Source organism: Aquarana catesbeiana, linkage group LG03 (assembly GCF_042186555.1).
Source record: "Aquarana catesbeiana isolate 2022-GZ linkage group LG03, ASM4218655v1, whole genome shotgun sequence".
Classification (NCBI taxonomy): Eukaryota; Metazoa; Chordata; class Amphibia; order Anura; family Ranidae; genus Aquarana; species Aquarana catesbeiana.
In genome coordinates, this window is record NC_133326.1 from 329,699,358 (window position 1) to 329,764,963 (window position 65,606).

At 44.2% G+C, this 65,606-nt stretch overlaps 1 protein-coding gene across 2 annotated transcripts; it reads right to left on the minus strand.

Moving 5' to 3' along the window:
* Nucleotides 1-1,327: 1,327 nt before the first annotated feature.
* Nucleotides 1,328-43,170, minus strand: MXD3 (MAX dimerization protein 3). 2 transcript variants are annotated; one of them, XM_073620493.1, is made up of 7 exons: nucleotides 42,728-43,170; nucleotides 31,779-31,875; nucleotides 20,189-20,218; nucleotides 16,498-16,612; nucleotides 12,655-12,829; nucleotides 12,524-12,562; nucleotides 1,328-1,416 (listed from the first exon to the last, which is right to left on the minus strand). In XM_073620493.1, exons 1-7 carry the CDS (start codon nucleotides 42,795-42,797, stop codon nucleotides 1,406-1,408), a joined length of 537 nt encoding a protein of 178 aa, XP_073476594.1. In that variant the 5' UTR covers nucleotides 42,798-43,170; the 3' UTR covers nucleotides 1,328-1,405. The 2 variants fall into 2 exon arrangements, with proteins under 2 accessions (XP_073476594.1, XP_073476593.1); XM_073620492.1 differs by lacking the exon at nucleotides 1,328-1,416 and having other exon boundaries at nucleotides 11,353-12,562.
* Nucleotides 43,171-65,606: the final 22,436 nt, after the last annotated feature.

Genomic DNA, 65,606 nt, shown 5'->3' on the forward strand with positions numbered 1-65,606 from the left:
GAGGTTTGTTTCATATGGGGTAATAGAAGACCTCGACTGAACAAACAGATCCTTTATGCCCCAAAATTAAAGGGTGGTCTTGGTTTCACTAACTTACAAAACTACTTTCAAGCCGCTCAGATTTCCCAACCTGCCCATACTACAGCTACAGGTCCTGCACCTCTTTGGGTCTCCCTTGAGGCACTCTGTCACCCCTTGGCCATAAGGACATTGATGGGGCTTCTCAACTGGTTTCGCCCTCTTATATTATGCCCTTCTTTATCACATTCATTGGCGGTCTGGGATAGAGTGCGTCACCGGGCATCTCATCCACACACACACCTTTAGCTCCTATCTTCTGCAACCCGGAGTTTCCACCAGGGTTAGTGCCACAAGTATTTCATTGGTGGCTCAATAAAAGATTGCCAAGAATTGGCGACTACCTTAACCACTTGCCGTCCACGCTATAGCCGAAAGACGGCTGCAGCACAGACTCAATTTGCCGGGAGGGCGTCCTTGGATGTCCTCCCGTGCTTGAGCGGCCTGCGCTACCCCTGCAGGGCGCACGCGGCGTGCTCTGTGATAAGCAAGTCTAAAACTCGGCTGATCACAGATTGGATTAAGGGGTAGATCCCGATGACAGCTGATCATGTGATGTAAACAGAGCTGGTAATCGACTATTTTTCCTCCTCACGCTGGTAGCCAATCACCGGCGGCTGCGAGTGGGACATCGGTCGCGATCGTGGAGAGTCACCAGCATCACCTAGCAGTGCCACCTACCAGTGCCCAGTGTCACCTATCAGTGACACCTATAAAATCACCAATCAGTGTGTCATCACCAGCGCTGCCTATCAATACTACCTACCAGTGCCACCCATCAGGGCCCATCAGTGTCGCCTTATCTGTGCCCATCAGTGCAGCCTCATAAGCGGATATCAATGAAGGAGAAAAAATTACCAGTTTGCAAAATTTTATAACAAACTATGAAACATGTTTTTTTTTTTTCAAAAATTTGTCTTTTTGTTTGTTTAGCAAAAAATAAAAACCCTTGTGGTGATTAAATAACACCAAAAGAAAGCTCCATTTGTGTGAAAAAAGTGATAAAAATCTCATTTGAGTACAGTGTAGCATGACCGCACAATTGTCATTCAAAGTGTGACAGCGCTGAAAGCTGAAAATTGGTCTGGGCAGGAGGGGGGTTTAAGTGCCTAGTAAGCAAGAGGTTAATGGTAATCGGGTATACTCTTTAAAGACAAGATGCAGATACCTACAAGTGAAATATTCCAATATAACCAAATTGTATCCTTTGTCAAAACTTAATCTAATAATTGAGCAGCTTACACTTACGTTTGAGTTGTCTTGCCAGGCAAGGGGTCTTTTGAAGGGATGACTATCTGCGGTTTATGCTTCTCTCACTGAACCAAACTCAAAACTCTCCTGTATGAATCAATGGGAAAAAGGCCTGAATCTTACTTTTGATCTGTCTGAATGGCAGGACATTGCCTATAATTTATCCAAAATTTCTATCAATACCACACTAATTGAAGCCAACTATAAAACACTTTTACATTAGTACCTGGTCCCAACTCGGGTGGCTAAAATGCATCCGTCCACATCACCCGTTTGACGCTGTGGTCAGTTGGAGACGATTGCACCATATATGGTGGCAGTGCCCCCTTGTGATTAGGTTCTGGATTCGGGTATTTAAATTTAATAAAATTCGGTGATGGGATAAACATCCGTAGACCCCCAGAGGTGGCCTTATTTCATAGACTACCCGATGAGGTGCCCAGGAAATCAACTAAATTAATCACATATATACTGTTAGTGGCAAGGATTACAGTGGCCCGGCATGGGAAACTGGTTATTCCTCTGGATTATATTAAAAATAAAGTCAACTGGATGATGGTTAATGACAAACTCACTCACACACTACATAATAACGCTAAAAAAATTTGATAAAATCTGGGACCCATGGATCTGTCACATCTGTCAATTCTGCGTCCCCCCCACCTCTCTTTTTATGTTGTTTGAACCCAATAACTATTGGGTTGTCTTAGAACTTCATTAAGTTTTGACATTGATATTCTCAGGAATTGATACAAAGGTCCCCTATAATGTCTTATCCACTATTCCCCCTCGTCCCCTCCCTCCCCCTCACCTGTCTCCTGTACCATACTCAGGTTCCTGTACGTTACTACACATGGTTATGATCCCAACTACTGATTAGAACTGTATGTTGTTAGATTAAACTATATGGTTAATACCTTTTGATATTGTCTGCTGGGCTTTCTATGCTCAGCAGGTTTATCTGAGAACATCCCATGATTGTGGTTTGTTCCCTTATATTTATGGACCATGTAATATTTTGTTTAAATATAACTTATGTACTTGTAAATTTGTCATTGCGACAACCCGAGCATTGACCTATGTTTACCTGCTATTCTTGTTATTTCTGGACTTTTTCAATAAAAACATTGAAATATAAGAAGCAGCCAAGAAGTGAAAACTACAATCTCATGAATAACTTGACTGCCCTTGCATATACCTTATATTAATGTACTGAACTATCCCTACATTTGCGTACACATCAGTCTAAATGAGTGGTGTGATAGCTACCCCAATGTAAGAGAAAACCCTGCAGGGATCTCAGAAGGTGCAGAATAGAACATTTTAGGCTCTGTAAACAGGCCTGTGTCCATGTCATAACTGCTGCTTTTCCCCATAGAAGTGTTAAAGAGAATGTAGAAGCAGGCTGATGCAGCTCAGGAGTGTCAAATACAAGAACTCTGATCGGAGAAGTGCCTTTAATTAATTTTTAATGGAAGGGAAATCCACAGAAAACTCTTCAGCAAAGTACTGATGGTGATTGTCTCTTCTTGGAGGCCATATAGCAATATGCTCGCTATTAGGGACTGTCTGAAACCTGGAGCTCCCCAATGTATACACCTCTCCCTATGGCCACCTTAAAATTACTCACATGGAATGTCCGTGGAGTTAGAGACCCAGTAAAGAGATCAGACGTATTCACGCTGCTTAAAAAACAGAGGGCGGACGTGGTGGTTCTGGTGGAAACCCACACGGAGGCCCTCATGCACAGGGCACTTAAATGTCCATGGATAGGTCAGACATATCATTCTTTCCACACTACACACTCCAGGGGGGTGTCAATTTTAAAAGCAAAAACTACGCACTTTGAGCTCCGGGGTTCAGAAATTGCCCCGATGGGTAGATACGCATTTTTAAATGCCAAATTGCATGGAGATTTGATATTCTTGCTGGCATTTTATGTCCCGCCACCGTTTCACTCCACTATCTTTACTGCTGGATTTGATTTTATGGCTCTGCACCCCAATACTCCAGCTATATGGTTGGGCGATTTTAATAATGTTTTAGATCCAGCCATAGCTAGACTTAGCAGGTCAGTACCTTTACCAGTGTCCTCTCTCCCCACGAGATTCGCTAGGCTCTTAAATGATTTCAACCTAGTTGACACATGGAGAGTCAGGAACCCTACATCCAGGGCATATTCCTGCTTCTCCACGTCACATCACTCTATGTCCCGTATAGATCTTATACTGATATCCAAATCACTCCTTCCCAAGCTGTCTGATGCGGGATTTTCTCCTAGATCACTCTCAGATCACTGTCCTTACTGGGCTAAACTATCTCTGTCGCATGGTCATCCACCAGCCACGTGGTGGCTGAACCCTTTTTGGTTAACACTGTTCCCAGAGGATGATGATCTCCCGACAGACTGGGAACAATACTTTTTGACTGAGGACTCCACTTCCGCTCAGGTGGTCTGTGAAGCATTTAAAAAACATGCCCGTATGACACTTACCACACGCATTAATAAATTGAAAAGAACATCTGAGATTGCAATGGACAGGGCACTAGATAATCTACACATGGCAGAAAGGGCGTTTCTGAAAGATCCCACTGTAGACAGGACAAACAGCCTTAAACTATGCTCAAGAGCACTGGACCAAATGCATTACAAAGTCTAGACGCAAACTTTTCTTTCATAGGCAGAAGACATTTGAGCATGGGGAGAGGGCTGGGAAACTATTGGCTTATTTGCTGCATTGTGAGGAGAGACCTCCCATGGCGATTTCACTGTGCTCCCAGAACAATGCACTAGAGACTGAGCCCCGCAGGGTGACAGATACGTTTAGGGACTTCTTCACCAATCTATACATAACCACAGCACCGGACGACACCTCCTCAATGCAATCCTTTCTTGAAGAACTAACGATCCCCCGGTTGACTGATGAACAGGTTGAGGAGCTTGAAGCCCCATTAACGACTGACGAAATTTCTAGGGCCATAGCAGAATTTTCCAGGTCTAAAGCCCCAGGATCGGACGGTCTGCCCATGGAGTTTTACTCCACATATTTGGAACTGTTAGTCCCTATGCTATTCTCGCTATACAACACAATATTCGAGAGCTCTGATTTACCAGCATCGATGACAGAGGCAACCATAGTGCTAATTCCCAAACCTGGCAAGGACCCACATCTCCCTGAATCGTACTGCCCCATATCTTTGCTTCAGGTGGATGTTAAGATACTTGCAAAAGTGCTTGCCATCCGTATTAAAGTCATTTTGTCACTGGTACATAGTGATCAGGCAGGCTTTATGCCGGGCAAAAATACATCTTTCAATCTTAGAAGACTATTCATAAACTTAGAGGCCGCTCATGACAATCCAGGGTCTAAGGTGGCTGTAGCTCTGGACACTGCCAAGGCATTCGATTCGGTGGAATGGAGTTATCTATGGGCTTGCCTGGGCAGGTTTGGCCTGGGTCCCAAATTTATAAAATGGGTGCAGCTCCTTTATCAGGCTCCGGTGGCAAGTGTCCTGGCAAATGGGTGGTCATCCGGACAGTTCCCTTTGTCCAGGGGTATGAGGAAAGGGTATCCTCTGTAGCCGCTGCTTTATGCTCTGGCGGCATAGCCACTTTCGATAGCTGTTCGCACACACCCGGGGATTGTGGAGCTCAGTAGGGGGGAGGTTACATAGTTACATAGTAGGTGAGGTTGAAAAAAGACACACGTCCATCAAGTCCAACCTATGTGTGTGATTATGTGTCAGTATTACATTACATATCCCTGTATGTTGCGGTCATCCAGGTGATTATCTAATAGTTTCTTGAAGCTATCAATGCTCCCCGCTGAGACCACCGCCTGTGGAAGGGAATTCCACATCCTTGCCGCTCTTACAGTAAAGAACCCTCTACGTAGTTTAAGGTTAAACCTCTTTTCTTCTAATTGTAATGAGTGGCCACGAGTCTTATTAAACTCTCTTCTGCGAAAAAGTTTTATCCCTATTGTGGGGTCACCAGTACAGTATTTGTAAATTGAAATCATATCCCCTCTCAAGCGTCTCTTCTCCAGGGAGAATAAGTTCAGCGCTCGCAACCTTTCCTCATAACTAAGATCCTCCAGACCCTTTATTAGCTTTGTTGCCCTTCTTTGTACTCGCTCCATTTCCAGTACATCCTTCCTGAGGACTGGTGCCCAGAACTGGACAGCATACTCCAGGTGCGGCCGGACCAGAGTCTTGTAGAGCGGGAGAATTATCGTTTTATCTCTGGAGTTGATCCCCCTTTTAATGCATGCCAATATTTTGTTTACTTTATTAGCAGCAGCTTGGCATTGCATGCCATTGCTGAGCCTATCATCTACTAGGACCCCAGGTCCTTTTCCATCCTAGATTCCCCCAGAGGTTCTCCCCCCAGTGTATAGATTGCATTCATATTTTTGCCACCCAAATGCATTATTTTACATTTTTCTACATTGAACCTCATTTGCCATGTAGTCGCCCACCCCATTAATTTGTTCAGGTCTTTTTGCAAGGTTTCCACATCCTGCGGAGAAGTTATTGCCCTGCTTAGCTTAGTATCGTCTGCAAATACAGAGATTGAACTGTTTATCCCATTCTCCAGGTCGTTTATAAACAAATTAAATAGGATTGGTCCCAGCACAGAACCCTGGGGAACCCCACTACCCACCCCTGACCATTCTGAGTACTCCCCATTTATCACCGCCCTTGTAGCCAGTTTTCAATCCATGTACTCACCCTATGGTCCATGCCAACGGACCTTATTTTGTACAGTAAACGTTTATGGGGAACTGTGTCAAATGCTTTTGCAAAATCCAGATACACCACGTCTACGGGCCTTCCTTTATCTAGATGGCAACTCACCTCCTCATAGAAGGTTAATAGATTGGTTTGGCAAGAACGATTCTTCATGAATCCATGCTGATTACTGCTAATGATATTGTTCTTATTACTAAATCTTGTATATAGTCCCTTATCATCCCCTCCAAGAGTTTACATACTATTGATGTTAGGCTAACTGGTCTGTAATTCCCAGGGATGTTTTTTGGGCACTTTTTAAATATTGGTGCTACATTGGCTTTTCTCCAATCAGCTGGTACCATTCCAGTAAAAATTAGGAACAACGGTCTGGCAATCACCTGACTGAGTTCCCTAAGTACCCTCGGATGCAAGCCATCTGGTCCCGGTGATTTATTAATGTTAAGTTTCTCAAGTCTAATTTTAATTCCGTCCTCTGTTAACCATGGAGGTGCTTCCTGTGTTGTGTCATGAGGATAAACACTGCAGTTTTGGTTACTGAAGCCCCCCGATTCACTCGTGAAGACTGAGGAGAAGAATAAATTCAATACCTTTGCCATCTCCCCATCCTTTGTAACCAGATGTCCTTCCTCATTCTTTATGGGGCCAATATGGTCTGTCCTCCCTTTTTTACTGTTTACATACTTAAAAGAATTTCTTGGGATTTTTTTTGCTCTCCTCCGCTATGTGTCTTTCATGTTCTATCTTAGCCGTCCTAATTGCACCCTTACATTTCTTATTGCATTCTTTATAAAGTCTGAATGCTGAGGATGATCCCTCAACCTTGTATTTTTTGAAGGCCTTCTCCTTTGCTTTTATATGCATTTTTACATTAGAGTCAAGCCATCCAGGATTTTTGTTCGCTCTTTTAAATTTATTACCCAATGGGATACATTGGCTAATGCCCTTATTTAATGTGCTCTTAAAGTAAACCCATCTCTCCTCCGTATTCTTTGTTCCTAATATTTTATCCCAATTTATGCCTTTTAGCAAGGTTTGTAGTTTAGGGAAGTTGGCTCTTTTGAAATTCAGTGTCTTTGTGTTCCCTTCATGTTTCCTATTTGTGTGATTTATACTGAAACTAATTGACCTGTGATCGCTGTTACCTAAATTGCCCCGTATTTCCACATCTGTGATCAGGTCTGTATTGTTGGTAATCAGTAGATCCAGTAATGTTTTATTTCTAGTTGGTGCGTCTACCATCTGACCCATAAAATTGTCCTGCAAGACATTAAGGAACTGGCGAGCCTTAAATGAATGTGCGGTTCCCTCCGCCCAGTCTATGTCTGGATAATTAAAATCCCCCATTATAATAACACTTCCCATCCTTGCTGCTAATCCAATTTGTGATAGGAGATCCGTCTCCACTTCCTCCCTCAGGTTAGGGGGCCTATAGCATACTCCCAGTATTATTTTCCCCTTAGCTTCATCCCTTTGGAGCTCTACCCATAAGAATTCCACCTCCTCTCTAGCTCCCTCAGTGATGTCATCTCTCACATTCGCTTGTACATTATTCCTGATATATAGGCATACCCCTCCCCCTTTTTTTACCCTCTCTATCCTTGCGGTATAGGGTATACCCTTGAATGTTTGCCAGCCAATCATGAGAGCTGTTGAACCAGGTCTCTGAAATGCCCACAAAATCCAAATCCTCCTTGTACAACAGTATCTCAAGTTCACCCATCTTGTCCGCCATGCTCCTGGCATTGGTGAACATGCCACATAGTTTAGACCGGTCGCATATTGTCCTCGTATTGGGTGTTTCAAGATTGCAACTAGGACTTGCTACTATACTCACTTTGTGTTTTTGTGCTTTGGTTAACCTACCACTAATGCCCCCAATACTAACCTCTGGAATATCTTCCGTGCTGGCTATCACTGTCTCTGGACCCCCCCCCCCCCCCCATCGCCCAGTTTAAAAACCCCTCTAACTTTTTGGCCATCTTCATTCCCAGCAGATCTGCACCCTCCTCATTTAGGTGCAGTCCGTCCCTTCTACAGTACCGGTTAACAACTGAGAAGTCGGCCCAGTCCTCCAGGAACCCAAATCCCTCCTTACTGCACCAGCTCTTCAGCCACTTGTTTACTTCCCTAATCTCCCTCTGCCTTTCTGGTGTGGCTCGATGTACCGGTAGTATTCCTGAGAATACTACCTTGGAGGTCCTTTTCCTCAATTTATCACCTAAGTCCCTAAAATCGTTCTTTAGGACACTCCATCTGCCTCTGACTTTGTCATTGGTGCCAACGTGCACCATGACAGCCGGGTCTTCCCCCAGCCCCTCCCAGTAATCTGTCCACAAGATCCGTGATGTGCCGAACCAGAGCGCCCGGTAGACAACATACTGTTCGGCGCTTCAGGTCTTGGTTACAGATTGCCCTCTCTGTCCTTCTAAGAATTGAGTCCCCTACCACCAGAATCTGTCTTTCCTTTCCCTTTGCTGCCCCCCCACTCTCACTGGAGGAGTTCTTCCCCTGGCAGCTAGAGAGTCCCTCATCTCCAGCAGTGCTGGTCCCTGACTGGTTTCACCAATGTCACTCAATGGAGCGTACTTATTGGGATGCTCCAGTCCTGGATCGGCCTCTCTGGCACTTCCCCCTCTACCCCTCCTGACTGTCACTGAGGTAATGGAAAAGATTAGTACATATGCAGCTGATACCTTATTGTACCTAGATGACTCAGACAACTCACTACCATTTGCCTTAGCCTTAAATCAAACGCTTTGGCACATTCTCTGGCCTCAAGATAAATTGGGACACGTCCCAGATACTTCCCCTAGACAGCTTGCCACTGCCCAGAGATAGAGCTACGTTACCCCTACAGAAAGTGGATGTCATCAAATACTTGGGAATACAGACTACTCGGGACCCGGCAGATTATGTTTCATGCAACATAGTTCCACTGTATGAAATGCTTAAGCAGAAGACCCAGATATGGACCCGTCTCCCACTGGGAGTTATGGGCCGTATAAATCTAGTAAAGATGTTTCTATGGCCAAAAATTCTGTATATAATCTGGCACTCACCAGTATACTTAGTACTGAGGCATTTTAAATTAATGGAAACTATCCTGAAACAATTTATATAGGGCAACAGTAGGCACAAACTCCCATGGCACAAACTAAAACATCCCACGGACCTCGTCGGCACAGCCCTACCTGACTTTTATGCATATTATCTTGCAGTTCAATTGTCACAAATCTTTCACATAGACAAAGTGGACAGAGAGAGGTTTCTCTGCTTCCTATGCACTAGGTGGTCACAAACAACCCAAGATTCTTTAGTGATGATAACGGGAGGAGCAAGAAGCGAGGGAAGGACAACCAATCACAGATCATTACTGCATCACTACACAAGGATCTGGAATCTAGCTTCAGATAGGCTCCAGTTGCCGCCGATACACGACTTCACCCCCCTATGGCACAACACAAACCTTTCTGAACTCAACTTAATCCCGGATAGTGAGGTGTGGAGTTCGAGGGGAGTATTCTATCAATACCACATCACATGCAATGGCAAACTTAAGACATTCGATAGATTAAAATCTGAATTCATGCTACCAAATCAGATGTTCTTTAGGTATATACAGCTCCGACATGCCTTTCACACACAGTTCTCCTTAGATGACCTCACCCCTGCCAGCAATCCTTTAATGAAAGCAATAAAGTGCCCTGACCCCAAAAAAATGATCTCTCAATTCTATTCAATGCTGACGCTCCCGCAAGCAACCATGTCAGCTTATGCCCTAAAGACTAGATGGGAGGGAGAAGTGGGTTCCATGGAAGATGAAGAATGGAGTGATGCCCTAGAAACGTGCAAACTAGTATCCCCCAAGTTATCGGTTCATGTAACCCAAATTTTTGTAGTCCACAGATCTTACCTCACACTGCTCAGAATCTCCAGATATAAGTGTATTCAGTCCACAACTTGCCCAATGTGCAATCAAGCAGTGGACACCTTTTTCCACCTATTGTGGCAATGCACTAAAACCCAGGCCTGTTGGACACAGGTGGTGTAATTCTTGCATGACACGATGGGTTCCCCATAACACTACAGCCCAAAATATGCCTTCTAGGGGTTTTCCCAGAACCAGAGATAAATACATTTACTAAGATATTTCTACATGAAACACTCTTCTCTGCACGGAAGGTCATAACTAGAGTCTGGATAAGACTTGACTCCCCGGAGCTTACACACTGGATAGTGGAAGTCAATACTGTCTTACCCTATAAGAAACTTATATACTCTCATAGAGGGTGCCAAAGTATGAAAAATATGGGATAGATGGGTTAAGGCGCCTGAAACATGTCTATAAGTGAACAACGGACACAATAAGATATGAAGGTCCATCTACCTCCAAATTTAAGGTTCATAGTTGGGAGGGGTGATAACCAAGCTGGCATAGTACACTCAATAGGAAGAATACTATTGAGTAATGATGGCGCTGGAGGAGACACACTGTGTTAAAGCTTACAACATATGAAATGCCATGGAAGGATAACTGTTGCAATACTGTACGATATTCTTGCTATTTGTCTCAGAAAATTTTATTGTTGTATATCCTTTACTTTTTGCTCAATAAAAGATTATGTTTAATGAGAAAAAAAAAAAAACTCTTCAACAAAAGCCTGTCATCACAGACCCTTATCTGTGCATTATAATTGTTCAACCGGGTCCAACATGTCAAATAATTTTTTTTTTTTGGGGGGGGTTTACACACCATGTCCCTCTTGCGCTTCGAAGCCCTCTGCCAGGTTCAAGGAAAAATGTGCCAAGAGAAATATAAAAGATTACAGTGTTGATCTTTTGAAAAATAGTTTCCTGGTGGTCTCTAGCATAAACCTGGAACAAGAGAAGTTGGAGCTGCAGGTCTGTATACCTGATCTGGGGCTGTGGGTCACAAAGTACTGAAGATGTTAGACTCAGGAATTTTTTTTTTTTTAGAACCAAAACTGGTCAGTAGGTAATAAAGTTACACATATAATTTTGTACCTAAAAACTTCATAAAATGTCTCACAGATCCTTTGTAAGCGATAACATTTTTCAAGTTGCAGATATTACTATAAATGTTATCCAAGGGCTGTTATTTTTTTAATTGAATAGCTGTAGCCCTCATTAGCTATAATGCAGTTACTTAAACCCACTGTTTTAATTTGAGTTAGAAAGGTCTAGACTACTTGATCATGAAAAATTCAACATTACACTGGGTATATAAAAATAAAAGACAGGCAATTTTACAGAACAAAACACATTTACTAAAATAGAGGTTACAATATAAAAAGCTTATTTAGAGAAGCAAATCTCTTTGCTCAGAGCCAACACCAGTATATTAAAAAGGTCAGCTGAGCTCCGGAATGTAAGTAGGCTGCACCTGTTATAAAGATTGTTCAGTCCCTGTCAGGAACGAGGACAGTTCATTGTCCTCTGAGTGTCTTAATAAAACAGCTAATCCAGGCCTGAGCAAGATGCTTGCTTTCCTCAGCAAGCGCAGGTAACATTTAAAATGTTTCACAATTTAAAATCCATTCTGTAAACACTGAAAACCCTCCCACAGGCTTAAAAATACGATGCATAAATCGATGATTTATAAAGTAGGTTTTTTTTGCAGAGGGTTACGCAAGTTTATTTGGTGTGAGAACACAAGAATGGTGTTGACAAAATCTTCAGGTATCCTGCAGCATCTGAGTGCTCAGAATAAAGATCAAAAATAAAGATTTTTTTTTTTCTTTTTGAGATTCTTCCAAGTGCACACATAGTTAAGTGCTTCTTTACACGCATCCAGGAGTGCAACCAGTGCACAGAGAGGTGGAGAAAGTTTTCCTAGCATTAAAATTGTACAATAAGTTAGGTAATCACAGTAGCACCAGTTGCTGGTTGCTTAATGCTCAAGGTTCTCTCCCAGCACTGACAGCAGGTCTTCTGGGCCAGATAGTCCAGTAAAGGTCATGTATCTATGCATCTTTAAAGCCATCCAGCCCCACAGCTTGTAATTTGTACTTTAACTAATGACCTGAAACATATCCATATAACTAAACGGTGTAGCTGAACAGAAAGTATCCAGTGACCATAGCATTACTGGCGTATACCCCACCATTTAAAAGTTCTTAATAAGAGCCCAAAAAAAAAAAATAATATAAGATGGTAGCAGAAGTCCAAGATTTGAAAATAGCTGCTATGCCAACACTGGGTTCCCCTGTATAATAGGGTAGTTAATGCAACCATTGCATCCTCACTTCTTGGAGAGACAATACAAGTGTTTCTGCTACCAAGATTGCTAGCTAAAACGTGTTACTGCTGTATCAGTCTTTGCATGCTTGCTGCTGTCATAACCAGGCGTGAGCAGGGGTGGAGTAACTGTGCTCCATACCAGCACTGAAAGACACAAAGAGGTCTCCTTCATTACCATTCAGGATTATTCCTTCCACATCAACCTCCAAATCTTCTGCAAAAATAAAGAAGAAGAGTGCTGTAAGGTACATGTATGATACACCAGAGTTTTGACCATCCCTACCCTTTTTTTTTGTCAGTACTCACCTTGATCAGAGTCTGATCTCTCAGACGACAACGCAGAGGAGTCTAGGCTATCAGCTCGGATTCGTTCAGTGCCATTGGAGGGTAGAAGTTGTTTTAATCTCTGTCGGAGCCTCTGTTGTTCTGATCTCAGTTTTTCCTTAAGATGCTTTGCTTTTAGCTCCTGATCCTCCAACTTCTACAAAAGAAAATTGAAGTATTAAGAAGGGATTTTTTTTATAATGGAAAACCTTACAAATATCATACTTAGGAATCTCACCGCATAAAAAACAATGCAGCATTGCCTTATACGCTCCTGACCTTTCAATTGTTCATACCCTCTAGTCCCCCAAGCCAGGAGGGCATTATCACCATTTTTCTTTGCAGCTCTTTCCATACAGCTTTGTGACCAGGCTGTTTCTCTGTTGTATTCTTGATCATGAATGTGACCAAAGAGAAGCTTTGTTATATTAAGAGGATATCCAATTATCAACCAATCAATAGCACATTGCATTACAATCAGATAGCAAGAGAAGTTTCAATTTGTGGATATGCAAGGAAACAGCAAAATAGCAATGTTTGGAGCAGCATAGTGGGGATTATTTACGAAAGGCAAATCCACTTTGCACTACAAGTGCAGTCGCTATATATCTAAGGGGGACATGCAAGGAAAATAAAAAACAGCATTTTAGCTTGCACATGATTGGATGATAAAATCAGCAGAGCTTCCCCTCATTTCAGATCTACCCCTTAGATTTAGAGCAACTACACTTCCAAGTGCACTTATAGTGCAAAGTGGATTTGCCTTTCGTAAATAACCCCCATTGTGTTGCAATTGTGAAAGCTTGGGGAAGGCAGCCCTGCGTCACGAGGAAGAGCTCTTAAAAAAAAAAAAAAAAAAAAAAAAAAAAAAAAAAAGGTGCAAAACAGAAGAGGCTCCCAGGGTCAAAAGTGGCATACATCACATATAATGGAGCGTTATGTCTGGCTACCCACTGACGGTACAGTCAGCGTTCAAACAGGGACAGGATATTGTCAAGCCATAGTTGCAAGATTTTTTGGTGCTTTGATATGCGGTCAAGCAGCGTAGGAATTATCAGCCATTTTAAAACTACAAAATACATTTAGAAAAAAAAAATACAAAAATATGGAACCCCTGGTTACAGTAGCTCTTTGGTGAAAAAACAAATAGCTCTTCTAAGGAAGTTGTGGGATGGATGGAGCAGAGAGGTTCACCTTTTCACACAACCTAACCTTTTCCCACAACCTAACAACCTAACACAAACCAACATGGTGGCAGCAAGCCATGTGCTCACATCTGAATGCTAGACCCTTTCATTTAAGAACCGTTTGTGGGACTAGAGACCTGGAGCTCAGAGAGCACAAACAAACTGTGCCATGCACCTTGCAGACACAGGTAAAAAAAAAAAAAAACCCGAGGTGCTTCCTGTGTGGGAGGGGTTATTATTATAATAATAATAATAATAATAATACAGGATTTATATAGCGCCAACAGTTTACGTAGCGCTTTACAACTTGAGGGTAGACAGTACAAATACAATACACTAATACAGTAGGAAGCAGCCCTGCTCCTTAGAGCTTATATAGAGGATCACTTCCTGTCTAAAGACCTTTGGTCTACCAGTGTCCATTCACCTGGAGATGGAGTATAACCCAGCAGGTAATGAATATTAGCCTGACTCTGTGTCCCATGATGCACTCAAAGAAAAGGATTTTACAGGCAAGTATGACAAAAAAATCCTATTTTTTTTTTTTTTTTAATTTGGCAGACCACGGTGGTAGTTTCTCCAACCCTGCATTGCCAGGAGATCCCCAGTCATTTAGTAATGGGAGATACATTTCAGGCCCTGTTCTTTATTAACCATTTGAATTTTATTTAGATTTTAGGTATACTTTTTGTATTTTGGTTTGGCAATACCAGACCTTAATTTGGGCATTTAGTTTTTAGAATTCCATGCATGGTTTTTTTTATTTCAAATGGTAAATATGAAAATGTCATTCATGAGGGCACAAAAGAGGTTTCCCGATGCAGCACAGTGCTGGAAACCTACTGCAGCTGATCTACTTGTTCTCATCCCCGCCAGCCCTCCTCTCTTGTTCGTTTCATAAATTATGATGTTAGTTTGTTTTCTATAAACTTGAACACCAAGAGAGTAAAGAAAAAGGCTGCTCCCTACATTGCAAGGGTCAAATGCTTGTTTAGGTCTAGGAGAAGATGACTTACCAGATCCTCTGTGCTATAAAAGTGGTCCCTGCAGTCTCTGCTATGCATTATCAAAACTTATGAAGGGCCCATTAGCCCTGCACTGGACATGAGCATGCCCAGGAGCAGATCCTTGCTGAAGCAAAGGACAGATCCAGCTGCTGCAGGAGCGAAGGTTCAGGTATGTAAAAGTGCTTTTTTTACTTCCCTAAGACATAAACGAGGATTTAAACGCTTGCAGTGCAGGGGCAGGCCCACTGCAAGGGAGGATTTTTACTTTTCCCAGAGGTGGTCTTTAACATTCTTCACTTAGTAATTATATGGTCTGTATTAAAATAAATATATATACGTACAACTAAACTATTTATTATAGTATTTCTGGGTGTACATAATGTATGCATTATGTAGGAGGGTGGGGGATTGTAGGTTCAGCACTCATACACCTCAACCCACCTCCTATGCACTCAAATTATTGTTTGAATAAAGTGACACGTATGAACTAACTCCCTTGGCAGTGTGATAAATTGGTTCTATTTGTGGGAGTAGCTTTGACATTTCAGTATTCTTTTGTTTATTTGGAGACAGCCATTGCTTTGCTTTAAAGTGAGCAATTGTTAAAATCTGCCAGGCGACACCTCCCTAAAAGGATTCAGACAGCAATAAAAACCTGACAGAGGTTCCACCCCTTCCTCAGCCTAATGACTTCCTTTCCTGTTCCATGCTGCACCAGTCACCAGCAAGTTAGGGGAAAACATCCAAACACAACAGATCAGAATGACTACGCATTTACTTACAGGTCTTAACTAGGCAAAAAATATAAAATCAATCTAATGTGATTTCCCCCTTTCCACAGCATACCAAAAAAATCTAGTCCTCTTTTCTGTATTATAGTGGAGATATACAGACGAAAATCAAAAGTTACAGTTCAGAAGCAGGATAGTCAACAACGGCAATTTTGCATAAATCATTAGCAAGGCAAAACTAGAGCAGCAGTGGCATTTTCATAAATTAGTAACTACAAATATACCGATGATGACCCTCTTACATGAAGGGTTCACTCTCAGAGCACAAATGTCCTCTGAAGAAGCTGACGTGTGTGCTTAACATGTGACATGTAAGAGTTAACTATAAACCTAGCAGAAGTAATCTGATATGCGAGACATACATTCATTCAGCAACAGTGTTAGATTTACAATGTCCGAGCCATCCAAGTGGGCTATGGTCACAAAAAGCAAGCGTGGGGGCAACCTTGGACAACGTAGGGGTTATTTACGAAAGGCAAATCCACTGTGTACTACAAGTGCACTTGGAAGTGCAGTAGCTATAAATCTGAGGGGTAGATCTAAAAAGGAGGGGAAACTCTGCTGATTTTATCATCCAATCATGTGCAAGCTAAAATGCTGTTTAATTTTCCTTGCATGTCCCCTTCAGATTTATAGCGACTGCACTTCCACGTGCACTTGCAGTGCACAGTGGATTTTCCTTTCCTTCCCCAAGTAGGAAGGAGAAAGAAGAAATAAAAAGAGAAGGGTGCTGGCTTGGGTAGTGAAGTTCCTCTTTAATTGTGATGCATTATTGTACCTTAAATTCATGGTTAAAAACACAAAAAAAAAATGTAAACTAGTGTAATATTTGCAGCTTACTTTGATGTGCTGTCTGGCTCTGTGCAAGAGACTGAGTGTTGTGTGTCGTGATGCGTCAATACTCAGAGGAACCTGTTGCTTCAGTTGTTCCAAGCATCTCCGCAGTTGTGCTCTCCTGCAATCAGAAAAACCAAGTGAGGATGAGGATGTGTCACAACCATAAAGTGTATTGGTATTCCCACGCTGCCAAAGTAATAAATAAACTGTGGTCTAACGACTGCAATCACCTACAAGGTCATGCCATGACCAATACAGGGATGTGTAAAAGTGAATGGCGCTGCTCTGTTAATATTATGATCAAAGTGTGACACTTAAGCTGATAAAGACATATATACAATCATCAAATATGGAATCCAAAACAGTGTACTGAAATCAAAACATAAGTAAAGTCCTTGGTAATAGTGCTGGGAGAATAAAAACGGGTGAAAATAAAGTTTTCTGTACAAGAAAGAAATGTCTTTTCTTTCTTGTACAGCGACATCTACATGCAAAGTGGCTGCTCACCTTACAGCTGTAAGGTAACAGCGTGTGAAGATAGTAATGGAGGTCCTGGATGGTGTAATCAGCCTTGCTGTAAACTTCTATGGATGGATAACAACAAATTCCTCTAGGGGGCCTTTTTCTCCTTTAAGGTAATTCCCACTGGGATAAGTGTATTAGATATACTTCTTGGAAGCAGGTAGGTATTCTGGGTATCCCTCCCGTGCTTACCCATAGGGTATATGGAAGAAAAGGGGTTCCAGATAGTGTAATATTGTAAAAACAAGTGATGCTTTATTCAGCTGACAGCTGTGGTACTTGCATGAACAAGCAGGATAAAAACATACAATCCACGAGCAGTGAGCTCGTACGCCGACGTCACTTCCGGTGTGCCCGTCTGTCCCAACACGTAGCGTGATTCCATCAAGGGTAGGCATCACTCCCCTGATGAAGTCACGTGGGCGTGATGCGGCCACTTTGCATTTAGGTGTCACTGCACAAGAAAGAACAGACATCCACTTGATTTTTACCCCTGGTTTTATTCTGCCAGTACTACCACCAAGGACTTTACTTATGTTTTCTTTTTAATTGGTTTTGATTTCAGTACACCGTTTGGATTCCATATTTGACGATTGTATTTATGTCTATCAGCTTAAGTGTCACACTTTGACCATATTAACAGCCCAGCATCACTTTTACACATGTCACAACCATGCCATAGCTAAATCTGGAATTTTTCAATATTGGAAGTGCACACACACACTTTACACAATTAAAAAGGAGGAAGCAGTGTTTATATCTTCTTCCTAAAACCACACTGTAGTTGGTTTTATCAATTTATGGACTCTTATGAATTGCGCAGCACTTTATTTAAAGATGTTATACTGCACTGAAAAAGAAATAGCCGCACACTGCATAACTTAGGCCCCTTTTACATGGGTTGGATCCGGTTTTGCTCAGCAGGAGATCAGCGGATGGATGAGCAGAGCAGCCGGATGACAGGTCTGTCTGCTCCGCTTATGCAGAATGGATACTAACACAGCTCGCTCTGCTGTTTGGGCAACTGGATACAAAAACAGACAGCCTGTCCGTTTAAACGTTAATGTCCCCCGATCCAGCCAGGTGGAGAGGAAACGGATCTCCTTACGTTTAACGTTACATCTGACCGCCCTTAGAGAAGAATGAAGGGTCCATTTGTGTCCGGCTGAAAAACAGACAGCTGGACCTGATCGGACCTCTTGTGTGAAAGGGGCCTCATAGAAAAAGTGCACTTTATACAATTTCCCACTCATTGCGGCCTCCAGCAGTTGCGTGAAGTACAGTTTTTTCATAGTGGGATGTACTGGGGGGTGAGGATTTATTTAACCACATCCATACTGGGCCTATTCTGGCACTCCTCACCTACAATGTAAAAATCATAATTTTTTTGCTAGAAAGTTACTCAGAACCCCCACACATTATATATATGTTTTGTTAGCAGAGACTCTTGGGAATAAAATGCTGATTGTCACATGGTATTTGCGCAGGAATTTTTCAAACGCGTTATTTTTTGATGAAACAAAAAAAAAAAAAAAAAAAAAACTAAACAGTTTTATGAATTAACCACTTAAGGAATGTAGACATCCCTTGTAATAGAAAAAAAAAAAAGCATGACAGGACCTCTTAATAGTGAGATCTCGGGTCAATAATATGCAAAAAAATTAAAAGTTTCCCTTTAAGACCATTGGATGGAAGTGACGTTTGACGTTGCTTCTGCCATCTAATGTTATGGAGCCAAGTGGGGGCCATCTTTCCCTTACTCAGCATCCAGACTCAGAGGGGAAAGGACGCAATCGCCTCCGCTGCTACCGACTGCTCCGGTTAGTGGCGAAGACGACCAGAGTGCAACGGGAGGGGCCCTCTCCCGCCCCGATAAAACACAAAATAGTAAAGTTAGCCCAAGTTTTTTGTATAATGTGAAAGATGTTACGTCGAGTAAATAGATATCTAGCATGTCACGCTTTAAAATTGAGCACACTTGTGGCATGGCCCCAAACTTTGGTACTTTAAAGTCTCCATAGGCGACTCCATCTCTCTCCTCTAATGTCTTTTCTCCTGGCAGGGGCATTTTGGCAGGGAAAATGCTTGAGGCTTGTAAAAAAGTGTGTAATGAGTTTAGGCACGTCAAGATTTTGGGAGTTAATTCATTTAATTGGCCAGAGTAATAATTTATTCTGGCCACTGAAATCAATTAACGCTCAAGCCCTAAAATGTTAACGTGTGTTAAGAAGCATCAATCATTTTTCTGCCAAAACTCTGCTGCTCCTAGACACCCTGGCAGCTGGTTTTTTATCCTGCCTCTGTCTTTAAAAGCCAATGTGTGCGAGGGCACAGGCATCCAGGGGAGTTTAGGGGCAGGAGAAAAAGCAGCTGAAAAACTGCCCAGTGGGCGTAAGGTCTAAAAGTGCATGTTCCACAGCGGTCATCTGCAGCCTTGCGGACCTAACACAAGAGTATTACCAGTGGTGTCCTGTTCCAGGTCAAAGATTAAATAGATATTGAAGGCAAGATTGGGGTGACAGCTCTAAAGCCTGCACCCATTAAAAAAAAAAAAAAAAAAAAAACACCACACCACACACAATGTTTGATCAAGGTTTCACTTTAAAACTGGGAAAAAGGGGGGGGGGGGGGGGGGGGCCCAAGTCCAGGATCCCTAAGAGGTGGTACTTACAGACCAGTGTTAATTTCGTCGACAAAAACATTTTAGTCGACTAAATGAATACTATATTAGTCGACTAAAATACGACTAAAACTAAAATGGCATTTTAGTCGAAAGGAAAGACTAAAACTAAATTGAAATTTGACTTAAAAATTAACACTGGTCTGTAGTGCATGTTCATACCTCAATACCATAAATAACATTAGATTTTTTACTACAGCAGTATATACACTCCCGCTCCTTCACCGATCCGAAGATGCTGCTAGCAGGACTTTTTTTTTTTACAGTCCTGCTAGCGCACCGCTCCAGTGTGAAAGCCCTCGGGGCTTTCACACTTGAATCAAAGCGGTGGCACTTTCGGGTCGGTTTGCAGGCGCTATTATTAGCGCAATAGTGCCTGCAAACCGCCCCAGTGTGAAAGGACCCTAACACTGTTACAGACACAGGTTTACAAAGCTTTTCCATAACTTGAGTTTGGAGTTAATAGAAGTTTAGTATTGCTTGGTAACTCACCTGTGCTTCTCTAGCTCATTGTGGACAGACCTGCAGAGAAAAAAAAAAAAAAAAAAAAAAAAAAAAAAAAAAAAAAAAAAAAACATAAATTAATGGTTACAGGCAACATATACGAACACCACTGCCATAACATAGGCCAGGCCCAGGACTTTAGTACTTCAAAACTTGGAAAGCATAAAGTGAGAAGAAAAATCCCAAAATGGGGAAGAAAAAAAAAAAAAAAAAAAACATTAGCAGCCTTACCGAGGGACAAAATTCTGTGGTTAAAAAATAACAGATGATGAAATAGCTTTAAAGAAATAGCTTTCATCATAGGTCTTCCCAGCTTTGTTGACAAGTTACACAACAATTAACAGCACATCAATGGTGGTAGTTTAGGCTTAGTGTAGGTAAGAACAATGTAATAAATTTGTGATTTAAAGTGGTTGTAAAAGGTGCAAGTTTTTTTTTTTTTTTTTTTAACTGCATACATTCTATGCACAAAGGTGAAAAACCTGTGTACAGCAGCCCCCCGAGCACCCCAATACTTACCTGAGCCCCCTCTCAATCCAGCAGTGCCCACTCTTGCACTCCAAATTTAGCTTTTGGCAGCAGCGGGAGCCATTGGCTCCCACTGCTGTCAATCGCAGCCAGTGAGCCAATCAGGGGACAGAGGGGACAGGGCCAAGCTGCGGCTCTGTGTGTGAATGGACACAAAGAGCCGCGGGTCAAAAGCGCACCTGCTTGGGTGCACCCAGCGCAAGCTGCTTGCTGTGGAGGCACCCATCAGGAGGGAGGAGCCAGGAGCGCCGGCTATGTATTAAAATTTGATTATCATATTAATCTTGCCATTGTACCAGTACCGAGATAGTCCATTTAATCACTTTAGGTGGTTATATGTGTTGGTTGGCGTCAGCAACTACCCTCATATTGCCACCTCCCCAATTTTCATATGTCAATTTGGATGATGGTACTTCTTTATTATATATTATCTATGAGTATATGAGGCTACACTCAAATTTTGGTGAAGAGGAGGATACAGGCTGCTCTGTGCAAAACTGTAAGTAAAACACGTTTTTTTTTTTTTTTCCCAATTAAAAACACAAGGCTTTAATTTAATCGCTGTAAGTGATACCTTTAATTGCCTAACTCAAGTTATTAAAGATGGAAGCTTTCCATTTACCATGCATGTGTCCTGCAATTGATCCTTGCACTTTTAGCTGCTCTCAAATTACTTGGGTACATTTACAATAGTGTTTTCAAAATGTGTTCGATCTAAAACTAATATCTGCTTTTTTAAATTCCTATTTTTCTCTAACTCCATTAATATATTTATGTGAACCACTTTATTAGCTACAGTGAGGGGAAAAAAGTATTTGATCCCCTGCTGATTTTGTAAGTTTGCCCACGGACAAAGAAATGATCAGTCTATCATTTTAAATGGTAGGTTTATTTTAACAGTGAGAGACAGAATAAACAACAAAAATATCCAGAAAAACACATTTCAAAAAAGTTATAAATTGATTTGCATTTTAATCAGCAAGATTCCAATCTCTCCACCATGGCCAAGACCAAAGAGCTGTCCAAGGATGTCAGGGACAAAATTGTAGTCATACACAAGGCTGGAATGGTCTACAAGACCATCGCCAAGTAGATTGGTGAGAGGGTGACAACAGTTGGTGGGATTATTCGCAAATGGAAGAAACACAAAATAACTGTCAATCTCTCTCAGTCTGGGGCTCCATGCAAGATCTCACCTCGTGGCATTTCAATGATTATGAGAATGGTGAGGAATCAGCCCAGAACTACACGGAAGAATCTTGTCAATGATCTCAAGGCATCTTGGACCATAGTGACCAAGAAAACAATTGGTAACTTAGTATGCCGTGAAGGACTAAAATCCTGCAGTGCCCGCAAGGTCCTGCACAGGCCCAACTGAAGTTTGCTAATGAACATCTGAATGATTCAGAGGATAACTGGGTGAAAGTGTTGTGGGCAGATGATTGAAGAAGAATCTTGGTTAAGGACCTCCTTCCCTCCGCCAGGGCATTGAAGATGGGTCGTGAATGGGTAGTCAAGCATGACAATGACCCAAAACACACGGCCAAGGCAACAAAGCAGTGGCTCAAGAAGAAGCACATTAAGCCTAGCCAGTCTCCAGGCCTTAATTTAATAGAAAATATGTGGAGGGAGCTGAAGGTTCGAGTTAGCCTCAAAACCTTAATGACTTGGAGAGGATCTGCAAAGAGGAGTGGGACAAAAGTCCTCCTGAGATGTGTGCAAACCTGGTAGCCAACTACAAGAAATGTCTGACCTCTGATTGCCAACAAGGGTTTTGCCACCAAAGACTTAGGCCTGGTTCAGACCTATGCATTTTTAAGTGCATTTTCAGTTTTGCAGAAACACACTATAGTCCATTAAACATGGTTTCCTATGGATGTAGTTCATATCTGTGCATTTTATGCATTTTTTCCTGGTTTTTAGTTCCATAGACTTCAATGGTTTAAAAGATGTGTATTGAAAAACGCAAAATGCACCTGCAATATGCAAACTGCAACCTGCACAAGTGTGAATCAAGCCTAATGGGGCGTACACACGGTCGGACTTTTCAGCTACAAAAGTCCGACAGCCTGTCCGACAGACTTTCGACGGACTTTCGACGGACTTGCGGCGGACTTTCTAACGAACAGACTTGCCTACACACGATCACACAAAAGTCCGTCGAATTCTTACGTGATGACGTACACCGGACTAAAATAAGGAAGTTGATAGCCAGTAGCCAATAGCTGCCCTAGCGTGGGTTTTTGTCCGTCAGACTAGCATACAGACGAGCGGATTTTTCGACCGGACTCGAGTCCGTCGGAAAGATTTGAAGCATGTTTCAAATAGGGGTGCGCATCTTCACTGGCCTCACGATTCGATTCGATTACGATTATCAAGTCAACGATTCGATTCGATTCGATTCCGCGATGCATCACGATTACAGCGCAAGTCCGCAGGTGCTCATGGTTTTCATAAAAAAAAATTAAAGTAGTCAGGAGAACTCCATTTTTTTTATTCTATCTGTTCTTAAGAAAAAAAGAGACAGCAGAGGAGCTCCAGGCTCTCTTCCTAAATACTAAAGGAGATGATCAGAGACTGCGGACATGCTACAGGAGATGATCAGAGAATGCAGACAGACATGCTACAGGAGATGATCAGAGACTGCAGACAGACATGCTACAGGAGATGATCAGAGACTGCAGACAGACATGCTACAGGAGATGATCAGAGACTGCAGACAGACATGCTACAGGAGATGATCAGAGACTGCAGACAGACATGCTACAGGAGATGATCAGAGACTGCAGACAGACATGCTACAGGAGATGATCAGAGACTGCAGACAGACATGCTACAGGAGATGATCAGAGACTGCAGACAGACATGCTACAGGAGATGATCAGAGACTGCGGACATGCCACAGGAGATGGTCAGACTGCGGACATGCCACAGGAGATGGTCAGAGACTGCGGACATGGCACAGGAGATGGTCAGAGACTGGGGACATGCCACAGGAGATGGTCAGAGACTGCGGACATGGCACAGGAGATGGTCAGAGACTGGGGACATGGCACAGGAGATGGTCAGAGACTGGGGACATGGCACAGGAGATGGTCAGAGACTGGGGACATGGCACAGGAGATGGTCAGAGACTGGGGACATGGCACAGGAGATGGTCAGACACTGGGGACATGGCACAGGAGATGGTCAGACACTGGGGACATGGCACAGGAGATGGTCAGACACTGGGGACATGGCACAGGAGATGGTCAGACACTGGGGACATGGCACAGGAGATGGTCAGACACTGGGGACATGGCACAGGAGATGGTCAGACACTGGGGACATGGCACAGGAGATGGTCAGACACTGGGGACATGGCACAGGAGATGGTCAGACACTGGGGACATGGCACAGGAGATGGTCAGACACTGGGGACATGGCACAGGAGATGGTCAGACACTGGGGACATGGCACAGGAGATGGTCAGACACTGGGGACATGGCACAGGAGATGGTCAGACACTGGGGACATGGCACAGGAGATGGTCAGACACTGGGGACATGGCACAGGAGATGGTCAGACACTGGGGACATGGCACAGGAGATGGTCAGACACTGGGGACATGGCACAGGAGATGGTCAGACACTGGGGACATGGCACAGGAGATGATCAGACACTGGGGACATGGCACAGGAGATGGTCAGTCACAGCGCCCCCCCCCCCCCCTTCCCTACTTACATGCTGCTCTGGCAGCCTGTAATGAGCAGTGGGGCCGGTGTTCTGCCGGTTGTCACATCTCAGGATCTGCAGTGAATTCTCCCGGGAGAGCACTCCGTGCATAAAGCTGTTTTTAGTGTGTGTATATTCCGGTCATGTGACTCTCGGCCGCGCCTCCCTCCTCTCATGTCTCTCCTGATGTCAGCCCCGCCCGCCTCTCTTCCGACCTGATAGCTCCAGTCAGTGGGCGGAGCTGACACCAGGAGAGACTGAGAGGAGGGAGGCGCGGCTGAGAATCACATGACCGGATTATACACACACTAAAAACAGCTTTATGCACGGAGCGCTCTCCCGGGAGGGGGCGGGGCCAGACATCGATTTTTCGGGTCGCATGCATCGATGCCACATCGGGGACACCCGAATCGCGATGCATCGATGCTGCGATTAATTTCAGCAGCCCTAGTTTCAAATCTAAAGTCCGTCGGATTTGAGGCTGAAAAAGTCCGTTGAAAGTCCGGAGAAGCCCACACACGATCGGATTACCAGCCAGCTTTAGTCCGTCAGCGTCTGTTGGACTTTTGTAGACGAAAAGTCCGACCGTGTGTACGCGGCATAAGTCATGTTTTGCGAAGGGGTCAAATACTTATTTCACTCATTTAAATGCAAATCAATTTATAACTTATTTGAAATGTGTTTTTCTGGATTTGTTTGTTGTTATTCTGTCTCTCACTGTTAAAATAAAACCTACCATCCAAATTATAGATAATTTCTTGTCAGTGGGCAAACGTACAAAATCAGCAGGGGTTCAAATACTTTTTTTCCCCTCACTGTACCAATGTCTCATATCTAATAGTTATACATCTATTGCTTCAAATCCACCTTCAGGAGGATTGGACACCAGCAAACAAAGGTTTTACGCCAGCCCCCGTATAAACCCTCTTCCCAGCATGCCTCAGTTTTGTGAGAAAGCAGTACACAGGGACAAAAATACTGAGGGGAGGGACTTGTGTCCCTAAGGCTGCTTTCACACTGGGGCATCAGCGGTAAAGCGCCGCTATTTTTAGTGACGCTTTACCGTCGTTTTTGCTGAGGTTGTCAGCTGCTATCGGTTTTAACCCTTGCTAGTAGCCGAAAAGGGTTTAAAACGACCCGCAAAGCGCCGTCCATGCTGCTTGCAGGAGTTTATTTAACGTCCTGCCAGCGCATCGCCTCAGTGTGAAAGCACTCGGGCTTTTACACCGAGACTGCAGGGGAGGCGTTTTTCAGGCGCTTTGCAGGCGCTATTTTTAGCCCAAAAGCGCCTGAAAAACGCCTCAGTGTGAAAGGGGTCTTAATGTACTCCAAGAAACAGATTCCTATTAAGTACAAAATCTTACTTTCTCCATCCTCTATTAAGGAACAGGGGAATTCATAAACAAAAAGAAGTCTGGGGGGGGGGGGGGGGTGCAACAACCACTGATGGATCTATCACAGGATTGGGAACTATCTGCAATAGAGGACAAGCAGAAATACCAATGTTTAAATCTAAATCAGAAGTAAAGGTCGCAGTAGAAAAAGGAAAATCTGCCAGTGGTCAAGGGAAGATCACGGAGGATCAACCTGGTGCTGAGAGCAGCATAGAAAAATCACCGTCAGAGGGGAATGACTACACTAAAAGGGGACACCAAGTCTGTACTAGCAAACAACCACCGACAGGTGGAGCAATATAAAGTCATACAACCATAATGCAAATTATAAGATGAAACAATCAGTGCCACAAGTACAAAATAGTGATGTTTAAATAAGATAACCTAATAAATATAAAGTGCAAATCTCTAATGTAAATAAATTGATTGGGAAGAGGAAGTGAGAGCAAAGAGCTCGTGGGGAGATCCGCATATGAGTTTTGACTCATCTGGGAGGTGAGCACGCATTTTTACTGGTGGTGGTGTGCACTCCTTTTGAGGATGAACAATCACTGTGGTGGAATTGTGTGGATACACTGAATACAAGAAGAGTTGTTCATGTTTTATTTCTTCATTTTATGGACTATTCATTTATATGTAGGATTTATTTATTTTAGAGATTTGCACTTTATATTTATAATTTTACACATAGCGCTACATTTACTATCCATACAACCATAACGTTGGAAATTTTTCCAGGATCAAAATCAGATCCTTACAGGGACATTGGACAAAATGTGTAAGACCAGCCAATCTGTGATTGAAAAAAGTTTCAAGCCTTAAGTCTCTTTCACACGGGGCGGATCAGTGATCACCCGCAGGAAAATGACAGGTCCGTCGCTGCACGACCTGTCAGAGCGCCGCTCTCCCCTATGGGGGATCGGATGATGACGGATCGTAGAGTCCGTCGTCACCCGATCCGAAAACGGATGGAAAAGTAGGGTTTTCCTCCGTTACACTTTTCGGATCGGAGCGGGTCGGATGTCAGTGGATGTTCATCCGCTGACATCCGCTATTCCATAGGGATACATGTATGTCCGTTTTTTATCCGTAAACGGAAGGATGAAAAACAGACATACGGATCCCCCGTGTGAAAGAGCCCTTATACTTCAGACCCCTGATATCAAAAAAAGGAACGTTCCAAGGAATAAAGATGCCGGACCAGACACCCAATCTCCCTATACAAGGTATAATATTCCAAGGGAATAATCAAAGGATCCTAGGAATAAAAAAAGATAAAGGTACCACTCCAATATGGGACGGTAGGGCGCAAAGAGGTACCCCTATGATGGGTCTGGATTAGGGACAAAAAACTACCACCCTAGACTGGTTGCGCAACAGCAGAAAGCAGGAGGATGGGCAAGACCCTTCTACTATAACAGTTGGCTGTTTCACTAGAACTCAACAGGATATCCCTGAAGGATCCGTCTACCTGATCCAGAACATAGAACTAATACGTTTCTGACCTGCCCCAATTCAACTAAGAGCCCTTTCACACTGAGACGCTTCAAAAACGCCTTTTTACCGCGTTTTTGGGGCGCTAGCGCTAAAATTACTGCAACGCTGCGGATGTTTTAACGGTGTTTTTCAAGCGTTATTGAAGCATGGGCGTCAAAGAACAACCCCACCTCCCTACATCACAATTTCAGTCCTGTTGTTGTATATGCTCTTTTCTGCTTGCATGTTTACCTTTTTGTGCGATCATGTGACTTTTCTACAGCTCAGGGGGGATTATAGGCGCTATTCAGGTGTTTTTACAGCGCTTTCAATTCATTTCAATGGAGAGGGGGGTATTTGAAGCGCCTTTTTTCAACGCCCAAGAGCTGTTCCAAAGATGCTGCTTGCAGGACTTTTCTCAACGCCCCGCCAGCGCAATGCCTCAGTGTGAAAGGGTCCATTGAGATACATGGGGAGCGTTTTATGAGCGTTTTAATAGCGCTAATTTTAGCGCTAAAACGCCGCAAAAACGCCTCAGTGTGAAAGGGGTCAGTGTGTCTACAGCCATGGAGCGAGTTGCAGAAACCTTATCCAAACAGCTAAGAACATTCACCTGATAATGAGAAGGACTAAGAAAGGGATCATGAGATTCCATAAAAGGCCGTGGATCAGCCAGAGTAATTGGACCCAACTCCAGATGATCAGCTCTAACGGGGACTTCAAGGAGTACACTATCCCAACAGGATTTAAGCATGAGCTGTCTCCAGACAATCCAGGGGAACACAGGGCCCTGTAGAACATGATGCGCACCTAATGATGTGCAAACCTCTCTCTCCAAATATAGACTTCAGGTTAAAGACAGTCAATAGGCATAATAGTGTCTCCAAGGACGACCATGTGGTTGAGAACAACACCCTAAATATTGCCCAGTGTAGGGACCATGTCACTTAGACCCCTTTCTCACCAGGGCGCTTCAAAAACGCCCTAAAACGCCTTAGCATTATTACCGCGTTTTTTACAGCGTTTTAGGGGTGTTAGCGGTAAAATTAACGCAACTCTGCTGGCGTTTTAACAGCGTTTTTCAAGCGTTATTGAAGCATGTGTTATTGATGCTATCTTTCTGCTTGCATGTTTATCCTTTGTGATATCATGTAAAACAGTGTCTTGTTTTACTTCAAATCTTCATTTTTCTGGGATTAATTCTTTTTTTTGGCACTTTGATGGTCTGTTTAATCATTCTGACCTTCCCACAAGTTCAGTCCTGTTGTTGTAGATGCTCTCCTTTCTGCTTGCATGTTTACCTTTTTGTGAGATCATGTGAATTTTCTACAGCTCAGGGCGGATTATAGGCGCTATTCAGGCGTTTTTACAGCGTTTTCAATTCATTTCAATGGAGAGGGGCGTTTTTGAAGCGCTTTTTTTAACGCCCAAAAGCTGCTCCAAAGATGCTGCTTGCAGGACTTTTCTCAACGCCCCGCCAGCGCAACGCCTCAGTGTGAAAGGGTCCATTGAGATGCATGGGGAGCATTTTAGGAGCGTTTTAATAGCGTTATTTTTAGCGCTAAAATGCTGCAAAAACGCCTTGGTGTAAAAGGGGTCTAATCCTCTCACAGGGAAATTTCCAGAGGTAAAAGATGAAGAGCCAACAAAAGAAGCAGAAAATATTGGGAGGGCAATCTTTCAGTACCCTACAAGCCCTCAAAACAGGAAAAAGGGAGAAATTCACAATCATTTAAATAAAGGTCCAATGACCCACAGGATGTAGCCTGTGTCAGAAAGGATTTGAGATGCACAGCCTTGCCCATTAGAGACAGATAGTCATGAAAAACTAGATACATGTAAGGTTCCAATTTGGTCTAAGCTTTCTTCAAAAGAATTCTGGCTACAAAAGTCCAGAAAGAAAGACGGTCTAAGCCAGGGTTTCTCAATCAATTTAGCTTAGGTGAACCCTTGGCAAAAAGTTTGAGATCTCTTAGAAACCCTGAAATAATGTTCACATCTGCAGAACATTGCTGTGATTGGAGAGCTGTTGTTATACCTTTTTTTTTTAAATAGCATTAAATAATAGAATCAATATTAAAACATAGCTATTTAACCACTTCCCGCCCGACCTATAGCGGATTGACGTCCGGGAAGTGGTTCTGTTATCCTGACTGGACGTCATATGACGGGGGCGCACATCGCGGCGATCGGTGTGTCAGTCTGACACACCGCTACACCGATCTTGGTAAAAAGCCTCCGGCGGAGGCTCTTTACCACGTGATCAGCCGTGTCCAATCACGGCTGATCGCGCTGTCAATAGGAAGAGCCGTTGATCGGCTCTTCCTCACTCGCGTCTGACAGACGCAAGTAGAGGAGAGCCGATCAGCGGCTCTCCTGGCAGGGGGGGTCTGCGCTGATTGTTTATCAGCGCAGCCCCCCCTCAGATCACCCCACTGGACTACCAGGGATGCCACTAGGACCACCAGGGAAGGGGCAACGTGGATGGCCAGGTATGTACCCCATGGCCATCCACATGTGCCCAATCTGTGCCAATCAGTGCCCACAAATGGGCACTGATTGGCACTATTATGTCCATGATCTGCCCAGCAATGCCCAGCAATGCTTTTTTTCAGTGCCACCTGTCATTGCCCATCTGTGCCACCTGTCATTGCCCATCGGTGCCACCTGTCATTGCCCATCGGTGCCACCTGTCATTGCCCATCGGTGCCACCTGTCATTGCCCATCGGTGCCACCTGTCATTGCCCATCGGTGCCCATCAGTGCCCACCTATCAGTGCCACACATCAGTGCCCATCAGTGCCACCCATATATACCAATCAATGCCACCTACAAGTGCCCATCAGTGCGGCCTATGTGTGCCCATCAGTGCCGCATACCAGTGCCACCTCATTGGTGCCCATCAGTGCCGCCGTATCACTGCCCATCAGTGCAGCCATATCAGTGCCCATTATTGAAGGAGAAAGCGTACTTATTTACAAAAAAATTTAACAGAAATAAAGAAAAACTTGTTTTTTTTTTTCGAAATTTTCGGTCTTTTTTTATTTGTTGCGCAAAAAATAAAAACCGCAGAGGTGATCAAATACCACCAAAAGAAAGCTCGATTTGTGGGAACAAAATGATAAAAAATTTGTTTGGGTACAGTGTAGCATGACCGCGCAATTGTCATTCAAATTGCAACAGCGCTGAAAGGTGAAAATTGGGCTGGGCGGGAAGGTGTCTAAGTGCCTGGTATTGAAGTGGTTAATGTGAAACTTGTGCTTGTTTCTTTCTAAACAGAAGCTTAACGGTGGGATTAACTTGAAATAAGCAGGGGGGCGGCAGGGTGGGGTACATTATATGGAGAGCGGAATCAAGCGGGGTCTGGGTACGGCCTTGCAAAGCTATTGCTGAGCAAACGCAGAATCAAATAAACTGCATATGGAGACCAGATCAAGCAGCTTGTAGAGGAATCTTGATTGGGAAAAAAAAAAAAAAAAAAAAAAAAAAGGGGACTGGCAAAAATGATAGACATTTTTCAGCAGAGCAGGCAAAAGGCAATCACCCTCTTGGACAACAGAAAAACACCTGAGCACTCTGGGTTATACAGGGGCTGGCCTACAACTTTTCTGCTATCTAGCGTCTAATCCTCCTGCAGGTGGCAGCATAACCAGACTTTTGCTGAATGCCAGAGTCCCTTAACGTGGATGTAAACCCAATGTCATCCTTTCTAAACTACTGCCATAGGGGTTATTTATAAGGCTATACATGCCTCCTGCATGTATCTTTACCTGTCAAATGTCTCCCCTCTGTCTGTTATTAGACCCAAAAAACTGCATATTCTGTGGGTGGGTCTGTTGTCTGGAGCTCAGTGGGTGGAGTCGTGATGTCAGTAGACTCCCCGCCCACCTCTACACTCCCCTTGTCAATATGCATTTTCTCCTGTGTATTTCTTACACTGAACGTCTGCTATGATCTCTAACATCCAGTGAAAAGACAGGAAAGTAACCACATGACTTCAGCATGTCAAATCATACTGAGGTGTGGAACAGCCAATCCTTGCAGAGCTGCTGAAGAAAGGAGTGGGGGAGGGCATTAAAAAAAAATGCATGTCTTAGGCTGTCACTCACAGCAAGGGGGAGGATTTGACAAAGTTTTTCTCAGTTTGTCAAGATTTCTCTCACTGAACAATAAAAGAGGATTGCTCAGAGATGGATTAAGTCTGTGTGGCAAGACTGGGCTCAAATGATAGGAAATCTTATACTCTACAGTATATCAAAAAAAAAAAAAAAGAATTTTGGGGTTTACATCCACTTTAACGAACTAAAGAAACTGGAAATAGTTCCTGACAGGAAAACAGTATACAAACAGCCACAGAGGAATCTGCTTTGTTGTGCTGCATCCTTATATATAGGAGCCTGCGGTGCTGTATCATCCAGTGCCTGATTTTACAAGTTGCACAACATGGCAATTCTGGGGATGCTCACCTAACGCTGTCTGGATTGCTGTTTGTTCTCTGTCGTTTTCTTCTGCCAGGAGTGGAAGTGTTGCAAGGCAATATGGAGGCATATCCATGCTCAGCTTCTGCAAGAATGAAAAAGGCATTGTTAGTCATTTTTTTTACATAACGAGGGATAAATCTGTATGTGGAGTTTTCAGCTGTTGCGGAAGCTAGGCATCATGTAAAAACAAGAGTTGTAGAGTAAAAGCCTCTATTGCTCATAGTAACCAGACTGCGGCTCATGTTAGACAGCATACTAGAATACATAAAAAAGACCAGTGACTAGGGCAAACTCACTACCAGTAATAAAAACCATGACACTAGAACCATGTTGTATTAACAGTACAGAATAGATTAAAAAATAATCACAAATGACCGTAAATAAATTGATATGTCACCCTATAAAGTGATAATTAATACAATGTGCAAAAAATAAATGCATGAATAAATGACAAAATTCCACAAATGTGAATGACTGAAAATTAAGTATTGCAGAAAAGTGATGATGAAAAAGAAAAAATACAAATAAATGTGTCCGTGAAAAAATGAACGATCCATAGTGTTGATTGAATAAAAGGGAAGTTCTAAATCACCACTTAGACTTCCAATCTGATATATAAACAAAAAGAAGGCTGAGAACACCAGTGCTCTCAAATGTGAGGGTGTTTTTTTATATTAATAAAGTTTAACAGTTCATATGGAATTATGCTATGTGGCTCTTCTCTCTGCATTTCTCCTATCCTACCAATTGAAATCTGATATCGCTCGATGTGCAATCACCTACTTATGGAGGTGGATTGTCCATGTGTTTTGGGATGTATTTGGTTCACAGTCAGAGAGGATTCCTAAGGCCCCTTTCACACGATGGGACCGGCATTCTCTATACTCAACGTATGGTTGTCGGTTGATAACACAAAGTATGTTTGACTCATAGAACGTATGTTCTTTTGAGCTCAAACCATTTGGTAAGCTTACATCTGTCTCGGTGGAGGTTTTGTTGCACTGGTGTTCTCAGCCCTCTTTTCGTTTATATATCAGATTGGATGTCTAAGTGGTAATTTAGAACTTTCCTTTTATTCAAACACTGTGGATCGTTCATTTTTTTCACAGACACATTTATTTGCATTTTTCTTTTTCATCATCGCTTTTCTGCAATATTTAATTTTCAGTCATTCACATTTGTGGAATTTTGTGATTTATTCATGCATTTATTTTATTGCACATTGTATTAATTATCACTTTATAGGGTGACATATCAATTTTTTTATGGCCATTTGTGATTATTTTTGATATATTTATATTATATGTGTGGTTAAGATAGTTAACTTAGTTTACCTTTACAATTAGAAAAATTATCTGTTTGTTGTGCTAGCTGCTATCACTTATTTTGGCAGCGCGGAGTACCCCCTTGTTTTACAGAATAGATTCAGGCTTCATTTGGACGGGAAAAAAAAAAAAATAAAAAAAAAATCTTCTATTTTTAGACTCTATTTGCCTATTCAGAGCAGGTTTTCTTGTAAGAACAACCCCTAACCACCTATACCCCACCTTACTGCGTTCCCCCACCAAAGTGCTTATTAAATAAGTGCTTCTTTTGGTTATGGAGGAGTATGTGATCTTATTCCAGGATGTAGTGCTCAGATCTGAGTGTCAAGTTGCCAGGCCCATATCTGAGCAGGATGAGATCAATAACTCGGACACAAAGACTAAACTCCTAGCTCCATTAAGTGGTGGGGGAGCATTCAGAAGGGGAGTATAACTGGCTGGGGCATTTTGCTTACAAGCCATTTTCTTGTCCTGAAGTCCTTTGAAAATAAAGCTGGGTATACACGTGTTAAATATTGGTCCATGCATACACTTCTCTGTACACCAGTCCTGTTGGAAAACCAACATTAGATCAGCTACTGCAGCCACTGATCAGTGTATTCTGACGGGTCTGACGGCAGGGGGTGGGGGTCACTGCTGTCAGAATAGCACAGCAGAGGAGATACCTGCATTCACAAAGGGTTGTGTGGATGCAGGGATCTGTGATTTATTTTTCCATTCAACCCGCTGGTTGAACAAAAAAAAAAAAAAAAAAAAGGAAAAGAAAAGACCCCAAATGCTACATGTATACCCAGCTTATCTTAGTTGCTACAAATACAAAAGCTTATAAAATTAAAAAAAGCCCAGCCTGTGAATACTTTTTCTGTTGCCAATATTAGGTCTGCTGAAAAGCTAAAGTGGCTGAAAAATCTTCTGTATCCTACGCATTTGGGGTTGTCAGATGCCTTAATCTCCCTCCGCACACTGTGGTTCTATCTGCAGGTCTTTTCATCAATACTGTATCCTATAATGACATAGAGGCAAGCAGATAGGACCATGCTGGAGATATTTCAGCAGGTTTAGCTCTGCAACAAAGTCAAGATAATTAGTGTAGAAAGTGTAACAGATAGGCAAAAACCCTTTCCTTAACAGGCTGGGCTTTTTAAAACTCCCCCTAGCAACTGATCACTTTCAACCTGAGCTCCAGGCAGATTTAAGACACAAATTCATTCAGATCTGTAATCATTAAAATGGAACAGAACCAACTGTACATTATATATATAAAAAAAATAAAAAATAAAAAACGAGCAGGCAGTTTTTTTTATTTTTATTTCAGAAGAGACATGCTATGTTTCTTCTGCAATTAAACACACTGCCTGCAAGCTTCAATTGAATGTACACTGAGCTGTGCATGCTTAGCTTACCGACACTCTCGGCACATTGGGCAGGAGCTCGTCTTCCCCTATAGTCAATCAGGATGGCCGAAGATCTTCACCCAGAAGAAGCCCGGGGGGGGGGGGGGGAATTTGTCATTACAGAGGTGAGCACCTGCAGACTTCAGTTACACTGTAATACATCACTAAGGCCTGGTTCACACCTATGCATTTTGCAGTGCATTTTCAGTTTTGCAGAAACGCACTACAGTCCATTTAACATGATTTCATATGGGTCACATTCACAACTGCAAATTTTCAACCAGTGCGTTTTTTAGAAAGGGTCAGGGCCTTCTTGAAAGCAGCGGGTTGCATTTTTGGTTCTGTAGATTTCAATGGAATTGCAGTAGAAATGCATTAAAAATGCAGTGCTTGTGTTTTTTGATGCATTTCCACTGCGTTTTTGCTAGTTTCTCCTGCATGATAACAGACACCTTCCAAAACGCTTTAAAAACACCACAAAAAAAAAAAAAACAAACAAAAAAAAAAAACCGCACCAGGAAAACGCATCAACTACAACCCACATAGGTGTGAACCTAGCCTAAGGGCCTGTTGACACCAGGTGTGCTTTGACTGTGCTGGGCAGAATGCTTGGTCTCCTACCAGCATGGAATGCAGTCGTTTTTTCAGCCTAGTGTGACACAAGCCACCACCATGCTGCAAACAATAGAATTTCAAGTGATATTAAACCCAAAAGCAAATATTTATCATAATGCAGCTTGCCAATTCTTAGCTGTGATGGTATTAGGTTTTTTTTTAGGCTCTCTTTCTTTTATTTTCACCTGGTGATCCAGCCAGTAAGTCTGTTTATCAAAACAACAAGATCTGTTGCAGATGTATTGGTTTACAGGAATGAGACAATTATCAGTTTTTTTTTTTTTTTTGTTTTTTTTTTTATTTTGTACAGCCATCTTTACCAGTGTGACAACTGCAAGGTCAGCTGGCTTGCCAGACTAGTTACATGACACTCCCAGACATGACCAATTACTACTCCTGCCACCCTCACCTTTTCCAACAAAAATATAAAAGTGCAGAAACTTTAAGACCCCTCATATTTACGCAAAATCATTATCCCAAAAAAGGTATAAAACGGTTGCTGTAACTGCTTATAAAGTATTGGCTGGAGTTTTGTTTCAATTTGTTAGTGTATCTAAATCTGCTACTGCTTCTTAAACTTCCCTCCCCCAAGAAAGACAGTGCTGCTGTCCAATGTGGAGGCACTCTAATACAGAAGGTGTGTTACTGGCCAGATCACCAGGTGAAAAACAGGAGAAAAAAAAAAACAGAAAACTAATACAGCCACTACATCCTTGGTTTGGTAAGCTGCAATACATTACATTTTTGGTTTTAATACTGCTTTAATGAAATGTAACTTCATGACATTTCAATAAAGTTTGCTTTGGAAAAAAAAAAAAAGTGCAATGCGCCAAAATCAGTGCATTGGTACTACGGTTATCCTACTACACACTAGCAGCTGCATTCCAACACAGTCACTGGCATGAACAGGCCCTAAATGTATTCTTTAAATGCAAGCAGGGTACGTATCTGAATTTTACCTGGTATCAGCTGCTAGCAGTGCCTGTACAAACAAAGCTCAGACTGCGAGGAGGAGAAACAGCCCAAGGCATCAATCGGTTGTGCTGCAGTGTGCACATGTGTTAACAGGAGACATGCTGATAGGAGGAGAGAGCAGAATAAAGAGATGAGCTCATCAGACTGTTTCCTTTCCTTTCACTGCCCAATCACAGGCTGGGGAAAGGATGATTTTTCTCACCAGACATTGATGTGCTGTGTGGCAAGGCTATAGAAATCTCAGTGCTACCCTCATATATGCATTTCATCTATATGCTGAGCCTGGAGATCAGCTTTAGGCCCCTTGCTGCTGTGCACACCCCCCCCCCCCCCCCCAGTGTTTTTAAGGCGCCCAGAAGGGAAGGGTACAGCATCCAGCCTCACTGCCCGCAGCCTATGGCAGGCTACAGCTGGATGGGGCTGAATGTTGTTCTGGGCGGTACACATGTTGGAGGCCACACACATTCAGGGATGAATATAAGGCTGAAACAACTAATCAATTAATCGAAAACTAATCGATTACGAAGTTAAACTAATCGATTACTATTTTCATAATCGAAACAATAATTGGCCAACTAGTCGATTATGAAAATAATCGTTAGTTGCAGCCCTAGATAAATGCACAAAACGCAGATCATAAGTGCACTAAAAAGTGCTGAGAAACACAACAGCTAGAAGGTCCCATGTGCAAGGGGCCTAAACAGTTGCATTTGCAGATGTTTATGAAGTACTCAAGATTCTGGACAACAATTTAACTTTACATTTGTTTCGATGGAACAGCGTCCACTTGCATTTGATGTTGCTTTTGCTACGTATGCACTGCACTGTTTTTTACTTCTATAAACAAGCTGCAAAGAATGCCAAACAGCATCGCAGATGTCAATATACTATATTTATTTATATACGCTCACTTTATTGCTAAGATTACTCTGCAATTCAAGACATAACTGGGTGCAGTAAGATGTCCGCTGCCGTCTTCTGACTGCAGGTGTTCTGTCAGATGAACAAACCTGGTAGCGGTGGACGCATGTGCAGCTGACTGTTAAACCATCAAATGGCTGCTGTCATAACTGATCACATGTGCAGCACCATGGCAGTTGCAGATGAAACAGAGACCAAGCTTCCTTGGCTGAAAAAGATAGGAAAGTTTAGTTCCGCTTTAATATTTACCTACAGGATCTCACAAAAGTGAGTAAACCCCTCACATTATTGTAAATATTTTATTATATCTTTTCAAGTGACAACACTGAAGAAATGACACTTTGCTACAATGTAAAGTAGTGAGTGTACAGCTTGTATAACAGTGTAAATTTGCTGTCCCCTCAAAATAACTCAACACACAGCCATTAATGTTTAAACGGCTGTCAATAAAAGTGAGTACACCCTTAAGTGAAAATGTCCAAATTGGGCCCAAAGTGTCAATATTTTGTGTAACCACCATTATTTTCCAGCACTGCCTTAACCCTCTTGGGCATGGAGTTCACCAGAGCTTCACAGGTTGCCACTGGAGTCCTCTTCCACTCCTCCATGACAACATCATGGAGCTGGGGGATGTTAGAGACCTTCTGTTTGAGGATGCTCCACAGATGCTCAATAGGGTTTAGATCTGGAGACATGCTTGGCCAGTCCATCACCTTTACCCTCAGCTTTTTTTTAGGAAGGCAGTGGTCATCTTGGAGGTGCGTTTGGGGTCGTTATGTTGGAATACTGCCCTGCGGCCCAATCTCCAAAAAGAGGGGATCATGCTCTGCTTCAGTGTGTCACAGTACATGTTGGCATTCATGGTTCCCTCAATGAACTGTAGCTCCCCAGTGCCGGCAGCACTCATGCAGCCCCAGACCATGACACTCCCACCACCATGCTTGACTGTAGGCAAGACACACTTGTCTTAGTACTCCTCACCTGGTTGCCGCCACACCAAATCAGTTTATCTTGGTCTCATCAGACCACGGGACATGATTCCAGTAATCCATGTCCTTAGTCTGCTTGTCTTCAGCAAACTGTTTTCGGGCCTTCTTGTGCATCATCTTTAGAAGAGGCTTCCTTCTGCGACAACAGCCATGCGGACCAATTTGATGCTGTGTGCGGCATATGATCTGAGCTAGAGGTCGATCGATATGGGTTTTTCTGTGGCCGAAGCCTATATTTAGAAATCGTGGTGGCCGATGGCTGATATATGATGCCGATTTTTTTGGGCCGATATATTAGGACGATTTTTTTTTTTTTTTCCTCCCCTTCATTTCATAAAATCTAACAGTTAGACCCCTTTCACACTGGGGCGTTTTTCAGGCGCTTTTGGGCTAAAAATAGCGCCTGTAAAACGGCTCCCCTGCAGTCTCAGTGTGAAAGCCCGAGTGCTTTCACAATGAAGCGATGCGCTGGCAGGATGTTAAAAAAAAAGTCCTGCAAGCAGCATCTCTGGAGCGGTGTATACCGCTCCTCCACCACTCCTGCCCATTGAAATGAATTCGCACTGCTGCCGAAGTGCCTGCAAAGCGTTTCGGCAGCAGCGCTTCAGGGGCGCATTTAACCCCTTCCTCGGCCGCTAGCTGGGTTATAAGCGCCCCGCTAGCAGCCGAATAGCGCCGCTAAAATGACGGTAAAGCGCCGCTAAAACTAACAGCGTTTTACCGTCAACGCCTGCCCGCTCCAGTGTGGAGGCAACCTTAATAAGTGATACATACAGAAATTTTTTTACATTTAAACATTTATTAAACAAAACAAACCTCCAATCAGTTCACTTGTATGTATAATTTAGATTTAAAAAAAATAACTATATCTTAAATATTAAATACACAAAAACAGGTAATCAAAACTTTTGGACGAAAAAAATGGGCTAACTTTACTGCTTTTTTTTATTTCATTAGTGTATTTTTTTAAAAAAAATTGCGTATGAAAGACCGCTGCGCAAATACCGTGTGACATAAAATATTGCAACAACCGCTATTTTATTTCCTAGGGTCTCTGCTAAAAAAAAAATATATATATAATGTTTGGGGGTTCTAAGTGATTTTCTAGCAGAAAATACAGGATTTTTACTTATAAGCAACAAGTGTCAGAAAAGATTTAGTCTTTAAATGGTTAAACTGAGAACTCCTCCACATGGAGTTCAGTCTATTGATAAAAGAACCTGAAGAGATACAATGTATCTTCTTATCAGATTTGGCAGGCTGCCCAGAGGAGGAGAGAAGAAAACTTCAGACAACTTGCATTGACTTCTATTACAGAAGTCATTTGCAAGTCCCAGCTGAAGTTATAATCGGCTTTTTTATCAGCACAATCGGCCGATGCCGATTAAGTAAAAAAAGCCAAATATCGGCCGATATATCGGTTGACCTCTAATCTGAGCACTGACAGGCTGACCCCCCCCACCCCTTCAACCTCTGCAGCAATGCTGCCAGCACTCAGACGTCTATTTCCCAAAGACAGCCTCTGGCTATGACACTGAGCATGTGCACTCAACTTCTTTGGTCGACCATGGCGAGGCCTGTTCTGAGTGGAACCTGTCCTGTTAAACTGCTGTATGGTCTTGGCCAATGTGCTGCAGCTCAATTTCAGGGTCTTGGCAAACTTCTTATAGCCTAGGAAAATCTTTATGTAGAGCAACAATTATTTTTTTCATATCCTCAGTTCTTTGCCATGAGGTGCTATGTTGAACTTCCAGTGACCAGTATGAGAGCGATAACGCCAAATTTAACACACCTGCTCCCCATTCACACCTGAGACCTTGTAACACTAATAAGTCACATGACACCGGGAGGGAAAATGGCTAATTGGGCCCTAATTTGGACATTTTCACTTAGGGGTGTACTCACTTTTGTTGCCAGTGGTTTAGACATTAATGGCTGTGTGTTGAGTTATTTTGAGAGGAACAGCAAATTTACACTGTTATACAAGCTGTACACTCACTACTTTACATTGTAGCAAAGTGTCATTTCTTCAGTGTTGTCACATGAAAAGATATAATAAAATATTTACAAAAATGTGAGGGGTGTACTCACTTTTGTGAAATACTGTATGCATGAAATGGAGGAGAGTGACATCATACGCTTTATCTCGCGCATGTGCAGTATAACATTACTGAGAGATCTTGCAGTTTAGTTATGAGAGTTCCCTGAAGGGAATTGTGACATTGCCTTCCCAGGAGGCATCTGTGTGGCTGAGGCTACATCACCACCGCCTTCAGGGAAACCAGAAAGGGAAAAGATTTAGTTAAAGCAAAAAAAAAAAAAATTTTATGTTTTAGGTGATTTCATATCAGCATGCAGACATGTGTGCTGGTGTGAAATTTAGGGAAAGGTCTGCATTAAAGGATAAGTTCACCTTCGGGAACACGTTATATGTTGCACCTGTTTTTATGGCAGAGCTTTAACGTTACCGATCCTGAAGCCACTCTCTGTGACAGCAATCTGGGGATCTGCGCTTCATACCTGCTGTCACCATTTGAAAAAAGCGTGACTGCAGGGCTCCGTCCACACAGCCACGTCATCGATTCACAGATCCCTGTGAATCAATGAACTGCAAGTACTGACAGCCTTTGCGGCTGTCGGTTTGTAGTTGTCAATGAACTACCAGAGCGCTGTTGAGTGCTCTAGATAGTTTATTGAGTCTTCCTGTCTCTGTGAAACTGCCTGGCAGGAGTCCAGCATGGCACTCGTGATCAATACTTTTCACACGCCTAAAAATAAAAGTAAATGCATCATTTTTTTACCTGCAAAAAAAGCATTTATTATTATTATTATTATTTTTATTTTTTAAAGTGAATTTATCCTTTAGGAACTGTGATTTTAGAGCCCATTCATACCAGTGTGTGTGTGATATGCACTTTTTGGCTGGGTTTACACTTATGCGGGTTTCCCCCGCATCCAATTCGCATGACAGGTGAGTGTGACCGGCTCTCAATGATGCCGGTTCACACAGCTCCGGGGCGGCTGCATTTGGAAAGGGCCCTATGCGTCTTTGGCACCGAATCAGGCATGTATTCAGGTCTTATTCGCACCTGAATCGGTGAACAGGGATGCACCGGACCCCCTGCTGTAAGCCACAGCATGTGTGAATCCGGCCTAAAAAGGCAAGCCTGTTGGTCTGTGCCATGTAGGGGCAACGTGATACATTGGGGTTGATTTACTAAAACCGGAGAGTGCAAAATCTGGTGCAGTTGTGCATGGTAGCCAATCAGCTTTTAAAACTTTAGCTTGTTCAATTAAGCTTTGACAATAAAACCTGGAACCTGATTGGTTACTCACCAGAGCTGCACTTTCCAGTTTTAGTGAATCAACCCCTATGTTATAATGTTCACCTTATTTTTTTTTAATTTATTGAAATGCCACAAAATGACTTTTCATTGAGCTTTATGCATGCGTTATGATGTAGTGCGTCACAGCACGCAAATGCAGCAAGTCCTAATTTGCATTAGCATGCACCAACTCAGTACAAGAGGACATAAGGCAGTGATGGCGAACCTTGGCACCCCAGATGTTTTGGAACTACATTTCCCATGATGCTCAACTACACTGCACAGTGCAGGAGAAGCATGGGAAATGTTGTTCCAAAACATCTGGGGTGCCAAGGTTCGCCATCACTGACATAAGGCAACCTGCGCAGATGATGTGAATGAGTCCTTTGCCGCAGCAATGTGGTTCTGGTACAGTTAAGAAAAAGTAAAAAAATGGTATGGTAGCTACTAAAAGCAAAAGAATGAATTTCCTTAATGTGTAACGGACTTACCCTCTAAGCAGCATTCATGGAGGGGCGCAGCAGCAAAAGACAGACAGGATTGGTAAAAAATAATGCAGTGTCGTAGCAGTACCAACCCCAGGAGAAGAGAACGTGAGTGGGAGGGTGAATAGAGAGCACACAAAGAAATCTGATGGAGGAGTGTGTCCCAGAAGAGGGAGGAGGGACGGGATGGTCTCCAAAACAGACGTAAACAAGGATATGTTATGAAGAAGAACGCTGTGTTATAGATTGTACACAGGAAATAACATCAGATGATCACACTGGCCCAGTGAAAATAAACACCAGCCTGTGTATGATGCCCCAACATCAGATGTTCTCATCACCTCTCATTTTTATACATTTTAGGATAATGTTGTCACCAAGGCTGATCGCTCCTTTTCTCCATAAATAGACAACCCCCCCCCCCTGCATTTGTGCCAAAGATAAACTAAAAAAGCTGCACCTTAGTGTAGACACACAGATCTGTTCTGAGGAAGGATGAGAGGAGGGGGGGGGGTTCATTTTCTATGGAGCAAAAAGGAAGAATTCCTGATCAGCTGTGCAAGAATATGGAGAACTTCTGGGGCTCTGCTGCCAATATAAAGAAGCAAGGCCCATATTGAATGCACTGCTAGTGCAGATGAGGCCTGAGCTATCCATTACAACCAATCCGATTCTTGCTTTTATGATTTCAAGGCTTGAAAGGGATGCACTGATTGGATAAACAATCAATGCTCGATCTGGCTCTGCATAGAAAGCTATTAGGCCTGAGCGATGCTTTACCACCAATCGGGTTCTTGCTTTTATCATTGCAGAGGCTAAAAAGGATAAACCTGATTGGCCATAGCAGCCTCTCCCACTGGAGGCCCATTCCCTGCTCCAGTACAAGGGTGAAGGAACCGCTTACCCCGCTCTCTCCGCTCCACGTACTCGGCTGCCTGCAGCAGGACTTGGAGATTACTGGGCAGCTGCTCCATGGGCCCGGGATGTCAGTGAGATGCTGTGTACTCTCCAGGGGGATCCGAGCTGTCACTGGAGATGAGGCTGAGGGGCCGCCCGCTGTGTGTCAGCCCGCGGAGGAACTATTATTTCCCTACACAATGCATGTAACTGACACCGAGCAACCCCGCCCACGACACGCCCCTCCGCTCACACCCCTCTCCTCTCCAACCCTGAGCCAAGACACCGTCCTGCTTCTATGACAGCTCACAGCCCGCCGCTCTCATCCCCGGCCCGCTAGGCTCCGGTCCCGTCTAACCCAGAGTGTATGTGTCAGTGCACGACAGCCGAGGCCTCTACTTCCAGAGGGCTTCCTGAAACGGGCGGAGACTCCGGGAGGTGGGCGGCCCTCCGATTCGCTATTGAAAACAGAAAGGCGTGGCTAGACGTCTAGACGTCACTCCAGATGGCAACAGATTTTGGGCGGGAATGGAGAATTCTTTCAAATTTCAAAACCTCCAGTTGAGGGAAAATAGTGACATAGAGCTGCTTGTACTATGAACAGGTTATACAGACAAGGCTGGCTCCACAATTCACACTGCCCCTCAGGGTTTAGCCCAATATTTTACTGCTTCTGATAATAAAGGTCCACTGATTTTTTTTTTTTTTTACTTCAATACTAAAATAAATCTTAAAGCGTATTTCCGCCTGCAAAAAAAAAAAACATTAAAAGTCAGCAGCTACAAATACTGTTGCTGCTGACTTTTAAAATAAGGACACTTACCTGTCCAGGGCACCCGCAATGTCCTCACCTGACTGGTCCCTGTTGTCTTCTGGGACCTGTGTGTCTCTGAGGATGGAGGAGGGGCCAGACGTGGAGTTGATCGCCGCGGATTCTACAGTGCTCTTACGCTGGAAGTGGGAGCAAATACCTGTAACTAACTCTTAGACAGGTATCTGCTCTCCCCTCCCCCCTGAAAGGTGCCAAATGTGACACCGGAGGAGGGGAGGAACCGGATAAGCTGAAGTTCCATTTATGGGTGGAACTCCGCTTTAAAGAGGATGTCCAGCCCCCACCCAAAAAAAATTTAAGGTCAGCTGCTGCATATACTGTAGCTGCTGACTTTTACCATATTGACACTTACCTGACCAGGGAGCCCGCGATGTCGGCACCCCAGCCGCCGCCATTCCTGGTAAGAGAACCCAACAGTGAAGCCTTTCGGTTTTACAGCCGATTCCCTACTGCGCTTTCTAACTGGTCCGGAGGAAGAAGGAGGCGGCCAAACTTCCGAGAGACCGGGCCACAGCCACATCTCCCGGAAGAGGGGAAGGGTACCAATCAAAAACAGGTACCCATTTCCCCCCTGAAAGGTGCCAAATGTGACACCGGAGGAGGGGGGGGGGGGGGGGGGGGGGAGACAAATAAGCAGAACTTTTGAGTGGAACTTGGCTTTAACCACTTCCAGCCTCTCCTCTCCTACATGTAAAAAATATATTTTTTTTGCTGTAAAATTATAATTACATTATATATAGGGTTTAGCATTGGGGAATACAATGGCGGCCGTTGTGATTTTTTTTATGTCACACGGTATTTGCGCAGCAATGTTGTAAACCCCTTTTTTTTTGTTTGTTTGGGGAAAAAAAAAAAAAAAAAAACACGTTCAGAATTCTTTTTTTTATTATTTATTTTCATTATATCAAAATACAAAACTTTTCAAGGATCAAAAATGATTACATTGATAAATACATTTAATTCCCCCCCCCCCCCCCCAGCCTACCTCTACCCCCATCCCACCCATCCTCTCTCTTTATGCTTTTTAGTTACCTATCCTCTCCCGTTTCCCCCTCTCATACCCTCCCACTACTTCCATATATCTCCTTGTCTTCTTAAATTTTATCCAACCTTTCCATTTACCATATTTATCTGCGTATAACATGCACCCCAAGTTTAGGAGGGAATTTTAAGGTTTAAAGTTTAAGGAAAAAAAACTTACATTTAAATGACCATCATTGCAGCCCTGTCAGTGTCCATCTGTAGCCTTGTCCATCATTACAGCCTTGTCAGTGTCCATCTGTAGCCTTGTCCATCATTACAGCCTTGTCAGTGTCCATCTGTAGCCTTGTCCATCATTGCAGCCCTGTCAGTGTCCATCTGTAGCCTTGTCCATCATTGCAGCCCTGTCAGTGTCCATCATTGCAGCCTTGTCAGTGTCCATCTGTAGCCTTGTCCATCATTGCAGCCCTGTCAGTGTCCATCTGTAGCCTTGTCCATCATTGCAGCCCTGTCAGTGTCCATCTGTAGCCTTGTCCATCATTGCAGCCTTGTCAGTGTCCATCTGTAGCCTTGTCCATCATTGCAGCCTTGTCAGTGTCCATCTGTAGCCTTGTCCATCATTACAGCCTTGTCAGTGTCCATCTGTAGCCTTGTCCATCATTGCAGCATTGTCAGTGTCAGTGTAGCCTTGTCCATCATCGCAGCATTGTCAGTGTAGCCTTGTCCATCATTGCAGCATTGTCAGTGTAGCCTTGTCCATCATTGCAGCTTTGCCCCTGTGTCATTTGCAGACTACTGCAGTTTAAAAATGGCGCCACGGCTCTCGGCCGCTTTCGGCCTTTCTCTGCGTGTTTCGGCCGCTTTCGGCGGCCGAGACACGCCGAGAGTGTCCGAAAGCCGCAAAAGGCTCACAATCAGCGGGGGATCGGCGTATAACACGCACCCACGATTTTCCCCTGATTTTAAGGGGAAAAAAGTGCGTGTTATACGCCAATACAGTATTTGCAAAACCCTCCAATTCCTCTTCCCCACTATATCTTAAGACCCTTTTCACACTGAGCCGCCCCGGGCCAAGCGGTAAAGCGGTGCTATTTTCAGCGCCGCTTTACCGTCGTTTTAGCGGCGCTATTCAGCCGCTAGCGGGGCGGTTTTAACCCCCGCCAGCATCCAAAAAGGGATTAAATCCGCCCGCAAAACGCCGCTGTAGCAGTGCTTTTGCCAGTAGTATAGCAGCGCTGCCCCATTGTATTCACTGCTGCAAAGAAGCTGCTGGCAGGACTTTTTGTGACACCCTGCCAGCGCAGCGCCCCAGTGTGAAAGCACTCGGGATTTCACACTGGGTTTGCAGCTGAGGCTTTTTTCAGACACTTTACAGATGCTATTTTTACAGGCCTCTTGGACCAGTATCAACCTTTCTTGATGACTTCTCTGCCTGGTTACCCTACTTTCTTTCCTCTGAAATCCCCACAATCATTCTCGGGGACTTCAACATCCCTATTAATACTAACACTCCTGCCCCTTCCAAACTTCTCAGCCTAACCTCGTCCTTTGACCTGAAGCAGTGGATACATGCTCCTACTCCGAAGGCAATACCCTTGACCTTGTTTTCTCTCACCTTTGCACTCCATGCAACCTAACTATCCATTCCTTCTCTCTGATCACCACCTTATTAGTTTCACTCTCTCCCTCTCCTCCACCTCCTCTCCCTCCAACCGCCTAAAAGTTAACCGCAGAAACCTACGTCATCTCAACCCTGCTCTTCTCTATTCTATCGACAACCTCTATGACAAAATCTCACCCCTAGCCTGCACCAACCTAGCCACTTCTGTCTACAACGCTTCACTTCTAGCCTCACTGGACTCCCTGGCCTCCCCCTCACTACTAGAATCGGGCCCCGACCCCTTCAACCTTAGCAAACAGATGATACTAGAAGTCTGAAAAAACGTAGTTGTGCTCATGAGCGCCTGTGGTGTAAGACTTATGCCCCGTACACACGATCGGACATTGATCGGACATTCCGACAACAAAATCCTAGGATTTTTTCCGACGGATGTTGGCTCAAACTTGTTTTGCGTACACATGGTCGCACAAAGTTGTCGGAATTTCCGATCGCCAACCACGCGGTCACGTACACCACGTACGACGAGACTAGAAAAGGCCAGTTCAGAACCAAGCGCGGCACCCTTTGGGCTCCTTTTGCTAATCTTGTGTTAGTAAAAGTTTGGTGAGAGACGATTCGCGCTTTTTCAGACTCGTGGCTTTCAGATCGTTTTCTGCGGTTCAGTTTGTGCTTGTGGGATTGTATCTGCTCTTCAGTGCGTGCAAGCAAGTTCCGCGTGACTTAGTCATTGTGTTCTTGTTCGTTCGTTACTGTTTTTCAGGTCGCTCTTCACAGGCCTTGCTGTTCTTCAGTGCGTTCTGTTACTTCGTTCTGAGCAGCCGACCGTTTTCTAGCCATGTTGCGTATACGTACTCCTCGTACAGTTCGTGCTGTGCGGGGGCTTGGTGTTGGGGTCCTGACCTTGACACAAGTCCAGTCCATGAACAGGGTGGGGAGGAGTTCATGGACCAAGAATTGGTTGCTTCAGCGTGACCAGTTCTGTCATATGCCTTTGCTCCGTGAGAATAATCCTGATGATTTCAGGAACTTTCTCAGGATGACGGACCCCATTTTTCACCATCTGCTGGCTTTGCTGACCCCCTATATCAGCAGGCAGGATACCTGCATGAGGCAAGCCATCACTGCGGAGCAAAGGCTAGTCGCTACCCTGCGGTACTTGGCGACAGGGAGAAGCCTGCAGGACTTGAAGTTCTCAACAGGCATTTCCCCCCAGGCTCTGGGGATCATTATCCCAGAGACCTGTTCTGCCATCATCTAGGTCCTGCAGAAGGAGTATATGAAGGTAAGATTTTTATCCTTTAATATCACATTTTATTGTATTGAATGTTTGCTAATATATTGTATTTCTTTCCTCATTCCCTAATTACCATGATTGTAATATGCTGTGAATGTCCCCTTTGTTCTCATGCATGCTGGATTTTTATGTAATTATTTTTTTTTGTCCTTCATACATATTTGCCTTCACTAACCTCCCCAGCATGCTCTCCTGCCCCTATATTCACCTCATGTAGTCACTTAACAATGTATTTTATCAGCTCCATAGTAGTGCTTTACCCCAAACACACCCTAAAATGTTTTGAAATGTGATTTGTGCTTTAAATTCAGGCAGAGTGCCAGAGGCTTTTTTTTTGTGGTATCCCCAAATCATTTTTATTAACCCTCCCTCCCCCCAACTGCTAAGTCAGCTGATCCCAATTCTCTATCTATCCTCAATCATCTATCTGCTGACTTTGCCAAACCCATACACACTATACCCATCTCTTTTGTGGTCAGATGTATGGATGAATTCCCCAAAGCATGTAGTGCAAGGGAGTGCCTGTATACTTTCAAATGGTACTGTTGAACGTTTTTGTATCCTATTATTATCTTGATAGGTAATAGCAGAATGTCCAAATGTGCTCAAATGTGTACAGTGTGTATTTATATCTTTGTATTATGACACTTCTTACCTGTCCAGTGGGCTGCCAATAGTGTAACTAAGGAGGGGCTGTATTTAGGCATTCATCTCTCAATGAAGTGGAGAGGGTTACCTGTCCAAGATCCCCCCCCCCCCTATAATGTTAGAAATGGCCCATGAGAGGGGGGGGAATATGATAGGTGTACCTTATACTTTGGTGTTGTAAAATTCCCCTTAATAAATGTTATCTGGAGGTTGGCCAAGAATGTTTGTGTCTAATCTGCTTGCCATGTTTATGTGCAAAAATACTAATTTTTTTTTTTCCTCAACAGTTTCCTTCCACGCCACAGGAATGGCAGACTGTGGCCTCCCACTTTGCCCAGCGGTGGGTCTTTCCTAACTGCGGAGGGGCAATTGATGGGAAACACGTCCACATCGTCCCACCACCCAACTCGGGGTCGTACTATTATAATTACAAGGGGTTCAATAGTATTGTGATGTTGGCGGTGGTGTCGGCTAATTACGACTTCTTGTATGTGGACGTGGGGAAGAATGGCCGGATATCCGATGGTGGAGTCATCGCCCAGGCGGAGTTTTACAGGCATCTCCAGAATGGCAGCTTGGACTTGCCACCTCCAGAAGACAATGTGGAAGGACTCCCATTCGTCTTCGTTGCAGATGAAGCCTTTGCGCTGGGGGACCATCTTATGCGGCCATTCCCGATGAGGACCCTCACCCCGGAACAGAGGGTTTTTAATTACAGGCTGGCCAGAGCCAGAAGAATGGTGGAGAACACATTTGGAATCATGGCCAGCCGGTTCCGCCTATTTTTGACACCCATCCATATGGCGGAGTATAAACTTAATCAGATAATCCTGGCGTGCTGTGTTCTACATAACTTTTTACGCCAACATTCTGCCAACTATACTGGCTCAGTTGGGCCTGAGGCCTGAATTCTACATGATACAACCCTGACGGCGCTTGAAAGTGGCCGTCCTGGCTTGCCCTCCCTGAGTGCCCGTGATGTCCGGTTAAGATACCTTGAGTTCTTTGCGGGTAGGGGGGCCATCAATATGCCAGACAATTTGTGAAGCCTTTATCAAATAAAAACAAAAGAAAAAAAGAAATCTTTGGTGACATTTACTGCTTGTGTTTGTTTTAGCTGACCCTGACTGAAATGTGGGTAGTCCAGAAAATGGCGTGATTGTGTAACCTTATCCAAAGCACTGTTGGGTGTTATTTATTAAAGGCAAAGACACTTTGCACTACAAGTGCACTTGAAACAGCACTGAAACTGCACTTGTAGTGCAAAGAGGATTTGCCCTTAGGAAATAACCCTCATTTTCACAGAAAGCAGCAATTACATCATCACAAAAGTGTTGTAGCGTTGAGACAATAATCCACACATTCTTGATTTACAATCTTTTTAATACCTGCACAATCACATGTGCATTTAGAAAAGGGTTTTCAAACAAACCAACATGTTTTTTGGATAACCTTTTTTGGGGTGGCATTATCAAAAATCGAAATATCCATTTAAGATAAAACAGGCATGTGTAAAACCAACAAGAAAGAAAGTTCACATTTGGTGGAACTTGAAGCAATATCAGACATGAGTATTTAGGAACTGTGTTTGATATTGCGTTCAGATGGGGTGAAGTCACCCCAGGAAAAGCCAAATTTGGAAGATGCACACAATTTTGCCAATGTCAACATGTGCTAGCTGCCATCAGGGGGGATCAAGGGACGTGTTTTGGGGTAGAAACCCCTTCCTCTCAGCTACTTTATTATTGAGGAAGGGGTTGCACCCCCAAAACACGTCCATTGATCTCCCGTGATGGCAGATCGCACAGGTTGACACACTGTGTGCATCCTCCAAATTTGGCTTTTCTAAAAATCACTCAAACATTTTTAATATTGTAGCACCCCAAAAAACAAAAAGGTATTTGGAGGGGTTTTAAACTCGCCCCAAAACATCAATGATGTTTTTAGTTTTTTGAATAACATCATTGATGTTTTTCTTGAGGTTTTCCAATTCTAAATTACACCTCATGATCTCTCCGATCAGGATCTGGGCACTTTCTGATGTGAAAGGATCTGGATCCACAACATCACGATCACCTAAAAAGAGAGAAACCAAACAAAAACAGGTATCAAAAATCTGCCGGCATCCATCTCTTACCTGAGCCTGTGGTCGCAGACACTCACCTGTTGTGGTGACAATTTCCACCACATCTTCTTCCTCCTCCTGCTCTGCTTGGGTTGGGGGTATTTCCCCTTCTTCCCGAGGTGGGGGGTCTGTGGTCTCCTTGGATGAGGGGTGTCCTCCGAGTCTTTTCTCCCCTATGTAAAACAAAAATGGTATAATTAGCACACAGATATTTGATGGCAGAACTATAAATAGGAAACATTGCTTGGAAGTGGGGTACAATTGTCTATTTTGGCTTCAATACTTTTTACCTGTTTTAAACAAGCTTCACAGATGGAGTCACCCCTATAGTATACACTGGAGCACCTGTGTGGGCCCCCTAATAAAAAGGGTGTTCATGTGTCCCACACTAATGCTCCAGTGTCCAGATGTGAAAACAGCTGCTGCGTGTCCTCTCCTTACACAGAATCTAGTTTGCATTTCATTCTAGTAACGAACCCATCTACACAACCAAATTAGTTTCATAGAAGTAGGGCATCGAAAATGTGGACAAATGCATATGGCCAAAACAATGGTGTTTTATAGTCCGAAATAAAAATGTTTGATACGAACGACTAATGTGCCCATGAACATGAAAGTTGGCATTTTTTAATGTACACTTTTAAGAAAAGCACATGGAGCAGCACGAACGTAATATACAGAAAAAGATTAGGAACACAGGACAACTACTTACTTTTTTGCAGCACTCTCTGGATCTTTCTGTACTGCTCGTGTACTAGCAATTTCAGGTCCGACCACCGCTTCCTGAGCTGATCTTTCGATCGTCGTACCCCGAAATTCCGGTGCAGACTCCTGACCACTTTCGCCATGATCTTGGCCTTTCTGACATTGGGGTTGGGGTAAGGTCCATACTTCCAGTCATAGTCGGCCCTCTTAAGGATGTCGACCATCTCCAACATCTCCCCAAAGGACATATTTGAGGCCTTAAATCGTCTCCTTCTGGATCCAGACATTTCAGGCTCCGGCATTTCCTCCTCCTCCTCCTCGTTGCTGTAATTAGCACACACCTGCTGTGTATCTGCCATGTGCTCTCCCCCACTGCGCAGAACAAAAAGGGGCGATGACTAGACTAGAAAGAACGTCAGGGGCGGGCGGAGTTAGACGCATGCGCAGTGTGTATAAAGCGTAACACGCGTGTGTATTACGTACGATCTGTGAGCGGAGGAAGGCGCATCAGAGGCGCCGATCGTGATAACGAAGGTAAGATCTAAACTTGGGCCTATACTGCTTCGAAATTGAAGCCTATATTGTAATAAGATTAGGAGAGTTTGCCCTGACCTCAGGGTTTGTCTCGTGTTGTGTCTTGCAGATAAACTGGATGGCTTCAATGACCGCAACTTCCTCCCCCTGTTCATAGACAAATACAGGGAGCTGCCCTGTCTGTGGCAGGTGAGACACCCCCATTATAATCATAAACAAAAGAGGCAGGCAGCGCTGGAGAAACTGCTGGAGTTGGTGAAGCCGGTGGTCCCCACAGCAACCATCCCCTATTTAAAAACCAAAATTGGTGGCCTGAGGAGCACTTATCTTAGGGAGCGCAAGAAGGTCAGATTCCCAGAGGTCCGGAGCTGCAGCAGATGACATTTATGTCCCCTGGCTGTGGTACTATGAGAGACTGCGATTTCGGTCAGACCAGACTGAAGTCAGGGAATCCCTCTGCACTCTTCCTTCCACTCTTCCTTCCACCCCAGCTGAGGCTTCTGATGTCCAACCTGGGCCTTCCAGCCAGGAAGAAATGGAGGAGCCCAGCTTGAGTCAGGTATAGCATTGATCTACAGATTTCTGGTCAATAAATGAATGATGTTTACTAGATGTTATTATTGATCACTAATTGATGATTGAAAAAAGTGTTTTACATATCAATAGACAGTAGTGGGCACCCAAAATTGGGACAAGAATGAAAAATGCTCGGCTCAGAATGATAGTCTGTTATATTTGTTAACATTCAATTTGCAACAGTCAGGAGGTGAAAGTTGTGTGTGATTGATGAAACAAATACTAAAACTATGTCCCTTTTTCATACACAGGAAGACCTCAGCCAGGAGGAGATTGTGGAATGTGGCAGCCAGGAGGAGGCGGGGCTAAGTTGCAGCCAAGAGAAGCCTGGGACCAGTCGCAGCCTGACTGAATCGCAGGTTCCTCCCCTCCGCCTTCCATACAAAAGGGCGAGGAAGGCGACTCACATGCAGGATTCTGCGCTCAGGCTCATTCAGGAGGCTTCTGCGTCCCTCAGAGCCTTACCCACTCATGAAGAGGCCTTTGCCTGCATGGCTGCCACAAAACTGCAGGGCATGCAGGAGGGTCAACGCAAGCTATGTGAGGACCTTCTTTATAAAGTCCTAAGTAAGGGGGTGAGTGGGGAACTAACACCCAAGACCGACGTGATTGAGTTAGACCATCCTCCTCCTCCTCCTGCTGCTGCCACAACTCCACCACCAGAGCCACAGCGTGGAAAGAAGACCAGAGAGTGATGGCCCTGGGTTCAGTCTGGTCAGACAAAAGCTGCAGTCTCTCGTATGACCACAGCCTGGGGACACAGATGTCATCTGCTGCTTTCCGGATCTCTGGGACTTCTGGACCAGACTGCACTTTCTTAGATAAAGACTCCTCAGGCCACCAATTTTGCTTCAAAATAGTTGATGTGTGCCCTGGGGGTCCAAGGCTTCACCCATTTCTGCTGTTTCTCCAGCATTGCCGCCCTCTTTGTTTAGTTGTGAGCCCTTAATAAATGTTTTTTTAAGGAAAATTCTACTTGCCTATGTGTGTTTTCATTCAAAAAGTACAGTTTGTTGGTGAGGATTTCAGGTACATTTCTAAAGTACAATGTGAAATTAACAAGAGACAACACCACCAAACAAACAATCTCCTACAGATTAAATAATATAAGATATCAATGGTGTTGTGGTATTCTGGAGTCCAAATAAAAATCCAATAAAACAAAGATCAGCCTTGAAAAAAATACAAACCAAAACTAACTAATCTGCCTTAAAACCAAAACAAAAAAAAAATCCAAAATCAAAATAATGTTGTCAGATGTGACAAATCAAAATATATTAAGGGAATCCCGCTAAATAATAAAGAAAGAAGTTTGTGAGAAGTGTGTGTGAATATGAGCAGCAAAACTACTTAATTCTTCTCACATCATAAAGAAGAAGAGAGTGCGCTGTATTAAACCATTTTTTTCATTGCACCGTGACGAAAGTGCTGTATCCATTGCGAACGCTAAGTTTACCAGACCGAGCTGTTCCGTGTCGGAATTTCTTCTGAGCATGTGTGGCACTTTGTGCGTCGGAACAGGCCACACACACGATCGGAATTGACGTGATCGGATTTTGCTGTCGGAAAATTTTATAGCCTGCTCTCAAACTTTGTGTGTTGGAAAATCCGATGGAAAATGTCCGATGGAGCCCACACATGGTCGGAATTTCCGACAACACGCTCCGATCGGACATTTTCCATCGGAAAATCCAACCGTGTGTACGGGGCATAAGTCTCAGAGAGATTTCAACCAATATAAATCTGCCCTCCAAAAATACAAATTCCAGCCTCCTCTCTGCCAAGCAGACCTATTTTATAATTCTCATTAGCAACTTATCATCCCGTCCCTGTCAACTCTTCTCTACATTCAACTCTCTACTTCGTCCTCCACCACCTCCACCCGCCAACTCACTCACTGCCCAGGAGATCGCCAATCACTTCAAACAGAAGATTGATACAATTCGCGAGGAGATCTCTACTGTTCCGATACCCTCCGCACTTTACACTTCATGCCCAAAGGGACAATCATTACTTCCCTCTTTCAACCCCACCACTATAGACGAGGTTGCTAAACTACTTGGTATTGTCCACCTTACCACCTGCCCTCTGGATCCTGTCCCCGCACAAATGCTATGTTCACCCTCTGGCTCTATGCTGCACTCTCTAACCCACATCTTCAATTTCTCCCTCTCTTCTGGCATCTTCCCCAACTCTCTAAAACATGCACTTGTCAGACCCATACTTAAAAAGCCCTCACTGGACCCATCCAATCTTAACAACCTACGCCCCGTCTCCTTGCTCCCCTTCTTATCCAAACTCCTCGAACGTCTGGTCTACAACCGACTGAGCGTACACCTTGCTGATAATAGCCTTCTTGATCCCCTTCAGTCTGGATTTTGTCCTTAACACTCCACAGAAACTGCTCTCCTAAAACTAACAAACGATCTACTAACGGCCAAAACCAATCGACACTATTCTGTACTCCTACCTCCTACTCCTGGACCTCTGCTGCCTTTGATACGGTTGACCACCCCCTCCTCCTCAAAAAACTCCACGCTTTGGTCTCCGTGACTGTACTCTTCGCTGGTTCTCTTCCTACTTAACCAACAGCACTTTTAGCGTTTCTTACAACTCTACTTCCTCCTCTCCATTTCTCTGTTGGGGTCCCCCAAGGTTCTGTTCTTGGACCTCTCCTATTTTCAATCTACACCTCCTCCCTGGGTCAACTGATAGCCTCCCATGGCTTCCAATACCACCTCTACGCTGACGACACCCAAATCTATTTCTCTACCCCTCAGCTTACTCCCTCTGTCTCCTCACGTATCACTAATTTACGATCAGATACATCAGTCTAGATGCCACACCACTTGTATTGTTTTATTGAACATTTTACCCCATAGAATAAGCACGTCCAAGGCTCTTCCAGTATTTCTATATTGCAAAACCTCTTTCCAATATTTTTCTATTTTTGGGCAGTCTCACCATATGTGGGTCATGGTTCTCACTACTTTATAGCCTCGCCAACAATATAGTAGTCTCCCTATTTGTTATTTATATGCTTTATCTGGTGTTATATACCATCTTGTCAGACATTTCTCGTTAATTTCAACTGTTAATATCTACCGCAGAACTATGTACCATTCTCTAAATTTTTCCTAAGTGTTGTTCGTTCCCTCATTCTCCCAATTCTTTTTCCTATTTTTTTTATGTATGGCAGGAATTTTCAGCCCATCCATTGCCACAATTTCTTGTGTTCGTTGCTACACACAAGTGCTCCAGAGTTAATAAATCCTACTCTGATCTTATTGGTTGTGGCAATGTTGTGACAAAATGCTTCAACTGGAAATACCGCCATTCATCTATCACCATCAAATCTGTTTTATGCCTCAATTCTTGTATTGTGCATTTTTGTCCCTTTTCCATTATATCCTTTAACCGGTTCAATACAGGGCAATTTCACCCCCTTCCTTCCCAGGCCAATTTTTAGTTTCCAGCGCTGTCGCACTTTAAACGTCAATTGCACGGTCGTGCGACGTTATACCCAAAAAAAATTGACATCCACAAATAGAGCTTTTTTTTGGTGGTAGTTGATCGCCTCTGCGGTTTTTATTTTTTGTGCTATAAACAAAAGAAGAGCGACAATTTTGAAAAAAAACAATATTTTTTCCTTTTTGCTATAATAAATATCCCAATTTTTTTTTTAAAACACATTTTTCCCTCAGTTTTGGCCGATACGTATTCTTCTACATATTTTTGGTAAAAAAAAAAAAAAAAAAAAAAAACCGCAATAAACGTATATTGATTGGTTTGCGCAAAAGTTATAGCGTCTACAAAATACGGGATAGATTTATGGCATTTTTTTTTTTTAAATATTTTTATATTTTTTTATTTTGTTAGCGGCGATCGCGATTTTTTTTGGTGACTGCGACATTATGGCGGACACATCGGACACGTTTGACACATTTTTGGGACCAATCACATTTATACAGCGATCAATGCAATAAAATTGCATTGATTACTGTGTAAATGTGACAGGCAGTGAAGGGGTTAACCACTAGGGGGCGGGGAGGGGTTAAGTATGTTTCCTAGGGAATGATTCTAACTGAAGGGGGAGGGGACGCACTAGGGGAGGAGACCGATCAGTGTTCCTCCGTTCTGGGAACACAGATCGCTCTCCTCAGAGCTGACAGGCTGTGGATCTGTGTGTTTACACACACAGATCCACATGCCGGCCCGGTTAACGGGCAATCGCGGGTGCCCGGCGGATATCGCAGCCGCCGGGCACACGCACCGGGTCCTGAGGAACGCGGCGGGCGCGCGCTCCCGGCGGTGCGCGCCCCCTAGGCGGCCGGGAATCCCAGGACGTCATATGACGTCCACCCAGGATGGGAGATCCCATCTGTGGATGTCATATGACTATACGCGGGTATTGAAGTGGTTAATTGTGCATTTCGTCTTTTATCCAATACCCAAATAATTTCCCTTTTTCCTGTGTAAAATAATTTGTTTCCTTAAAGTGGATGTAAACCCGAATTTTTTTTTTTTTTTATCATACTGTAGAGTATAAGATTTCCTATCATTTGAGCCCAGTCTTGCCACACAGAGTTAATCCATCTCTGAGCAATCCTCTTTTATTGTTCAGTGAGACAATTCTTGACAAAGTGAGAAAAACTTTGTCAAATACTCCTCCTTGCTGTGACTGACAGCCTAAGACACAGGCAGTATTTTTTTAATTCCCTCCCCCACTCCTTTCTTCTGCAGCTCTGCAAGGATTGGCTGTTCCACACCTCAGCATGAGTTGGCATGCTGAAGTCATGTGGTTACTTTCCTGTCTTTTCATTGGATGTTAGAGATCATAGCAGAAGTTCAGTGTAAGAAATACACAGGAGAAAATGCATATTGACAAGGGGAGTGTAGAGGTGGGCGGGGAGTCTACTGACATCACGACTCCACCCACCGAGCTCCGGCCAACAGACCCACCCACAGAATATGCAGTTTTTCAGGTCTCATAACAGACAGAGGGGAGACATTTGACAGGTAAGGATACATGCAGGAGGTATGTATATCCTTATAGATAACCCCTATGGCAGTAGTTTAGAAAGGATGACATTGGGTTTACATCCACTTTAAGTGGGATTAATGGTGAGTTACATTTCCATTTTTTATTCCTTGTTTATGTATTAAATCCCAAATTCTCAATGAATTTCGTGTCAGTACATGTGCATTCTCATCAATGCTCTGAATTGTGTTGGTATCCATATAATCGTGTGTTACTCATTGAGTGACAATACTCAGTCATCCTCGGGGTGACCTGGATTATGATCGCCCCTGCAAAATTCGGCCCCTCGTAAATTACCTTTCTCATAAATTTGCAAATGTGTATACGCCTAGGGTCGGCCCTACCATGGGTCCCGGGCGGCAAAATCTCCCGCCCATCAGCCAGCCCGTTTTGCTGCTTATTTCGCAGGAACCGATCGGGGCAGTAGATGCAGAGCACCGGTTTGTACTCCTACTTCCTGGTGACGGTGGAAGGCGCGATGGGGCGGACCTGAGGTCATCAGCCGGAAACTATGGCTGCATCGCCTCCGATGTCTTGCATAATTTCCGGCTGATGACATGTCCGCCCCATTGTGTGCTCTGCATCTACTGGCCCGATCGGTCTCCGTGAAATAAGCAGCGGAGCAGGTGCTGTGCATCTCTCTCTCTCCTCCCTTGTCCACAGAGTCCCTTCTTGCTCTGGACATGACAGCCACTACAGTGAGCATCAGGGCTGCTGTTAGAAATCATGGGGTCCCGTACAGCCTACCTGATGGGATCCCCTTCGACCCGGTGGCAGGCGACGTGGCAAGTGACACGCTGCATCTGCCGACAAGTGACGAGCTGCATTTGCTGACAAGTGACGTGGCAAGTGGCAAGCTGCATCCGCTGACAAGTGACGTGGCAAGTGACAGGCTGCATCTGCTGACAAGTGATGTGGCAAGGGACACACTGCATCCGCTGACAAGTGATGTGGCAAGTGACACACTGCATCTTCTGACAAGTGACGTGGCAAGTGACAAGCTGCATCCGCTGACAAGTGACATGGCAAGTGATACATTTCATCTGCTGACAAGTGATGTGGCAAGTGACAAGCTGCATCCCCTGACATGTGACGTGGCAAGTGTCAAGCTGCATCTGCTGACAAGTGATGTGGAAAGGGACACACTGCATCCACTGGCAAGTGACAAGCTGCATCCGCTGACAAGTGACATGGCAAGTGACACACTGCATCCGCTGACAAGTGACGTGGCAAGCTGCATCTGCTGACAAGTGACAAGCTACATCCGCTGACATGTGACGTGGCAAGTGACACACTGCATCCGCTGACAAGTGACGTGGCAAGCTGCATCTGCTGACAAGTGACATGGCAAGTGACAAGCTACATCCGCTGACATGTGACGTGGCAAGTGACACGCTGCATCCGCTGACAAGTGACGTGGCAAGCTGCATCTGCTGACTAGTGACATGGCAAGTGACAAGCTACATGGCAAGTGACAAGCTGCATCTGAAGACAAGTGACACACTGCATCTGCTGACAAGTGATGTGGCAAGGGACAAGCTGCGTCTGCTGACAAGTGACGTGGCAAGTGACACACTGCATCCGCTGACAAGTGACGTGGCAAGTGACAAGCTGCATCCGCTGACAAGTGACGTGGCAAGTGACAAGCTGCATCTGCTGAAAAGTGATGTGGCAAGTGATACACTGCATCCGCTGACAAGTGACAAGCTGCATCCACTGACAAGTGACGTGGCAAGTGACAAGCTGCATCCACTGACAAGTGACGTGGCAAGTGACAAGCTGCATCTGTTGACAAGTGACACACTGCATCTGCCGACAAGTGACGAGCTGCATTTGCTGACAAGTGACGTGGCAAGTGGCAAGCTGCATCCGCTGACAAGTGACGTGGCAAGTGACAAGCTGCATCTGTTGACAAGTGACACACTGCATCTGCTGACAAGTGATGTGGCAAGGGACAAGCTGCATCCGCTGACATGTGACGTGGCAAGTGACAAGCTGCATCTGCTGAAAAGTGACAAGCTGCATCTGCTGACAAGTGACACACTGCATCCGCTGACAAGTGACGTGGCAAGCTGCATCTGCTGACAAGTGACATGGCAAGTGACAAGCTGCATCCACTGACATATGACATGGCAAGTGACAAGCTGCATCTGCTGACAAGTGATGTGGCAAGGGACACACTGCATCCGCTGACAAGTGACGTGACAAGCTGCATCTGCTGACAAGTTACATGGCAAGTGACAAGCTGCATCCGCTGACATGTGACGTGACAAGTGACAAGCTGCATCCGCTGACATGTGACGTGACAAGTGACAAGCTGCATCTGAAGACAAGTGACACACTGCATCTGCTGACAAGTGATGTGGCAAGGGACAAGCTGCATCCGCTGACAAGTGACGTGGCAAGTGACAAGCAGTATCCGCTGACAAGTGACGTGGCAAGTGACACACTGCATCCGCTGACAAGTGACGTGGCAAGTGACACACTGCATCCGCTGACAAGTGATGTGGCAAGGGACAAGCTGCATCCGCTGACATGTGACGTGGCAAGTGACAAGCTGCATCCGCTGAAAAGTGACATGGCAAGTGACAAGCTGCATCTGTTGACAAGTGACACACTGCATCTGACAAGTGATATGGCAAGGGACAAGCTGCATCCACTGACATGTGACGTGGCAAGTGACAAGCTGCATCTGCTGACAAGTGACACACTGCATCCGCTGACAAGTGACGTGGCAAGCTGCATCTGCTGACAAGTGACATGGCAAGTGACAAGCTGCATCCACTGACATGGCAAGTGACAAGCTGCATCTGCTGACAAGTGATGTGGCAAGGGACAAGCTGCATCCGCTGACATGTGATGTGGCAAGTGACACACTGCATCCGCTGACAAGTGACGTGACAAGCTGCATCTGCTGACAAGTTACATGGCAAGTGACAAGCTGCATCCGCTGACATGTGACATGGCAAGTGACAAGCTGCATCTGCTGAAAAGTGACATGGCAAGTGACAAGCTGCATCTGATGACAAGTGATGTGGCAAGGGACAAGCTGCACCTGCTGACAAGTGACATGCAAGTGATACATTTCACCTGCTGACAAGTGATGTGGCAAGTGACAAGCTGCATCCGCTGACAAGTGACGTGGCAAGTGACAAGCTGCATCCGCTGACAAGTGACGTGGCAAGTGACAAGCTGCATCTGCCTAAACCCCCCTCCCCATCACCACTGCCTCTGTCTGAAACCCCCCCCCGCCACAACTGCCTCTTACTGAACCCCCCCATCACATCTCCCTTTGACTGAACTCCGCCCTCTCCCCATCACCGCTGACTGACTGAACCCCTTCCCCACCACCACGTCTGCCTCTGACTGAACCCCCCCCCCCCTCACCATGACCGCTGCCTCTGTCTGAACCCCTCCCTCCCCACCACATCTGCCTCTGATTAACCCCCCCCCCCCTTCCCAATCACCACTGCCTCTGTCTGAAACTCCCCCTCCCCACCACTGCTGCCTGTCTGAACCCCCCCTCCCCATCACTGCTGCCTCTGACTAAACCCCCCCCCACCAAATCTCCCTTTGACTGAACTGTGCCCCCTCCCCATCACTACTGCCTCTGTCTGAACCCCTCCTTCCCCATCACTGCTGCCTATGACTGAACCCCCCCACCACCACTACTGCCTCTGTCTGAACCCCTCCTTCCCCATCACTGCTGCCTATGACTGAACCCCTCCCACCACCACTGACTCTGATTAAACCCCCCCACCACATCTCCCTTTGACTGAACTCCCCCCACCTTCCCATCACCACTGCCTCTGTCTGAACCCCCCCACCACCACCATCACTGCTTCTGACTGAACCCCCGCTTACCACCACCGCTGCATTGGACAGAACCCCCCCCCCCACCACCACTGTTGCATGTAAATCTGACTTCCTGATACATTTAATTTTATCTTTAAATTGTCATAATATAAAATAATGGATGTGGGGGCCTTTTGATGGGCGTGATTTTTTTTTTTTGGGGGGGGGGGGGGGGGGCAGCATTTCATTCTTGGACCCAGGCAGCACAATGTCTTGGGCCAGCCCTGTATACGCCCTAACAAAAACATCTATGTAAACTAGTTCCTAGTACATTTTACTGGCAGGCTGGCGATTAAGCAATATCTCCCCAGCAAACGTGCCAGACAAGGCAGCCATCAGACATTTTGGGGCCCCTTACATAGCTTTAGGTCTGGGTCCCCCAGCTCTGCCCACCAATATTCCCCAGGGCCTGCCCCCTAGCCATCCCACCAAATCCACCCACTGGCCAGGGGTGTACACATGTCGCAGCCGCAACAGGAATTATACACCCTGTGACACTTACCAGGTGTAGCACCTGCCAAGCGTGACCCATTCAAGTGAATGAGGCCACTCTGCAAAAGCCCTGCAACGGTGTACAATATATTTAGTTGCAGCATGCTAGTGTAGGTTCCAAGAGGTGGCCCCATTCACTTACATGGATTATGCGTGGTGTCACCTCACATTCGGCTACCCATCACATTTTGCTACCCGCTGGAGTGCGCATGCGCGACTCCGACACTGTTGTAAGACCACTTGCAACAGTGTTAGAATGCATATGGCGGCGTCACGCATGCGCAGTCCAGCGGGTAGCCAAATGTGTTGGGTCGCCATATGTGACGCTACAGTGGCAGACCCTACACCTGTTAAGTGTCACAGGGTGTATAATTCAAGCTGCTTCATCAACATGTGTACACGCCTGGCCACTGCAATTAAACTGGGTGTGGTTGGGGGTGGTAAAATCAGGGCTCATCTATTGGGGGGAAAAAAGGAAACAAGTCCTTACTGTCCTGAGTCCCCTATCACAGTTGTCTTTTAGGGGACCCCTGGGATGAGGACCTCTTGGATAAAGGACAGAGGAGGACATCATGGAATGAAAACAGAGGGGCCCCTGAAATGAGGACAGAGAAACTTGTGGTATGAAGACACAGAGGGACCCTGGGATGAGGACTCCTACCTCCTTCTCCCATCTCTCCACCATGTGTGCTGTGCATCCCTGTTACCTGCCCCCCCCCTCTTCCTGGTTACTCTGTCCCCCTCCTATCCATCCATAACCAGACAGACCTCAGATCACGAGTGCTGCTTGCAGCAGTGCAATGTCCCTCTCCTCCTCCTCCTGTCTGTGTAGATAAGAATATCAGAGGGGGGGGGGGGGAGGGGGTAGGAGGAGGATTCCTCAGTGAGTTCCTTGTGCAGGCTGTCAGCAGGGAGAGATGGTGGGGTCTGCTACGTGCATGTGTCCAGGCATCCTGCAAGAGATGTGGGGAAGGTGTCCTGTGTGCCCACGCTAGCACTCCCCCTTCAGGCCAGCCAGTTACTAGGGCTCAGTGCTGGAACTTGCACCGGGCTTTGGAATATAGCACAAACTCTTGGGGACGGAGTCTCATGGGCCCCTTGGGATGCTCGGGCCCCGTACATCTGTATTGGCTGTCCGCCACGGATGGTGGCCCTGGTGCCAGATATGGGGTCAAACTATAGAAGCTCTGTGAAAGAGCCACAGGCTATACAGATCGTTTTAGATGTTATGAAGGAAAAGACAACTCAACTGGAGTCCTCCAGCTGCCCAGACTACATGGGGAGCAGTGGCAAGATAATATGGGACTTGGCATCACTCTTGATCCTACAGGAGGACCATTTGTGCCACTTTAACATTTGTTCATTAAAGAAATTGGCTGCTGTGGCACCATGTTACCCAGTCACAGGAGATTCATAGAAAGTACAGGCTGGCAATGACAGCTTCTTCATAGAAAATATTTAAGCATTACAGCAATAACATCATCCAAAAATTCTGACGCATTTCGGCCTCAGGCCTTCATCAAAAGCTTCCCCCAACCTGACTTAAGCCTCGTACACACGATCGGATTTTCTGCAGACAAAACCTCAGACTTTTGTCCAAAAGCGTGTGCCTGGATTTTGTCTTGCATAAAAATGGCAAGGAATTGGCGGCAAAACAAACACGAACATAGTGACATACTACGTGGTTTTTCAGCTCTTTAGTGCCACCCATTGGGCTCCTGCCAATTTCGTGTTAGTAGAAGTTTGGCGAGTGTTGATTCACGCTTTTCATTTAGCGCTTTTCCGTTCGCGATTTTCATTTAGCGCTTTTCAGTTAGTTTCTGAATGGCCATTCGTCAACCAGACATGTTGCGGAATCTGAGGAGATAATGTGTTATTTATTATTGGCCTTGGAGTTATTGCTTTGACCCAAGTCCAGTCCAGGAACAGGAGGAGGAGTTCTTGGACCAAAAATTGGTTGCTTTATTAATCGTGACCAATTATGTCATATGCATTTGCTGCAGGAGCTCCAGGAGAATAATCCAGATGTTTTTCGGAATTATCTCCGTATGACAGACCCCTGCTTTCACCAACTCTTGGCATTGTTGATTACCTATATTAAAAAGCAGGACACATGCATGAGGCTTTTATTTTATTTTTTGGCTGAATAATAATAATTTGAGTTGTTATGTTTTCAGGTGCATAGAATGCACTTTTTGGTTAAGTTCTACTGGCAGATTGCATGTTTAATTTTGTTTTCTTTTTTTAATGCACAACAAAAAAAATAGTGTAGAATAATACTTAGCTATGTGTTTTACTTCAATGACAGTTTGGGAGTAGGCAGTTACATAATACAATATAAAATTGACAAGGGACACCAACATAGTTGATCTTAAAAGCTACGGGGTAATGGTGTTGTGGTAAAAAAAAAAAAAAAAAAAAAAAAAAAAAAAAAAAAATCATAATATTATTCTTGATATCACTAGAAAAAAAAAAAAAAAAAAAAAAGCCTTTGAAAATTCGTTTGCAATAACTCCATCAGCATCACCAGCAAAAGCAGCTTCATTATTATCCCATTAAAGAAGAAGAGAATGTGCGCTGCATTTCGAGATTTCATAATTTGCCACGTCACAAATGTTAATTCTGCATTACAAAACGCTAGTTTACAAGACCAACCGCTTCTGGGTTGTCCTTACTTCCGAGCATGCGTATTTCTACTTTGGACTTCCATCCGACGGACATGTGTACACACACTCGGAAAATCAGACAGACATTTGTTCGGACAATTTTAACCACTTCAGCCCCGGAAGGATTTACCCACTTCCTGACCAGAGCCCTTTTTACAATTCAGCACTGCGTCGCTTTAACTGCTAATTGCGCGGTCATACAATGCTGTACCCAAACGAAATTTGCGTCCTTTTGTTCCCACAAATAGAGCTTTCTTTTGATGGCATTTGATCACCTCTGCGGTTTTTATTTTTTGCACTATAAATGGAAAAAGATGGAAAATTTTGGAAAAAAAAAAAAATATTTTCTACTTTTTGTTATAAAAAAAAAAAAAAAAAAAAAAAATCCAATAAACTCAATTTTAGTCATACATTTAGGCCAAAATCTACTCGGCCACATGTCTTTGGAAAAAAAAAAATAAGCGTATATTTATTGGTTTGCACAAAAGTTATAGCGTCTACAAACTAGGGTACATTTTCTGGAATTTACACAGCTTTTAGTTTATGTCTGCCTATCTCATTTCTTAAGGTGCTAAAATGGCAGGGCAGTACAAACCCCCCCCCCCAAATGACCCCGTTTTGGAAAGTAGACACCCCAAGGAAATTGCTGAGAGGCATGTTAAGCCCATTGAATATTCAATTTTTTTGTCCCAAGTGATTGAATAATAAAAAAAAAAAAAAAAATTACAAAAAGTTGTCACTAAACGATATATTGCTCACACATGCCATGGTTATATGTGGAATTGCGCCCCAAAATACATTTAGCTGCTTCTTCCGAGGATAGGGATACCACATGTGTGGGACTTTTTGGAAGCCTAGCCACGTACGGGGCCCCGAAAACCAAGCACCGCCTTCAGGATTTCTAAGGGCGTAAATTTTTGATTTCACTCCGCACTACCTAACACAGTTTCGTAGGCCATAAAATGCCAAGATAGCACAACCCCCCCCCCCAAATGACCCCATTTTGGAAAGTAGACACCCCAAGCTATTTGCTGAGAGGCATGGTGAGTATTTTGCAGCTCTCATTTGTTTTTGAAAATGAAGTAAGACAAGAAAAATGTTTTTTTTTTTTCTTTTTTCAATTTTCAAAACTTTGTGACAAAAAGTGAGGTCTGCAAAATACTCACCATACCTCTCAGCAAATAGCTTGGGGTGTCTACTTTCCAAAATAGGGTCATTTGGGGGGGGGGGGGGGGGGGCGGGGGTTGTGCCATCTGGGCATTCCATGGCCTCCAAAACTGATAGGCAGTGAAGAGTAAAAATCAAAAATTTACACCCTCATTAAGCCTGAAGGCGGTGCTTGGTTTTCGGGGTCCCGTTCACGGCTATGCTCCCGAAAAGTCTCACATGTGGTATCCCCGAACTCAGGAGAAGCAATAGAATGTATTTTGGGGTGTAATTTCACATATTCCCATGGCATGTTTGAGCAATATATCATTTAGTGACAACTTTGTGCAAAAAAAAAAAAAAAAAATTG

Excerpts from the sequence above, each read along its gene's own strand:
- MXD3 (XM_073620492.1), bottom strand. The coding sequence starts at position 42,797 with ATGGAGCAGCTGCCCAGTAATCTCCAAGTCCTGCTGCAGGCAGCCGAG. Across the intron at positions 12,830-16,497 it reads GAGCCAGACAGCACATCAAA|AAGTTGGAGGATCAGGAGCT; the intron begins GTAAGCTGCAAA and ends TTTCTTTTGTAG. Across the intron at positions 12,563-12,654 it reads GAGATCAGACTCTGATCAAG|AAGATTTGGAGGTTGATGTG; the intron begins GTGAGTACTGAC and ends TTATTTTTGCAG.